The following is a 72,089-nucleotide window of genomic DNA, read 5'->3' on the forward strand; positions in this document are numbered from 1 at the left end:
GGCCTACGTTACTTCTTCCATCTTCCCTGTTACTATAGAACGATGGGCGTCGAGTTTTTTGGAAATCAATTTATACTGGAATCGCTCTCTGGTTACGTTGTTGATAAGCTCCCACCAGCAGCGTGTTTTCTGCCTGTTGATTTCGTGGCGAAGTTACTTTTTCCCATTCTTATACTCTCGGGCTCTAAGCGTCATCACGTCTTGGTTTTTTGGGCGCTGAGCAATCCGCCAAAGTCTAAGGGTTGCCGTCCAATAGTACACGGGTAATTTCCCGGGACTCAGGTTCTTTTTGCGAGCGGTGATAATTCACATTCAGTTGCAGTTCTTCCATCTGCACCTGGGTCTTGTCGCTGATTTCCCCCACTTGAGAGAGATGTGACAAACTTTACCATATCGATTTTCCCGATGTTCCAACCGATAGGTGTTTGTCGAACGGCAGAACATTGGAACGAACCGTTTGCCACTCTGTTTGACACAAGTCACTCGCTTACAATAAACCCAAACGAAGCCGACCATGGGCCTGTACCGTCACACTTGTAACACAAAGTACCTCTGTCCTGCACCTTGCATGCCCTTGGTATACTTATACCCAGCGCTTAATGCAGGGGTTTGGAGTTAATCTTGCCTTATTCTGCAAATAATTCACAAGAGCTTTATCTTCTCCAATGGAGAAGTTGGCTCGTTGTTTTCTCAGGGACAGAAATAGTAGCCAGTTTTTGTCCTCTAGAGTTGACAGATGTAATGCATACTAGTCCTCTTGAAAAGTTGCTATTTATTCTAATAACCACTTTCTCCTACCAGTGCTCCCTTTCCATCTCATCTTTCTGCAGTATAAATTTTATGCTACTATCGTTGTCACCACAGCCATTTTTTTTGACATGTACGCAATAAGCCGACAAGGGCAAAGTCTGGGTTTCCTTAATTTGCGAATGAAAACAATAACTTTGCAAAATATGTCAGGCCTATCAAATTTATCACAGATATCGCACAAACACCATCCAGGTGGTAAAAAACGGAATGAGCACCGTCTTCGATTTTCTTTATATCCTGCTTGCTCTGCAAAAAAGGTCGGTTTGAATATTTTTCATAAAACCAATTAACTTTTCCAGGATAGTTGTAGAAAAGGAAGTGGCTACTAATTACTGGGAAAGTGGGGTGATTTAGTACCGTATTCGAGTAGGTGAGCAGACATTTATTTCCATTACCCCAGGCCAGTTTACAAATCAATTCCAATCCTCCTCCCCACAAGCTCTATTCATCAGCAATAGGTTGCCGCACATAAAACCTTTTATACCTTCAGAAATCTCTTGGTGTTGGGAATGGGAATCCAAAATTCAATTAAGCGCACCACACAAACCTAAGATTTTCTTCAGTAAATTGAAAAATGTAAAGTGACGGAAAATCCGTCACAGAAAACATTAAAAATTGTAAATGAAAGTTTCTATCGCTCTCATAAAGATGGCAGAAGGCAAGAACAGCAACTGAAGGAAGTGAATGAATCTGAAGTTTGATTTTCTTTTCAGAAGTTTTTGGCGACTTTCCCAAACAATTCCTAACCGCCCTAGTACCATTGCGGATATTTCTTTGGTTTTCCTCAATTTCCTTTTTCCGCTTTCATTTATCTGAAGGTGCCACTGCTATTAGATAGCATTTGCCTGGTCTCATTTCAGTGTTCATACTCTTTGCCCGATCGCCGCATGTTGCCAGAAAAACGACTGCTAGGTTGCTGGCTTCGACATTCCTGCCGTATCCTTGCGACTTTCCTTTCGTCATCAAACGACTCAGTTCCGTCCCATATGAATTTTCCTTTTCTTCCTCCTTCATAGTCGCTGCATGATACCGCGCTAAATAGTCAGTCGATGGAAAAAGTGAAGTTGTCCCCGAAGTTCCTTAGGCTCCGTCATACAACGATGATTGGTAAATCCTGGCAGCGAGCCTAAATATTGAAAAATTTTCTTTAAGTTAAATTGAAAGATTTCCAGAGTTTTTCCTGCCATTGCTCGCTGCTGTTGTTGATGCCGTCGACCGTCAATGGCCGGCCAACTAACCAATCGAGAAAACCCAGGAGCAAAGAAAACTTTCTCGTTCCAAAGTGTTTTGTAAGTCTTTACTATTGAATTGCATGGCGAAACCGAGATCGGGCACGTTGTTCGAATTGGATAGAAATGTAGGTTAGCGCAAGTTTTTCTTAAGATGATATTGTTGTTTGCGGAGAAATTGAGTAAGACTTGGCAGAGAAATCGCCATTGAGCCGCTGAATGAATGCTGCAGCGAAATGGTATGCAATGTATGAACTTTGTAATTGTTGACCGTTTATTCAAATTGGTCGTAGTTTGTGCTCAGTAGATTGGAAAATCGGAAATAAGGATTTTTTTGGGCAGAGTGAAATTGGATTAAGTACAATAATGCTGGCGGAGTTGACTTTCTTTCTAAGTTAATGGTTGTCCTCAAAAACCAACGCTGTTTGAAACAAAATGCAGAATTCTTTGCAGCTGTTGCGCTAGTCAGCTTGCGGACAGAGATATAGTATTAACGTTGTCCCTTTCGTTTTATAGTTTGCTGATAAAATTGAACGAAATTAACATTTTAAAAAAATAAGCCCTACTTTTGTCAACGATTCAGTCGCCCTTAGGAGGTGAGTTTCCATTCGAGGGCATAAAGGTCTTGTTTGATTACTTTCTTGAAGTCTTACTTGGGTAATGTCGTATTCACCGATTTCATCATCTGCAAACAAAGTTGTTCATTCATTGTTTTAGACGAGCTCGCGCAACTATTCGTTCCTTTCTGCATACCATTTCTATCGTGCTCATCACCCCATTGCCCTATTAAATTAGAATTTAACGTCCTATGCATCTTTATTTTGAATGTTCATTTCGAACCCCTCCATCCACTTTCAACCAGAAACCAACTGATTATGGCTATGTTACTTTATCCTCATGGGTGCTTGACTTCACGTTGACCCTTAATTGCACGTGAAAGCTGAATTTCTCCCAAATGTTTCACGTAAATTCCTCCGCTAAGTGGCTTGAAAGAGTATGTTGATATTGCCACACCAAAGCGCATGAGCGCTAGTGCTCAATCAAAGACTCCTGTAGCCGTTTTAAAGCTCACAACTTTAGCTAGGCTGTCTTTTCCAAGTTATATTGCGGTTATTCTATCCATGGACCAGTTTAACGATGCCTGGTACTTGTGTTTTCTCAAGACTAAATCTACTATGCCTACGCGACTATTTTCATACTTCGAATAATTTTCTATTTCTTTGACAGCTTGTCTTCAGTATTACATTTGGAAATTCAAATAAATGTTGACTTGCAAAAAACTGGCTTGGGGTTAAAACCGCGAGGTCCTTTGTGTCCCTGCTTATCAAAGTTAGGGGCCGTCAATTCATGGACGGGCGCCACGAACTTCCAGTTAATGTTATGGATCACTGATGATTCTTGTACTTCGGATCATAGTTGCTACTTGACATATTAATATTTTATCTGCGCTGACAAAATTTGTTCCATTGCAATGTATCAATGTATAACACATGCCCCGTCTCGCGATAAATCATCTTTTGGGCGCATCGGAATTTTAGTCGTTGGATCACTTACTACTTTTAGATGTGCTGATTTCGTCAAAATTCAGATATATTCGGCTGTATACGCTTTGGCCGCTTTTGCTCCTCTTCCACTTCTCCACTTAATGGTTAAAGGACCCCTGCATAATCAATGCCACTTTAAACAAAGGGCTTCCCCCGAGTAAAGCATTCACTAGGAAATAGAACCATCAATTGTTTTTCAGTTTTGGCTGATATCCTTAAGTACCTCACCCATTTTTCTGCGTTGATTTTATGAACACCATCATTATCACCATCAACGGCCCAACAGCCAGTATCCGGTCTAGGCCTGCCTTAGTGAGGAGCTCCAAACATATTGGTTTTTCACCGAGGTTCACCAGTTCCATATCTCTAACAGCTGTCTGGCGCCCTTGCCTAAACCATCGCTCCATCTCAGACAAGGTCTGGAACGTCTTATAGACTTTCCAAGCTGGATCATCCTCACAATAAGGATTAAAGGCCCTACCCACCGCAACCTATTCAGCTGGATTTGATTCACAACCAGACAGCGTGGTATCGCTTATAAATTTTGTCGTTAGGTAGGCTACGAAATCGTCGATCCTCAAGTAGGGGGCCAAACATTTTTCCGGAGGCTCTTCTATCTTACGTGGTCTAAGAGTCCGTAATTTTTCTTCCTAGGAACCCAAGTTTCCGAGGGATATATGAGGGATTGTACATTAAAAGTGTTAACCTTACGGTGAGACGTTTAGAGCGGACTTCATCGTCGTAGCTGTTATCGATTGTGATTTGCGACCACAGATTGGAGAAATTATGAACGGCCTCAAAGTTGTAGTTTCCTATCTTTACTGTTCCTGAACAAAGCGATTTAATGTTGTTGATTCTTTGGTGTTAGGTGCTGTCGTTGCCACCATGTACTTCGTCTTGCCTTTATTCAACTATAGTCTAAGATCTCCTACGGTTCGCTCGATCTGGATGAAGGTAGACTGTACATCCCCGGCTGTTCTTCCAATAATTTCAATATCGGTAGCATATGTCAATAGTTGGGTGGACCTGAAAAGGATAGTACCTCTTGCATTACCATCAGTATCGCGAATAACATTTCCAAGAACTAGGTTAAATATTGTGCATGCTAGAGTATCCCTTAGACCGTTGTCCATGTTGAATAGTCGCGACAGTGATCCTGCTGTATTTATCTGGTCTTGCACATTGGTCAGGGCCAACCTATACAGTCTTATCTATTTCATCAGAATTTCGAATTTTCTCATGGCCGCGTACAGTTTTACCTTGGCTATGCTATCATAGGCGGCCTCAAAGTCGATGAAAAGATGATGCAACTGATGACCAACAGTTTTCCCATCGCTCACCGCACAGAGAAACTCTCCTTTGTCACTGGTTTGCCTAAAGTGAAGCCTCTTTGATAAGAACCGACGATGTTCCGAGCGTATGGGGCTTAGTAAGATAGTGGAGAGTATCTTATAGGTGGCACTTAGTAGGGTGATACCCACGCAATTGCTGTACTGCGTAATGTTTCCCTTTTTATGTATGAGACAGATAACACCTCGTTACCAATCGTCAGGCATTGATTCGCTGTCCCGCACTTTCAGCATGAGTTGGTTAACCACTTGGTGTAGTTGGTCACCTTCATATCAATGTAATTCGGCTCCTGCGACTTATGGTTTTTAAGGCAATAAATTGAACGGACTGTACCTTTCAGTGAGCATTTACCCGTCGTCTTTTGTGGCGCCGCGATTTTAGTTGTTGAACAGCTCTTAAAAACACGTCACCATTGGCTCCAATATACCGATACGGTAGGAGAAATAATTTCCCTCTCTATCCCGGGAAGATGGGCATTAAGGCTTCATCCAGCTAACTTGCTGGTACTACTTCCGTGCTTGGTATGGTTGCGCCCTTCACTTCTCAAGTTCACGGACTTGTATATCCTCCCAGGCTTCCTTTTTTCTGCCAATGCGCATTCCTGAGAGGCCTCTACGCATGCCGACGTTCCCTGAGAGTGCAGCATGGCGCGGCATTCTTCCATTCTTTTGCTAGCTTATATTCATCGTGGAATGAGCTTACCGACTTTTTTATGACTGGGTCGAAGTATGATTGTGGCTCTCTGGCATCCATTTCTCCCTTATAGGTGTTACTAAGGGCTTTGTTGTGGATGGCTTCAGTATTCCCTGTTACCTGGTTGTGGGAGGAGGTTCTAGGGGGTGATATAATTTAAGCCCGGAGAACTATCTTAACGAGATAGTGATCTGAGTCTATTTCCTGGTGATTACTAAAAAATGTTGATTCGTGTAAGAGATTAATTGTGAGTGATTTCGTCTTTTGAGTTGATACGTTTTTCAATGAAGCCGCGATTCAGGTTGTTTCAAGTTGTTTTATTTGTAAGGAAGTGGTTGTCAATAAGGGGGACTGTGAGACAATGTTCTACAAAGGAGTCTTCATTAAGTTATGACATTTAACCAGAGAGTGAAAGCAGGGAGCTGGGATGATATCAGCGGAATCGAACAAAAACATAAGTGAAATCTAGACCATGCCCCGAGGATAAGAAATGCCCCGCGAACTTGAAAGTGGCACTTGTCATTCTGCGGGTTATCTAACGCTCGCAATACCCGTGGATTCTCGAGTCGTTCAGCAGCAGCATATCCTTTCAAAATTTGGAAACAAAACAAAATGACATCTTGCTGATGCCACTAAAGGACTAAAAGTTCAACAATCGCGGCTGAATTCAGCTATTACGAATGTCACTTTCATTGAAACTCCCATGGAAGGAATCATAGCTGCAGATATATACACGGGCTAGAATCGAATCTCAAAATTACCTTTGAAATTGTTAATGGTTTCATATTGGGAATTTTCCTATTACAGTTTTAGGGAATGCATGAATGGGTGTGTATGAGGGCCAGATATAAAATGGTTTCTATATTCCTGAATGGCTTGTAAGCTGACCAAAGGGCTACTAAACACATTCAGGGTAGCTTCGTTATTGTTACGGATCACAATGTGCCTGCTTTACAATTGCTCGCCAAACCACTCAAGTTACTGCTCTTATATACTGCTCCAAAGAGAACCCTTCATTTCGTTTTTATTCGAAACTTGCTCCGCCTTCACCTCGGATAGTAAAACAAGCCTTTTCAAAGCATTCTATGTGCAGTTTAAAATTCCTAATTTAGGTTGTAGGAATCCTTAGTCCTCTAGAGCTATATTTTATTGGCGAAAAGTTTATTGAACTTTGCCTAATCATCACGCGTTCGTAGCCATCAGGCCAACTGAAATGATGAAGTCAAATACCTTCGATCTTCTAGAATTTTATTCACTATTTCCCAAACAAATATGTTGAGCGTTCAACCCACAATCTATGAAATGTTCAAAATTTTAGTTCTTGTTTCGGACACAGAGACACAGAAAATCAGAAGCAATTATGAAGCTTTTCCTCTTACCATTAACTTCGTACTGTTAGATGACAGCAATTAGGTCCTTGGCATAGAACTGTCTCAGCATGATTGACTGTAACAATCAGCGCAAAGGCTCTTGGTTCCGTGGATCTTAAATCTTATAAGATCCTAAACCTCTTTAATGATGCAATACCACAGACTTTGTTTTACTATCTATGTGACTCTTGTAGTAGAAATATATAAATTCGACAACTGTTCCGGCCTTGCTGCCGATATAAAGGAAGAGACTTTGGCATACTGAAAGGTAATTTCATTGACCTTCACATTTTTAGACATAAGAATATCCTTGAATGTTCTGAAAACCACTGCTAGTTGAAGAGTCTTCTTCATTCAGTGTGGGTCTCACCCGGGGTTACTAGGTTATCCCTACTTCTATAGAAAGTTTCGCTTCATTGCGTCTGATTTCCCTCGATCTTGACATATCTCTTGATATATCTACGTCCATGTTCCCATTCCAAAACAGCTTCGCCTTTGCCTTTGCTGTCGAGGGAAATTACTTCTCATGAATTCTTTCCCTTGTTTTTAACATTTGGTAGAAAACAAAATCTTACCTTAAAGTTGGTTCGCTGTCCGTAAGTCAGTCTGTTGGTTTATCACTCCCATTTTTCACAGAAACTGTGATGCCTACTGACGAAATTTTCGAAAGTAGTTGGAGATGTGAGCCCTCACTTAAATTAAGGAGCCCTTCGCAAAAGTAGTAAAAGAAAGCCATTATGATGTTCCTATATTACATCAAGGATGTCAATTGCGCTAATGGACGACATTTCGGGCAAAGGCTCCTAGGCTCCGCTAAAGGAGCAATTAAAAAGTGCCTGTCGGGAAGTGAGATAGCAAAGCTGAATCACTTGGTGACAGTTTTGGGTTTTGGAGCCCACAACCTCCAGACAACTGCTGACGGAAATGACAAAATGAACAAGATGCACACCAACCGCCATTGACAGTAAATGCCAGCATTCACGGCCAATATGACCACTTTGACAGCATCAATGAATGCTATGTGTTTGGTAGGGCAGACTAGGATGCGTTCAACATGCACGTCCACGTATTCGAGCATTTTCCCAAAAATTCACCAATCTAGTATAGCCAATTAAGCTGATGTTCAGCACCACACCAATACTACTGGTTCCTCAATCTTCTCGTAGGTGCATCCTTTGCCACCCCAGAAGCTATCTGTAGTGCGGATTGAGTTTGAATAAGTACTTAATCAGGGCATTTACAGATCTTCAGACAGTAGTTGATCTTCGCCACTTCACATGGTCCCTAGACCAAATGGCGAATGGAGACCTCATAACGACTACAGACGTCTATATGCTCAGGTGACTCTAGATCGATACCCCATCCCATGCATCCGCGATTTTACGCTGTCTATTGCAAACCGAGCTATTTTCTTGATCTTGAACTTAGTCAAGGCGTACCATCAAATCTCTGTAGCTCCCGAAGACATTCTGAAAATGGCAATATGCACACCTTTCGGATTTTTCGAGTTCACTGGGATGGCTTTCGCACTGTGCAATACGTCACTAGGGAAGTTGGACTTCTGCTTTGTATGTTTGGATGCTGCTCTAGTCGCCTCTTCCATCGAGTCCGAGCATTTAGGACATCTTGAGTGAATTTTCAAAGGGCCTTGAACCTGGCCTGGACGTTGAAGAATGCAAATTGCTTCAGCAGCATGTGAAATTTCTAGGCTCTTCCATCACCCCTAAAGGCATACAACCGGACCTAGAAAAGATAAAAGCTTTCGAGAGGTTCCCACTGTCGAAGACGGTAAAAGACCAAACCATGGAAAATTATTAGCGTCATTTCATGCCCAAAGATGCTCACCACCAGGCTCTCTCGAAATACATCTCGAGATTGTAAGCCTTTTGCGAGACTTGCATGGCTATAAGTATTGCTTCACGATAGTTAATCAGTTTATCCGGCAGCCTGAAGCCGAGTGAAGTCCACGCTTTGGTGTTTCCGCTGTAATTATCACAGACCAGGGAATTCAGTTCAAATCTGCTCTCTTCTCAGAGTTCGGAAAAACCTTCAGACTGAGCAGTGAACGTAAGACCAAGACAGCCTCCTTAGACCGGCTGAAGCTTTTCGTGCAAGGAGCGGATGTCACTGGGAGGAAATTTGAACCCGACAGCCGTTTCTACGACCGCCAGTCAGCCTCTGCTTTCTACTAATAACGACTTTGTCACCAAAACCACTTGCTTTCAGCTGGAACGAACTACTGTGATGGAAGGATATTCGAGTTGAAAGCAGAGTTTTAAGCAAGCGGAATTAATTATTATCGATATGAGATTTTTCGATTGAATTAGTCGCTTCCAAGCAGCCAATCTGTATCCGTTGCTTAGATCTGACAAATTTCAGTGCACCTCTTTAATAAAATCAATTCAACTTAATTGAACTTAACTATTTAAAAAAATTAAATGGAAATATTCCGAAGAAAGGTGTGTTTAAATTCTGAATCCTCTTCAGTAGCCTCAAGGGTCGCTAATGCTAATGCTAATGCGGTATTGCACGCCTTCCTTTGTTATTCCCTTCGAACTCCTCCAGCCAACTATCCTTGTTTTTGACTGCTAAGGATAGCCTGGTGCTCACTCCTGGCCAGACAATCCTCTCACCAACCAGGAATTGAGATATGGCAGATCGACGATTGAGCCTAATCCTCCAATGGTCAATACGATATCTAGCTACACAAAACCTTCGATGAGGATCTGCGCCCTTTATTCAACACCCGGCTTCCACACATTAAAATCATCTCTAGCGTCCGAGATCAAACTATCTAACATCTCCTCATATTGTAGTATTGTGGTACGAAGAGGGGCATAGCAGATGAAAGTCGTGGATCTTTGCCCTTACAATACCCAGAGTGCCATTATTCCTTGTGCGGCTTGCAGTCCGCAAGCTGCAAAATGGTCGAAATCAGGACATCTGGAATCAACACTAAGAGGGAGAAAATTTTCACGTATTGGCACCTGGGAAGCGCTCTATTCTCATTGACTTGCTAATCGTGATATTGTAGGCGAAGGTTCCAAGGCTTTGAGGGATCAAATCCGAGTCTTCATGGGTACACATCTGAAGCAGTTTCTGCCATGTAGCTTCACCTGGTACCATGGGAACTGAGATAAGCCTTCGAGTTTATACGTCACAGGAGAATTTCTGGGGAATGTTTTGTCGACCGGGTACTTACGGTTGGCCTCCTAGGGCGAGCCTCATGAGGGTTGTCGTTATGTTCACATCGCGGAAGCAGTCCTGCGGGTCTCAAGCGTGGAGTTGCGCTGTACAACTAGAGTGCCTTAATCTTAGTTCGGTAGAGGCTTGAGGGAGGTCTTGCATGCATATGAATGCTGAGCCTGCACTCAGTATAAACTAGGGGATAGGCAGACAGGGTTTGATGCACATATAGGAATACTAACATCAAAGATGCTTAGACCCCTAGAATGGTTGTCAGCAATTCTCTGTGTGTTTCTTTGTACACTCACCGAAACTGTAATGCAGAATGTGCAATTTAGATTTCAAAAATAGAACCATTACGTATCATTCCAGAGTGCTAGATTAAACAATAATACTAAAATATATTTCACTGTTATCACCTCGATTAATGCACTTTTATATTAAGTACATCAAACAACGTATCTTGGAGTGAAAGACACTAGAGTAGTAAAATGGCGACAGGAAAAATGGGAACCACTATCAGCACATCTCACTTCTGGAATTTGCATGCTTTATGCAGTGACACCATTTTCACAACCAAAAGGACTCCTCACAATTTGTTCGACTGGATTATTCATGATTTTTCCACCTTGCCACTCATAAATCTATGATTATCATATTTCTAACGTGGAAATCCACGGTTAGGAAATATAACGTCGCTTTATCTTTTCACCTTTCCAGTAAAAATATATATTTCCAGTGATTTTTTCTCTAACGGCTCATGCCGTCAAAATATCGCCTGACCCAGGAGTCGTCTTACCATAGGAAAGCCGTACAACAGGAGCCAGCACGTTATGAAATATGATTTTTACTTATCTCAAGGGAGCGCTTCATGAAATATAGCCATAATCTGAGTTGACTGTTTTTCATTCGACGAATATTTGAATACTGTAATGGAAGATGGTTTGAATTTATCGGTTTCCCATCTGCAACCATTTTCTAAATGGCCACAAATATTTTATGACGAGAGACCAAACGATGACGGAGGGAGGGAAGAGTTGAGATTTCTGTTTTCAGTTTATGGAAGGATCGTCGCTTTCAGAGTGATATTGACAGATTCAATACCACTTCAGTATCGAAGTATCTATTCATTGCTCCAAATTGGTTTTATGCTTAATGAGAAATAGATGAGCATCTATTATTTCGGCCAAGTTGCAATTGCTTTGTATGTTTAGCGCTAATAACTGAATCATATTAATTAGGGCCAAAGAGCCATTCTGCTCAGACAATCAACATGTTCCCGTGCATGCTGCTACGTGCGCCAATTGATTTCAAATTCCAGGATCATTCATCAGGAAGCTATTTGAAATTGAAATGCTAAATGGAAACATACATACGAGCGAAGCCAATCGATATCCTCAAATTATCGAATATCCGATATTAACTCTCATATCCTGCAGAACTCCCTGGGCTAAGTAAAAAATTGGATTTTTATGACATAATGGACACTTTCAGTGATAGTCTCTAGCCGGAAAAACCCGTGACCATAGACCAAGACGCAGAGAAAGAAAGGGTATCTTTAAGATATCTATCGTAAAATTTATTAGCAGATAAATGATTCCAGGAGAATAAATTAGATTGAATAGCAACCAAAAGAGGATATAAATGACGGTCTCTATTTTCGCCATGGGCGAGTAGAAAGGTCGTCAAAAAGATTCAAACACAAGAACACATATGTCAAGCTAGTGAATCGTAAAATGAAAATCAATTTCATTAAAGACCTCGCTCGGTGTATTACATACTCAAGTGAGCAGCAAGGAAACCCGAGTCAGACCTTGTTTAGCAAACTTACTAGTAATTTACTTTGGGGAAATATTTGAAGACATCGTTGATCTGAAAAAAGGAAAAAGGAAAAACCGAAGGAAAAGCCAAGCAAATCAAAGGAATGGTTCATGTTATGTTGGCTTCAAAGCAACGCGAAAGGAGCTTAGAGAATGCCATGACAGTGGTTTCCTGAAAAGGGAGCGTGGCGGTAACGACGTATTACATTTTTCAGTTCTTGTTTGATGAATGGTTGCCTGGTTTCAAACTTGAAAGACAAATGGATTTGTTTTCAATGACACAAGGAGCTTGAAATACTAACGTTTGTAATGAAAAAATTTTCTCTGTCAAAGAGAAAATTGGGAAAGGTAGGTAAAAGCGATTAATTAATTACATACATGTATGTTTGTTCGTTAGCTAAAAAAACTCTGATGTCACCTTTGTAACTATTGAATGCGGACTTTTCTTATAAACCTAGTTTTGATGAGATTGATTGGTTTGGCAGCAACTTAAATCGAGATAATTCCGAACTTTTATCCTCATTCTATGGAAAATTGTTAATCTCTTTTGATTCGTTTCTTTCTTGTAAAAACAAAATCTTATTAAAATCGGTTTACTGTCTGTCTTAGGAGGTTGAAGATGCTGGCCTGAAGACGCCAGCGTCTAGAATTCTTACCCACTAAAGCCGCTCCGAATCCCTAGATTAGGTTAATCCTTTCTTGCACAAATCGTGGACAGTGCCCTGAGTTTGGACAATCGAGTGAGGTGTCCCGTTTAATTAGGTACAGACGATATCCCGCATATTTCGTGAGAGAATGAGTAAAATTATAATTGATCTCACGATATTGCTTCACCGGCCACTCCTTCATTGCAGGGATCGGCTTGCATACCCGCCGATCCTTTTTGGGCGTTCCAAACACTCTAGTCCTACATTTAAAAATATTTCTCTTTCGGCGTTTTACGTCTGCGAAAAAAGAAATATGGACTTCATACTGTATATCCTCTTCATGTCATCTGCCAAGATGTCAATCAGCATAATTTCCTAGATGGCGAACACTGGCTCATCTCAGAGTTATGGTAGATGCTCTGTTGCAAGCCTACTGTACTTATTTTTGTTTCATGATTGAGGGAGTCTTAAGTAGCGTGTGTTAGCTCTGTCCTGGACGAAACGGTCAGTACCTTTTTCTTAATTTTTGGGTATTTAGCTCTAAAAAGAGGGGTCCGTGGACCACAAATGTGGAAGAAAGTGTCTTCTCAATAGGATCGGTCCAATATCAACTAGATGCGGACTTAGGATCCCCTCAATCTGCAAACAAAGATAATTTCACTTCGGCCTAGTTTAGGTCTGAATATATAAGGCAGATTTCGTTTGGCTATAATTCGCACTCATGACGTGTTTGCAATTATACGCTGTCACGTCGTCACGCTGCTCTCAGGGTAGAGGTGAGGCAGCGTATGATGAGCAGTCTCTGCCCTGAATGAAACAGTCACTTTTTTGAATACTGAGCTTCGCATACATCATCTTACCTTGGTATGGAAGTGAAGTTATGATTCCTAATTTTAATGCGTTTCCAATTTCTATTACGACGCTTGGTGATAAGAATCGCTTCAGTCTTTCCCCAGCAGGTTTAGAGCTCTCAATTACAACCAGTTCTATGTCATCAACACAATCCATCACCACGATTTCCTGCAACAGCAGTTAATCAACTGCTTCATTGTCCATTATGCTTTACACAAGGAGAGCCAATACGGGACGTCTACAGAGGTATGGCACGCCTTTGTCGGTGTCAAACCAGATCCTCCTTTCCGCTATTGTTAATAGCAGCGAAATAGTTGGGTGTTGCAATCATCACCAGGTATCGCCGTAGCTGATAGCATTGAACCAAGGTATTTAAATCGCTTAATTCTGACTACTACCACCGAGAGAGATGGTGCCTATATGTTTCACTGAAGTCGGCCGTAAAAGATTCCCTTTTATTCAATCTGAGATCGTGTTGCATGTGGCAACCATTGTATTTTGAAGAAGTTGCTTGTGTTAAATTTTGCTATGAGACGCCAGAAAAACATCCCCTGTATAGAGCAGTGGTGCTGAGCGTTAGATGTCTCGTGTGACAGTTGCCGTTTCCTTCATGAATACCGACAGAGAACCAACAAAAACATTTGCTCACACCGTGCGAGATAGCCTCCTTGATGTTTTCGCGAGCTTCTTGATAGGAATTCCCTTTGGCCTCTACCCTGCCTACCGCCCTCTAAACCATTTGTCTAGCTAGTGCTAGACTCTTGTGTTTACTTCTCTGCTACCTGATTCGAGGTGCTAAGCGTCTATGTTATCCGTAATTACTTTAGGTTTGTTTGCTATATCTCCAAATTCCCGAAATTCTAAAGTGGAAGCGACGTAGCTGTTGTACCCCTGTACACCGGTTATTTGAGCACTGCGAAAGGCTGTCCTCAAACTCACAACAGACTCTTCCGGTGGTTCCTCTAACCTGAATTATTTCTTCAAGGCAATGCCAATTTCTCCTCTGGATGTCACTTTGTTGATCTCCTTTGACTGCTGTTCTCTGCAAGTAAGTTTTTACCTTTAATACTCTGACTCTGTTTCTTAACAACAGCCCTTGGATATTACGAGGACGGTTACGACTGTCCTAAAAAGGATTTCGAGTTAGTCCGCGACTCGTGGTTTACTCTCGTTTAGTTCGGGACAGCGACAAAATCTCATTCCACTATAGTATACCACAAATTAAAATTCTCATTGGTATTATTATTTTGGAGTTCATATGGCAGGCCAGCCACTTGAGCGCGAGAGGTTGCGACGACAAGGTCCCCCACATCTGTTGTGAAAATTTTAACAACTCAGGAAGATCGGGCCGATTAGAATTTCTGGTAGAAACGAAATTGGAAATCCTCAGCTTGGGTACTGGGAGTAGGGAAAGAGTCATCGACCAATGTGGGTATACCTTGACAGTTCGTATCGGAGGGTGGAGAGTATCGTTTTTAACTCACGGAAGCAATGATTTCCAACCACTTCATTTCAGAATCCGCGGAAGACAGATTGGGCGACGTATAAACTGGAGCAGGGTGTTCCAGTTACTATCCCAGGGAGGCATATCAACTCCATTGCCGGAATTGAGACCAGACAGAAAAGAGCTTTCAAAGAGAACTATCCATTCGATGTATCACTAACCTAGTTCTAAAGCCTGTTTGGGCTTTAACTAAAGTATGGTTCGGATGTTAGCTGACATTGGTACAAGGAGACTCCAAAAGTTCTGAAGAGGAACATAAGTTTAGCTAGATGATCATCCTGGAAACGCTTTTGTGAGAAGATACACTCGGTTGAAGCGACCTCAAAGTTGAAGTAAATCTTTGTCAAAAAAACAAATTTGCGGGCCCCGATAGTATCATTCCTACCTTGTTAATAGAGAGAATGGATTCGCTTGGTTTACATATTCGGAATATATATCGCTTATGCCTGACATACATTGATATCCAAGTTACCTGGCATAATGTGAAGGTGGTATTTATTCTCAAACCAAGGAAACCCGCGCAAAGGGTTTCCTACCGATCTGTCTAACTTTGTTTCTATTAAAAGGACTGGAAAGACCAGTAGATCGGTTCCTATGGAATACATGCATTCCTAGGTGGTTCTTCCACTGCAGGCAGCCTGTCTACCAGAAAGGCAAATCTATGGAGACAGCGCTTCATGTATTTAAGAGCACATCTCAATTTCAAGCTAACGGGGAAGCATTATATCTAGGAACAATATCAAAAATCCTGCAGATTACTCAAGTCCTGTGAAATTGGGATAGGCAAGGCCAGGGAACGTTCACCACTATGGATTCATTGGATGCACACATCCTTAATAACCCATTCTGATGAGTTTTACTAACAGGTGGAAACTTCTGGAGTAGATTCGAAGGCTCGGTTGGTCAAGCATTACTGGAGCAATGATTACTGCGCGTTCTGGGATGCTGGAAGCTGTCTTAAATCTACCCTGACCCATTTGGGGGTGAAAGGGAAAGCAGGTAACGACGCATATAGGGTTGATACCAACCGTGCTTGGAAAAGTGATCTTAGCAAATATCAAGTTGCTTTGACGCCTACTGATCACATTGTTTCATATTTGCCTTTGGGAAGATATCATCATCAACGGCGCAACAACCGGTATCCGGTCTAGGCCTGCCTTAATAAGGAACTCCAGACATCCCGGTTTTGCGCCGGGGTCCACCAATTCGATATCCCTAAGAGCTGTCTGGCGTCCTGACCTACGCCATCGCTCCATCTTAGGCAGGGTCTGCCTAGTCTTCTTTTTCTACCACAGATATTGCCCTTTTAGACTTTCCGGGCCGAATCATCCTCACCCATACGGATTAAGTGACCCGCCCACCGTAACCTATTGAGCCGGATTTTATCCACAACCGGACGGTCATGGTATCGCTCATAGATTTCGTCATTGTGTAGGTTACGGAATCGTCCATCCTCATGTAGGGGGCCAAAAATTCTTCGGAGGGTTCTTCTCTCGAACGCGTCCAAGAGTTCGCAATTTTTCTTGCTAAGAACCCAAGTTTCCGAGGAATACATGAGGACTGGCAAGATGATTCTTGTACAGTAAGAGCTTTGACCTTATGGTGAGACGTTTCGAGCGGAACAGTCTTTGTAAGCTGAAATAGGCGCTGTTGGTTGACAACAACCGTGCGCCGATTTCATCATCGTAGCTGTTATCGGTTGTGATTTTCTACCCTTGATAGGAGAAATTGTCAACGGTTTCAAAGTTGTATTCTCCTTTCCTTATTCTTCTTCGTGTTTGACCAGTGCGGTTTGATGTTGTTGGTTGATTCGTCTTCGGTACTGACGTTGCCACCATATATTTTGTCTTGCCTTCATTGATGTGCAGCCCAAGATCTAGCGCCGATCGCCGCCTGCTCGATCTGGATGAAGGCAGTTTGCACGTCTCGGGTGGTTCTTCCCATGATATCGATATCGTCAGCATGGGCCAGTAGTTGGGTGGACTTGAAGAGGATCGTACCTCTTGCATTTACCTCAGCATCACAGATCACTTTCTCGAGGGCCAGGTTAAAGAGGACGCATGACACGGCATCCCCTTGTCGTAGACCGTTGTTGATGTCGAATAGTCTTGAGAGTGATCCTGCTGCTTTTATCTGGCCTCGCACATTGGTCAGAGTGAACCTAAGGAAATTATACTCTAATCACCAAACAAGCCCGAAAGCGGAAGCTCGTCGCTTCAGCTGTGTTTATTTTTCATGATAATATATTCTAATTCAGGGCTATCCCATTTGTACGAACACCATAATATGTATGTATATTTAGCATACCAAACTACTTACTCTAACGTGATGTCTGGTATTTTGGGTTGCAAGAATTTACACGAAAAAGACAACTTTGAGCTACTGTACCTTTGTCAGTGATAATACGACTTTAACCAAACTTACGGATATCATCTTCATCAACGGTGCAGCAACCGGTATCCAGTCTAGGCCTACCTTAGTAAGGAATCCCAGACATCCGATTTTGTGCCGAGGTCTACCACTTTTATATCCCTAAAACCTGCCTGGCGTTCTGACCTACGCCACCACTACACTTCATAAAGAGGCTGCCTGACTACAATAGATATTGCTCTTATAGACTTTCTGGGCTGGATTATCCTCACCCTTACAGATTAGGTGACCTGACCATCGCAACCTACTCGATCTGGGTGGAGGTAGACTTCACATTTCGGGATGTTCCTCCCATAATGTCGTTTTCATTGGTATCGTTATGTAAGCTAGGAAGCAGACGTATCGCCTGAAAACGGATTATTTTCCTACTTGACTGTTAAAATATGTAAATATGACTTTGATATCATAGTTGGGACAGGCTTCGAGGGTCCGCTCAACTGCTTCGCAGTTCAACTTCTCCAACTCTGCAGTCTCTTCTGTGGGAGCGTGTTTTAAAATTTGCTTCGTAAACGCATAGCGCTTCACCTATAAGGAAACTACCTCGAGTATATCGTTTATTTGATGATCACTATAATATATTATGTAAGGGTCCGGGAAACTGGTCCCTGTCCAATGCACCTTTTGAAAATTTGCTATATCAACCTGGAGGTCCAGTTTTTACAATTCGTCCCGGTTTTTTTTCCCGTGGGAGGTTCGCCTTCATCCTTCTCCGTTTGCAGTTCTTCATTGAGAAAACTCCCACCCGTCACAACCTGGAGGTGGAGGTAAGGTTTGGTGAAGATATCATGCTTCATACTATAGTTAATATTGCTATACCATACAATTATTAACTTAATTTGAGTATATATCGATACTGAGAATATTGTGAGGCCTAGACATCGTATAGAGGCATCTTCATGATTTTCTTCAGATTTTTCGGTTGGATGTTTTCTGAACTAGGATCTGTTAAAAAAATTCCATTTTAGACCCACTCCGCACTCCCCGCTGTTAAAACTAACACTGGTTTCGAAAAGTACTAATTGAGACCTGTTGTTTGACACCAAGCGGAGGAAAAACTCAACATAGCTAGATATAGCTTACCCCATGTTTGGGCGTTCACAGTTCCCACCAAATTGTGTGTTACTCGGTGTATCCGTTTCTGAGAAAAGTTTCATGTGACAGCAGACAGGTAGACATACTCTAGGAGGGCCGCAGCATAATTGCAGGTTGCTTGTAGCCAGTTTTATGAGTTCCACCTTGCTGTTTGCAGTCCCAGTTTGAGGATCAGCGCTGTATATCATGCCTAGCACACATAAATTGAATGCGGTCTACAGAAGGTTTTTTTCAAACTTCCGGACCGCCTCAGATGATGCGGCATTCGTCATCTCGGCAACATTGCTGATTGATATCTTAGCAGAAGAGATGGTGAACATATATAACATCAAGTTCATCTCTCCTTTATCGGCAGTAAAAAAGCCGAAAGGGAGAGATCTATAATTAGATGGCGACAACGATGGGGCCACTCAAACGAGTGTCGTCCAACACACAGGTTGGTATCTAACATCAGGGATTGAATGGAGAGAAAACATGGGGAGATAAATTACAATCTCATCCAGTCCTGTCAAAAGACAGGCCATGGAGGAGACCGTCAATACCTGTAACGACTCAAATAGAACACCTTAGCTATTGTCGGGAGGACCCAGAGCACGTATGGTGCATTGAATAAAACTTTCCCAATGTGGACACAACATCGTTGGAATAAGGAGGCCGACAGACCGGCTCGCCGAGGATCTGGATCCACGATGGTGAGGCTAGACTCACTGTTTGGTATTTGGCCATTTACATACTCTGAAGGACGAAATTGCATAGGATTCACGCTTGCCAATAAGCGGAAATTTTAGTAAAAGAGTCGAGGGTCTTTAGAGCTGCATTTTTATTACCTGTTGTAAGTGGGACATGAAAATCCTGGTAGGGCTATTAAAGGACGTTGCTCTCTAAACTACATATGTGGAAAAATTGAGGTGGTATAATAGAATTGGCTACATGTAGTATGAGGAAGAGATGGAGACTACCCGGCAGTTTGTGGCGCGGCAGGATTCGCGGCATTCGAAATTTATTTCGAATGTTGCGAATGCGAACGAATAGATGGCGCGGATCTGTCCACTTTGCGGAACACGCCACGGGAGTGGGGGACCGGCGAGAAAAGTGTGCCATGAGTTAGGGGCAGAAAAGAAACAGATGAAGCGAGACTTCTCTTCTGCCTCTAACGTTTGGATTATTAAGTTGCCAACCGCTGACTAAGTCGGTCACATTCATTTTACGTTTCATTTTCATTTGTACAGTTGACTTGTAACCAAACATATCATCTTAAAGTAAAATTTGTATTTCAAATATATATTATAAAAAGTAAGCTCGAAGGTAAATTTAATTACAATCGCCCGAAATACAGGAAACCTTTGCCTTGCTTGAGTGTGTTTTGGTTTCAACGCGCGTATCTGCATTGCACAATTACTGACACTAGTAGAGCCAACTAAAGTGGTGACCCCGAGAGGAAACACGGCAACCAACGCGCCCAGTTAGAGCCGAGCGAAGAAAAGCTAACGCCAAAGTAGCAAGCAATTCAACGTCATTTGCAACAGTAACAACAGAACCCGGCACAGCAGTGGTAAAATCTACAGCAACGAATTGAACAGTGGCAGTTGCAGCAACAGCACCAGCAGAACTCACAACAGCAACCGACTCAGCAGCAATTCCAACAGAATTTACAACAACGGCAGCAGCAGTCGCAACATCAGCAATCACAACGACAACCAGCTCACTTGGACGACGTCGCCGCAGGTAACCGGAGCCGCCGTCAAGAATCCATCGCACGTTTAGAGGGAAATTTCAAGTTTAAGTATTTATTGTCATTATTTGCATTATCATTTTTTTTTTCTCTTCGAGTTATTTTGTTTACATATAGTATAATAAAAGTAAAATCGCCGCAAGAGACGGCATTTAAGTGTTTCGCATCGCGGGTTCTACATTTCCTGGGTGTTTTTGGTCTGCGCTGGAGAGCGTCCGCTTCGGTTGTTGTTTTTCTCGTTTTGTGCGTGCATTTGTGGGAGCCGCCTGCCGTGTCGGTGTAAAGTTCACCGCGTTTCAGTATAAACTCACCGCGTTTGCATCTCAATCTCGTACTTCTCGGTAAGAAAAATGTCGTTTGAAAATAAAGACGCGGCAGGCCCATCGGACCCACAAGTGACCGCCCTCGCCGTACGCGTTCCTCCGTTTTGGCGGCGGAACCCGCAGCTGTGGTTCGTGGATTTGGAAGCACAGTTCCAAATGTCCGGCATCACATCGGACGCGACCCGTTTTAACCACGCGGTGGTCGGCCTGGACGAAGAGTCCATACTTCTGGTGTCCGACGTAGTGAAGTCGGCATCGTACTCTCAGCTCAAGAGCGAGTTGATCAGGCGCCTGTCGGCAAGCGAGTCGGCAAAATTAGATCACTTGCTGGCGGGTTTACCGTTGGGGGATCGAACTCCCAGCCAATTGCTTCGTGAAATGAGGCAATTGGGTGGGAGCAAGATCGGCGACGATCTGATTAAGTCGCTCTGGCTGCGCCGGCTCCCGGAGGGCACCCAGGCGATCCTAGCCTGCGTCTCCGGTTCCTTGGAGGAACTAGCAGCGACGGCCGACCAGGTACAGGAGGTGTACGTTCGCCCAACCATTGCGGCCGTGCAACCACCGTCGGATGAGGTCAGCGACTTACGGCGCGAGATCGCGGCCTTAACTGCCAGCGTGGCCGAGATGCGGGCGACGTTGGACGCTCAGCGTTCGAGTGCCAGGTCGCGAGCTCGCTCACGGTCTGCCACACGAAAAGGGCGTTCGGGTAGCAGGTCGTCAAGACAGCCTGCGGACCAAGGTATTTGCTGGTATCATCGTAAGTTCGGAGATAAAGCGACAAGATGTACGCTACCTTGCAAATTCGCTCCTACCGCAAAAAACTAGGTCCGCGGGGGGTCTTGGCGACGGCCACCCAGAACGCAGCGCCACGTCGCCTAACTATTTTCGACCCCCTCAGCAGGCGCGACTACCTCGTCGACACGGGTGCGGAGGTTTCGGTTCTTCCCGTACCCCAGCATCATCGACTATTTCCACAACCCCTCAAACTGGCGGCAGCGAATTCCTCCCGCATCAATACTTACGGGTACAGGCAGGTGGACGTGAGTCTTGGCTTGCGTAGGACGTTTCCGTGGCGTTTCATCCTGGCGGATGTCAGCTTCCCTATATTAGGCGCAGACTTCTTGTGTCACTATGGGTTGCTGGTGGACTTGCAAAATAAGTCCCTTATAGACCCCACAACCAAACTAAATTCGTCGGGCCAAATGGTATCTCACGCTGACAATAACCTTTCCGTTCTTTTGGAAGACATCTCCGACTCTCGTGTTCGGACACTACTCCAAAAGTTCAGCCAGATAACTACCGAGTGTAGTCTCTCGAAACCAGTAAAGCACGATGTGCAGCACCACATAAATACTACTGGTTCCCCGATTTTCTCAAAGGTGCGTCCTCTACCATCTCAGAAACTGGCTATTGCACGGAAAGAGTTTGAACAACTCGTTCAACAGGGTATCTGCAGGCCCTCAGACAGCTGTTGGTCTTCCCCACTGCATATGGTCCCTAAGCCAAACGGCGAATGGCGCCCTTGTTTGGATTATAGAAGGCTAAATGCACAGACTGTTCCTGACCGATATCCAATTCCACTCATCCACGACTTTGCGCATCACCTCGCGAATTGCCGCATCTTTTCGACCTTGGACTTAACCAAGGCTTATCACCAAATTCCAGTAGCTCCTGAAGACATTCCAAAGACGGCAATATGCACACCCTTTGGACTCTTCGAGTTCACCCGGATGACTTTCGGATTGTGCAACGCGGCGCAAACCTTTCAAAGGTTCATTCACTCAGTCCTGCGAAACCTCGAGTTCTGTTTCGTATATTTGGATGATGTTTTGGTCGCTTCTTCCACTGAGTCTGAGCACTTAGCCCATCTCGAGTGCATTTTTCAACGTCTCCTTGAGGCCGCTTTAGTCCTAAACGTTGAGAAATGCAAATTTCTCCAAAAACAAGTGAGATTCCTCGGCCATTTCATTTCCCCTGAAGGAATACAGCCCGACCCAGACAAGGTGCAAGCGATAACAAGCTTCCCGCGTCCAAAGACAGTGAGGGAGTTGAGGAGGTTCTTGGGCATGCTGAACTTCTACCGTCGTTTCCTGCCCAAGGCCGCCCATCACCAGTCCATTTTTAACGCGTACTTGTCTGGCCCCAAAACTAAGGACACACGAGAGATCGTGTGGTCTGAAGAGGCTATCTGCGCGTTTGACAAATCCCGTCAACAATTGGCCGACGCTACACTCTTGGCATTCCCTCTGCAAGATGCACCCCTAGCCGTTTTTGTTGATGCATCTGACATCGCAGTAGGTGCTGCCCTTCACCAAAAGGTGGACCAAGTTTGGCAGCCGTTGAGCTTCTTCTCGAAGCAGTTGAATCCCGCTCAACGGAACTACAGCACCTACGATCGCGAACTGCTCGCCGCATACCTGTCCATCAAATACTTCCGTTTCTCCCTAGAAGGCAGGCCGTTCACAGTGTCCACGGACCATAAGCCTCTCACGTATGCTTTGAAACAGAAGCCCGACAAAGCGTCCCCTCGTCAGCTTCGTCATCTGAGCCTTATAAGCCAGTTTACGTCAGACATCCAGCACGTGTCCGGCAAGGACAACATAGTTGCTGACGCTTTGTCTCGTGTCTCCGAAGTTAACATCCCCGCCTCACTCGATTTCTCGGCTATTGCCAAGGCGCAGGAGGATGACGCAGCACTTCAGAGCCTCAAGTCCAACCCCAAATACAAATTCCGGGAGTTGCCCATCTTCGGCTCAAACCTCTCGCTCTGCTGCGAAGACTCGGAAAAGGGACCTCGGCCATACATTCCGGCCACATTTCGCAAGGAAGTGTTCCATGCAGTTCACGACTTGGCGCATCCCGGCATCAGGACAACAAACCGGTTAGTCACCGGAAAATACTTCTGGCCCTCCATGAATAAGGATATCAATTCCTGGGCCAGAGAGTGCATCGCATGCCAGAAGTGTAAAGTCTCCAGGCATGTAAGGAAAGAAGTGGGCTCATTTCCCCGCACTACCAAGCGTTTCCACACCATACACCTCGACATAATAGGGCCTTTGCGAGACTCGCACGGTTACAAGTATTGCCTCACAATCATCGACAGGTTCACGCGGTGGCCTGAGGCAATACCTCTGAAGGACATTACGGCGCAATCTTGTGCCGAAGCCCTCTGCCGAGAGTGGATACCTTGCTTTGGCGTCCCTGCAGTGATCATCACTGACCAGGGAAGGCAATTTGAGTCCACCCTTTTCTCCGAGTTAGGCAAACTCCTGGGTTTTAAACGCCAGCGGACTACTGCATACCACCCGCAGTCCAATGGAATGCTAGAACGTTGGCACCGGACGCTGAAAGCCGCCATTATGGCACGCGACGACCCGTCCTGGACTCAAGTCTTGCCTCTCGTCCTACTCGGCCTTCGTACAACCCGCCGAGAGGAATTTGCTGCCAGCCCCGCGGAGCTGATATACGGGGAGAACCCAAGACTCCCAAGCGATCCGGTCTTCGACAAGAGATCGGGTCTCACGGAGTCGGGGTTGGTGCGTCTGCTGAGGGACAATCTCCGACGCATCAAAGCGCCACCACCGACTCGACACTCGTCCATACCTGCTTGTTCGCCCAAGGAACTGGACACATGCACCCACGTGCTGATCAGGACGGATGCCGTCCGGAAGCCGCTGCAGCCTCCATATGAGGGCCCGTACCGCGTTCTCGAGAGGGGAGAGCATTTCTTCCAGCTCGGGATCGGTGGTCACAAAAAGGCGGTCTCTCTGTCCAGGCTGAAACCCGTGTCCGCCCCGAAACGGCGTCGTGTCCGTTTTGTGGATTGACGGCGAACGAAGTTCCGGGATCAGTCGCCGAAACCCCTAGGTTTCATCTGGGGGCGGAGTGATGTGGCGCGGCAGGATTCGCGGCATTCGAAATTTATTTCGAATGTTGCGAATGCGAACGAATAGATGGCGCGGATCTGTCCACTTTGCGGAACACGCCACGGGAGTGGGGGACCGGCGAGAAAAGTGTGCCATGAGTTAGGGGCAGAAAAGAAACAGATGAAGCGAGACTTCTCTTCTGCCTCTAACGTTTGGATTATTAAGTTGCCAACCGCTGACTAAGTCGGTCACATTCATTTTACGTTTCATTTTCATTTGTACAGTTGACTTGTAACCAAACATATCATCTTAAAGTAAAATTTGTATTTCAAATATATATTATAAAAAGTAAGCTCGAAGGTAAATTTAATTACAATCGCCCGAAATATAGGAAACCTTTGCCTTGCTTGAGTGTGTTTTGGTTTCAACGCGCGTATCTGCATTGCACAATTACTGACACTAGTAGAGCCAACTAAAAGTTCATATACAGCTGCCCGGCCTCTTCAGGCCTTATACGAAGGTACCTTGGTAAGAATTTCCTCAACAAAGAATCTACTAATCTTCTCTGTCTTTGGAAGTTGTGTTCAGATAACGAACGCTGCAGGTGGGCAGCCATTCGATAGTCGATTTTAGGGGCCAGTGCAGTGCTTGAAGCTTCGGCTGCCCCACCTAACTATACAAAATTATGTTAGAAGCCTGTGTTCTCTCAGCAGTTTATCCTATAGTGAATTTTCTTTACTCCATTTTGAAGTTGGAATTAACTTGTTTTTGGTAGTTTCTTAGTGTAATAAAGTAACTATTAAGAAAATATCAACCCATTTTGTTGCTGCTCTATTCTATGTCACTGTAAGGTATAGAAAGTGGCAATGGTGGTTCTCTGCCAATCAGAACTATGTTTTGTCTTCCAACAAAAAAAAAAGTTAGACATTGCTCTTTTGGGGCTTTATTTGCCTGCTAGGACTTCATTGAAACTTTGACGACTACAAATCTTCAATTTGCATTTTCCTAGGTCGTCACAATCGTTTTCTTGATATTGCCACTAATTGGACTCTGAAACTAGTTCCTTGGTCAATGGATGAAAATTGTATTTGTTTTCCATTTCGAATAATTGGAAATTGGAAAAGTTAGCCAAAACAATAACATCAGCTCCTATTCCGGTTCGAGACAATACGAAACCACTTTCATCACAAAAACCAGTTGCTGTCATTCTCAAGGACTCACATACTTCTTGCAATTTCTCATGTACCGGACATATATCCTCGTCCTATGAGAAATACTGGCACGGAAATTGCACATAGTTCTTGTGTGTCGATTCCCATCCATGTCATAATCCATTCACACCAGCCTTTGTTCTCAACCCATTTCTCCTTGCTTGCCACCATCAACTACGAGCACATACATACTTTATTAGTTTTCTTGGAATTCCAATTTCATTTTTGCTGACCGTTGGTGATTTTTTGTTATTCATTCACTTGGCGCAAAGTACCCGTAGAAGGAGTTACGCTTACAGTTGAAAAGGACTCGGCGACAATGACCAGGGCTAAGAGCGCCAACCAAATGAAACTGAAGGCCAAACGTATCCGCCTGGAAATGACTAAAAGTTGGAAAAAGTACGAATTCAACACGAGAACAATGTAAAATACTTTTGAAAATACGGGTCGGCGGTGGGGGAGGCGATAAGGAAAACAGACTGAGCTTGTTTTGGAATTTTATGGGGCAAAATGCATATCACAAAAACTGTATTTGACTCGAAACGTGACAGGAATTCATGAAGTTAGTTCAGATGGAATCTAATAAATATCTGTCATATATGACCCCTATTGACACTCCACTTGCACTTGAATATTCCTGAGCTTCTCTACTGTGGGATAATGGGGACTGTCCCACAGTCATTATCGCTGTAGTCACAGTGGCCATCATCAACATCATCAGCAGATACAGTTGAGTTAGAATAGGTACGTTCCCACGTCCTTCGGACACCCTTCTGTAATTTTTCTTATTTATAGCGGACTTTTATGGACCAACTTGCTGTTGAAGCTGGTCATTTCGTTCTATTAGCATGAGAAGAACTGCCATCGGTAGCAACAACAGCAACGGAAAACTCGATCCAACTTCCTTTTTTCTGCAAGTAGAAGACACGAGTAACCATCTCCTTGATGCTACTTCTTTCGTCCGGCGGGCTCTGTCAAACATAATAACAAAAGCAATAGCAGTGGTACTAGTAACGCCCCAGTGTTAGTTGATTTTATACATGCTACCCTTGTCCCTGCTTTCATTGACCATCACTTCAGGCGCTCCGCCCCCTCCCCCCAATTGTATGAATTCCACAATCCTTGGAAGTTGAGGTGAATCCATCCCTAGTTGTTCCTTTCCCGTTTCCAGCTTATGATGCTAAGTTTTTATGATCGCCATAAATTCGATATTGTGACTGAAACCAAGCTGTCCTTCTGTATTATTCGTATGTATTGCATCATAGATTGGTTCAGGACATGTGCTTTAAGCTGTTGTCCGGGCACACTAAACATATACGAGTCCACCTTTATGCTCTGCATTTTACAGCTTCACAAGCGCAAACAATATGGAGTACCATTTCCTTTCATTCGAGAATGTGCTATTGACGCTAATTAGCTCAGATCCTGGACGAAGGAGTAACTTCAGACATGGCTTTTGTATTGATTTCCAGAAGTTTGCGGTCAGAACCGATGGAATTATTGGATAATAGCTCTAATTACGACGATAATTACTGACTGGCCAAATGATGTTATTTAATGCTTGGAATTCGCTAAGTTTCCATAATAAATGAAAATTCTGTTTAATAGAATTCAGTCTTAAGGAAACAAATTATGTTGTACCATTCTCTTGTTAAATTGTTGATGGTTTTCCAATTTCGATTTTGATTCGAAATATACTGCATGATTTCTCACGCAGAGGATAAATCACCCAATTATTGTCGGGGTCAATTTTATCCTCAACGTGACCTTTATATATTCTAAAATTGATATAAGGGACAAAATTAGAATGCCTCTGATATCGCCGGAAAGGATTAACAAATTTTCCTTTCTTTTTACATTATTTCTTTAATCAAATGCCACTGGTGCCAGGGTGACTTCTATCGTCACTAAATGGATGCAAGTATTCATGTCGGGGCAATAATCACGGGAGAATGCCAAGCGGTTAATCTGGGACCATCTCGCCTATTTAAAAAGAAAAGAGGGGCTTTGGTGGTGATAACTGATGATAAGTAAGTGGGAAAATCAGTCGGGCACTCCTGCAACATCAGGCACGTTTGGAGAAAAGTATACTTCTACATGGTTTGAACCCGACCATGTTAGCGCCCTGGAACTTTTAGGGAAACTATAAGAGTTTTAGGTTCAATACCTGTAGCTGACAACATTATGGCAACTACAATTACCCTTTCGAGATGGAAAATTTCCCATAATCCCAGCCATCATGCTTGCATACAACATTGTGCTTTCGCATTAATCATTCTTCACGAGCTTTTTCATTATGATCTTTTTATAAGCATGAGTAACGTCCTGGATGGAGCGTATAAATTCCACCGTCTCAACAAAGACTTCGACAAATGGCAGCAAGAGACAACTCACATGTTTATCATGCATTGCCTGCAATTTACATTCATTAATCCGCTTTCGGCCTGACGTAACCCCACTCAGAGTATTGAAAGATCGATCCTTTAAGTTAAGTAGAATTAACTCGCAATCTAAAGCCTCGCTTGCTGCTCGCTGTAGAAACAGTTGCGTAAGGAAACTTCACGGAGATGTATTATCGCAACCCAACCACGTCCCTCCCTCCTCGATGTCTCGAGGCAGTTTCATCCGCTCCACACCCGAATTTATATGATGCCACCTGAATTTGGGCATAGTAACCCGTATCCGCCACTGGAGGTTTCCCAGATAAGCCTTCGTCCACGGCAATATTCCGAATACGCTAGAGAAGGGATAGTGAATTCATTTATTGCACATATTTTGTTCTTCTTCGGGAGTTGCAATAATTTGCACAGTAGCAGTAACTTGAGCATGGATTCTTGAAGAATCCGTAAGTATTGCCTCATAGCTTAGATGTGGAGGTCATCATAGCATTGATGACGTTTGCGGATGGTTTGTATGTGACACTTGCCTTAACCAAACTCCATTCGAATATCACTTCTGAACTTGTCTACTATGCACAAGAGGCTTCTAAAAGACATCATACAACTTGATGTCATTTAAATACATCAAATGTGTCAGTGTGTTAGCTCATAGACCATATCTAATTTCAAAACTATGCCTATGAAAGGGAGTCAGCGCCATGCAAACCAAAAGGACTCAATGAACTGCCTCCGCGTACACGAAACGCTATCAAAACCTTTGCAGTAATCGATATAGGAACTAAAAAGATTTCTTTAGTTTCCCGCCTTACAACTACCGAGTCAATAATGAGTTGCTTTTTGCAACCCCGTAATCCAACTTGGCAGTTCTTCTACTCCTCGGAAAGAATATTGTTCACCTTGGGGTGCGAATGAATTTGTAGAAGGTTGGCAAACAATCAATTAGGTCATGTGTGATCCTACAACGTGTCCTTTTTAGGGACAAAACTGGGAATCCCCAAAGTGAGGAAGGGCGAAAATCCCTCCGGTCTAATGACCTGGGTTATGCTATGTGCTAAACGACCAGTATAAACGGTCGTTGAACTTTTAGTATTAGAAATTCTGCACCAGATCCAGATCATGGCTCCTGCAGTTCTTCGAGCTGACTATGGTTGTCAAACTTTCTCTGCGGTAGCACACGCAGAATTCAAGCCCGTCATAATGACAAGCTGGGTGCTTTCGGGACTGATCTACTCAGCACATTGAGCACATGTCCACCACAATATTCTTTTGCTTCCGTTACCGATAAATGCACTGTCGCTGTGTGATCTGAAAAACTCTGCTGGTTCCTCGCGTACGTTATATTCTGAACACATGTGGAGTGATTTTCGCTGTATCGTTGGAACCGACTGCATTCAACAGAAAATTCCTGCTATAGTGCGTTTAGAATTTGAAGATGGTATGCTTGCGGCTAACCTCCTGACCCCCTCTTCTTTTCCCATCTGTTGGCATTGCCAGTGGTGCTTTGAGCCAGATAAGCAATTTTATTTCTCAATGAGTCGCACCGACATTTCAGACGAATTTTCAATGGTGGATCTCTTCAGTTATCTGGCAATCGTAACTGCACCACAACACAAGTAACTGCAGTTACAGTACCGACATATCAGCTACGCAACCTCATCACTGATTTGAAATAGGATTCTCGGAGTTGCTGAAGATACAAAGAGCCTGGGAATACGTAGTCCAGGTAACGGATTTATTTCCGAAAATTCTACACACGCCCTTTGAAGTCCATCCCGATGCTCAGTGGCGACCTTAGCCGGGCGGTGGAGAAGAGTGCTTCGGCAGGTACTGAAACTTTTGCCCGCACTGTAGCGTAGTGCTATTGATATCACCGCTTCTGTCCCCAACAAGGTGGGCTAGTTGTTGTAGTTGCCCACTTTCTTCAGTGCATTAGAGGCGCTGCCTAAGTGAATCAGCTGACGTGGTGGATACCGTTTTTTTAAAAGGTCCCTCTTCTACATTTTGTAGCCTAGGTTGCACAAAGGCATACAAGCACGTGTCAACGGGACACCTCAGGAAGAGTTTCAGCATTTACGGGTGGACCTTCACAGTTGATTTCACTAACTTTTAGTTTCTGGTAAAATGAGAAAACCAAATGCCGAAACTTCGGAAGTTTAAGATCTCCCCCCTCCTCATACAACTGAGTGTTGCTCGTTCTTGATGCTATAGCAAACATATTTTCTCTGAAGACGACTTGTGATTGATTATATTTTCTACCCTACTTGCTTGTCTTGACATGAGTACAATCCGATATCCTCAAAATGTTTTATAACTATAACCAACACTATCTTTGGCGCTATCTACTAACGTAGTTTGTCTAGCATTTGGTACTTCGTTGTATAAAGTGTTCCACAATAATATATATAACAATATAATAGAGCTCCATTGGGTGCCTGCTGAGACAATATCTTCTTCCAGGTTATAATCAGTGCGTTCCTTTCCAGTGATCCCAAATTCGTATTCATATCACCAGATTTTATAAACGTCGATATCGAATTTCATTACAGGATAAACACCGATCATCTTGTAGCACTCATGTACATATCTTCCTGCTTTAAGATAGGCCAACCTTTGCATTACTGTGGTTACTTCCATTATCTACCAAGCCTTTTAAGGCAATAACGATCCCCTCCTTGCAGAGGTAATACCTCTGAAAATTGATAAAATCTTTACATGATCCATCGTTCGACTTTTAAGTGAGCCCATTATAACCCTCCAGAACAGAGCGTTTTCACAAATAGCCTGAATTTCCTATACACTTCGAAATGGGTTTTCCTATTTTACAGTGGTACTTACCGCCATTTGTGCGGCTTGACAGCAAACCGCACAGGGTGAGGCTAGTTTCCTATTCTACTGATAGTTAGTTTTTATGCTAGGGCATCTGCAGCGTGGCAACTTAAAGTCCCATTTTGTTCCTATGGCTCTCTCTCTGCATGTTGGACTATGGCTATCATTGAGTAGCTCGACGATTTCTCTATTCTCTGTTTGGCAGATTTCCTGTAGGTTTCCTCCTTAGCTGGAATAACGGTTCTGCGTGTGTGTCTTTAGAGGAACCTACTCGTCAGCCATCTTGGGGGAGTGGATTCCACGGCAGGGCATAGCCAGCAATAGAGATTGTTTCCCCTCCTTAATGTGTCTCCTATCCACTACCACTAATGCCTTTGGGACTAGTCTCATCTTGATCTTGATGTAGAGATAACTGCATTTCGAGATTATAGACAATGCAGCGAAAGAGGATCTAGCGTTTTTAATGCGTTGGGCAACACCCACTTCGGTGGCACGGTCAACAGAGACAACGCTTACAAGATAAACAATTTGATCGATGCCTTCGATGCTGTGCCCATTATTGCAGATAGGAAGAATGCGATCACCGGACTAATAACCTAGGTTTTATTGTTGTTTATCTTCAGACCAACTACACTTGCCTCTCTTTCTAAATCCAGACCCATTTGGCTAAGGTCCATGACCCGGTAAGAGGGCAAATAGATGTCATCAGCGTATTGAGGTGTTTGAGAAAATATACCATGGTTCATTGAAATGCTCCATGTCCTTGGGACAAAGCAACATGAAGAGCGTCAACGATAGCACGAAGGAATAATATTGGTAACAAGATGTAACCATGACGGATTCCGAATTGGACCTCAAATTCCACTGAGGTTCTACCTCGTTGCAGCAAGTGATATTTTATGCCACCATATGTCCTCTGATAATAGGTATTAGTTTCTACGAAATTCCCCCTCCTTGTCCATATTATCGAAAGCTTTCTCGAAATCGAAAAGCAGATGGAGCGAAGAGCTAAACTCCGAGCACTGTTCCAAAGTGATCCGTAGGGTGTTAATGTTGTCAATGCAGGAGAATCCCAAGTTCTCTGTTGATCAAGCTTCCGAGGTGTTTTGTGATGTGTTGCGGGATTATTTTAGCCATTGTGTTTGCGAAGGCACGGAGCACGCAAATACTCTTGAGCATCTCTGCCTTCCACTCTATGTGAAATGTCTCGGATTCAAGAAATTTGCATATGAGGTGAAGTAGCAGATCTGCAGTAACTACAGATCGTCAAATCCAGCGACTTTACTCCGTTTGAGTGAATTGATGGCCAAGATGGTTTCTCTTCCATTTGGAGTAAAAGTACGTATCCACATGAAACAGTCATTAGCCATTTCATCCACAAGACCCAGAAATTCACCGGATGTGAAACGGTTAAGAACTGTGATGAAATACTCTTTCCACTTCTTTAGCTGCTCGTCATTGAGGACAAGGAGCCGACTGCTAACTATCTACACAGGACCATCGAAATATCTGCGATCACCTGCAATTTTGTTCGTGGTGTACTATACACTTCCAAAATCATTGCATTATTCAGCACCTTTCGCTTTGCTGACCAGCACAAGAACAAATTCCCTCTTGCCACGCTGCGTACTACTCTGCTCGTTATCGAAGTTTGAGCGTATCACGAACGCCATCACTCGCAGCGGTCAGTAGAGCCTTCAACCCCTTCCATTCGTCCATCGCCTCATCGTCCGACCGTTCGGAACCCGGCCGATGACTTGCGTAGCACCCGAGAAAAGAGCACTTTTAATGGCGGTCCAATGCTCATCGATATTTGCAGGCAGGTTACCCAATATGTCTGCCGTCCTATCAGCCAGATGGCTCCCCTACTGTATCATACAAGCGGTCGATCTTGAACATGCGGGGATTGAAACGAGGACGCAACAAGCCACCGAACGTAAGCAGTCATCAAATGCTAATTCCTCTTGAGGCCAAGGTTAGTGCCTCTTTTATTACTCACATCCAGAAGACAGCTTCTAAATCTACTGCTGATCCCAAAGTAGTCAATCTGATTGCTCGTACGGTGTCGGTATTGCAACCCAACTACCTTTATGATAGGCTCCATGCTCGAACAATGGACCACCAATAATGGGTAGGTGGAAACTGCAGAAGTTCACAAACCTTACACCATTATCATTATGATAACCTGCTTTAGGAAGTCGCTCCTGAACTACTTGTTTAGAGACAGCCCGACACCAGATTTGCGCCTGTTACATTGCTATAAGTGCGACAAAGGAGAAGAGGAGTACTTTCCAGATTCTCGCTATTTTACTTCTCTTACTAGGTCCAGAATGTCCGGTTTATATCGTTGGAATTCTCGAACTCTCGAGTTCCCTACTGTTGTTGAAGAGGGTGGGCATATTCCATTAATCAATCGTAACCCGTTGTCCATAGCCAAAAGTTGTACCCGTGAGGTCAATCCCTAGTTGTAAAGTTTCAAAATTTGCAGGTTGCTTGCCCAAAGATGTTTATCCTTTCTATTGGCTTCTTAAACAAGTAGAGAAGATTTTGAGTGTATTCTCCAGCGACAACTCACAGGCGTCTGTCTGTTTGTGTCTATCGGTCACATGCAACTTTTCTATGAAATGGCTGCAACGATTGATACAAAATTTGGTGAAAAGTGGGAACTGTGAACACGCGTACACACAGTGAGAAAATTTTTTTAGCTCTCGTATTTATCTTTTGCTAGGTTCACGCGATGTCCCATGTTTCTTGGTTGTTCAGGAAGTGGTTTTAGTGTATAAAAGTCTCCAAATATCTAGTAGGATTCAGCGATTGCTTTTAGAATTTTTCACCTCTCAATAAAAAAAAGCGGGATGGACAGACAGCCAATAAGTAAGCCAATTTAGGTTTGTTTCATAGTAGGACCAGTTCCCATTGACATCTTGGCGAAAGAAAGTTGACGCTATGTGCTTTCGAGGAATTCAATGTCTCGTTGGTAAGCTGGGCTGATTGAGTCCATTGTGAAGGAGTAAAAGAGATGATACCTTTCGAAAAAAAGGATGCTGGAAACATTGAATTATCCCAGACCTTTCCAAGTGGGTCAAAAAATTCCATCGAAGAGTACCATGTCTTTGTCGCACGAAATTGTTGCCGAAGGTACCATGAATGCTTTTAAAATCCATGTGTTTACCGTATGGAGATCCAAGGTAAAAATGATGCCCCATCGCAGTTTTCAATTTCCCGATGGGAAAGAAACTTTGGAGAAAAAAATATACAGCAACAAGACGAGGCACACATATGTGATCCGGCTCCGGAACGCAATACCGTAATTGCAGTCGCACGTAGTAAGCAAAGTAGAAGGAGGTGACATTTTCCTTTTCTTTCTCTCCTTCAAATTGTCATCAGTTGGTTCTTAAAGGTGGCGTGGAGTCAGCAATTCTATCTGCGAGTCAACACCAAAATGACCAAAGGAGAACTTCCATGGGGTGGTGGATGCTCTAAGACCCGATACATTGGCTAACAGCGAAGGAAGCCAACGTTGTTTCAGCCGACCTTTTGATCGCTTACTACCGATTTTGATGTTCGGACCATTCTTGGCAAGTGAATTCAAGTTACCATGAATTACGTGACCATACCATCGAAGACGTCTCGCTCACAGTTTTTTCATGATCGGTGCAATCCCATATCGATCGCGGATATCCTCATTTCGGATGTGATTAAAATGTGTCATGCCACTAGTGCAGTGCAACATCTTCGTCTCCATTACCACAAGACCCTGTTCATTATCTTCTATAGTCGGCCAACACTCTGAACCATAGAGAGCGATAGGACGATGGAACTATAGAGTGCGACACCCATGTTGAAACGCAACACCGCGTTTGAGATCCAAAGGCTTCTGTTCGCTTGAAAACAACCACAAACTCCATGAAGCTCTCACTAGGGACCAACCGCATCAACCGAGCTGAACGCCCATAAAAAAAGACTTCTCCCCAAGTAAGTGAATTCAGAAGGCCATTCCGGTTCTCATGGTTTCGTGACCAGCTGCCACTTCAGATGAGTCCGCGTGCAGATTCGGGCCTAATCGCCCTAATTAGACTTTTGAAGCATTTGCGGCTGGCAAAGCAATGTGGTACAGCGTCTCCCGGTGCCACCAAAATGGAGGTTCTCCTCGGTCACTTGGTGTTGGTCCCTGAAATTGCTCCAAATGTCGGCAATGATTGTGGAAGTGGAGGATGAACTCTTTGGTAGAAATTTGCTCGAAATAGTCTCGCCATCTATCCGTCGCGGCTTGACGGTCGGTAAAGAAAGCACCAGTCTTGTCATTAACGCAATTGAATTGTTCAATATCCTGCCACCGGCTTTTGGCAAGTCGATACAAATCTTTCTCCCCATCCCAAGTGTCTAGTTTATGGTAAAGATCTTTGTAACCGCTCGGATGACAGCGACCGCTTCTTTTGCTTCCTGGTTGATATTCTTTTAAATTTCCCAATTGGCGAGCGTTTTATCGTCGAGAAACTTGTGGTGGATGTGTTTCTTTTTATGGTGTTTTATCGGTGGCTTGATTCACAGGACGGCAATCAACGGCCGATGTTGAAGGGCATTGGTGTCATAGGAAACGGTTTTGGAATCAGTGACGGTGGTGAAATGCTGGCGTCCAATGAGAATATTGTCGATCTGTGTTTTACTATTCCCACTATAAAATGTAGGAACATGGGACAATCGCGGTGGGTGTCCGCTAAATCGATAAGAAACTCGCCAGCCTTATTGCGTGCTTCAAACCCCTTTCCTCCATGGCACCTGTTACCTTTTGCCTTTTCACCCACATGACCATTCAGATCGCCTGCAATGATGATATAGTCAGCAGCAGGCACGTTGCAGATCATTGCATCGAGGAGTTGCCAGGAGGTATCTTTCTCGGAATTGGGTCGACCTGGGCGTTTTGTGTAAACAAGTGAATACTGCAGTCAGCTGATATAATGGTGTGCGTCATCAGCCGGCCATCAAATCGTTTGACTTATTTAATGGTATCTCGGAAACCCTCTGAGATGTCAATGTCAACACGGTGTATGTGAGCTACCAAAATAGAGAAGTTTAGAGCCATTTTCACCGCGTTCACCTTGTAAGCCGCAGCTTTTGGCAGCAGACCATTGGTTTTTTTTGCAGAGCGCATATCACAATAGGCCTTCCCTGAACGGCTCTTGTGAGTTTCTTGGTCTTTACAATTAGGGTGCCAATATTTAGTGTGCAGAAATATATTTGTTTTGCTTGGGCTAATTTACTTCCGTCCTGACGCCGTATATGCGTCAACAACCTTTGGCCATTTCCCGACAGGACCGGGGCTCTTCCTGCCCCGTTGACTGGGGTGGACGCCTTAACATTTCTCCCAGGCTAGTTACTCGATCTGATCATGTTGTTTTTAGCGACACTGGATGCCTTTTCTTAGTCGTCCTGTCACAGGACCTGTCACCAAGAGGGATCAGGTAGGATTTAGCATAGTGGAATCATTCTTACTATACTTTATTTATCTCTTGCCCTGATCTTAGCATTTTATTTTTGTTTTAATGAAAGACCCTACTCCTTTACCTGGGCTTGGTAACAGTACGATATGTTAATTCCATCAGCGGAGTTTTTTGGCGTGTTGGATAAGAAGGTTATTAGTCTATACGTAGTTCTACGAACACAAATCAAGCCAAGGTAGAAACATGCTGAACATGAGGGTGATCTTTGGAGGACTTGTTTAGTCCATTGAACGTAGAAGTTGGGTTTTACCAAGACTTGGATATTGCAACTGTGGACACTTGGAATCCAATACACGCGCGGTATCAAACATGCCACAGCAACCTCCGGTGTTTTGATTGGAAGAGCTTCTACGGTTTACTGTTGGACGGTAAAAACAGTTGGGGCTTGGATTGCGTTCCGAATCCAACAACTTCAATAAAGGGATTGAAAGGACGGCAGCACCGGCTTAAGCGAGAATGCATATCTTAGGGTTGAGCAATGATCCAGGCATGCTTCGATATGTGCTCAACGCTTAATGAGGCACTCCCGCTGACGGTCTCTTTGAGAAATCTTCCATTTTATTCGTAAGAAAGATACCATCTCTGAAGAAGAGGAATAATATTGCTGAAATATTTAGGTATTCTCAGATGCCGGCAGTAGACATAAGGCTTCCTGTGTCATCAATTGTTATTGACTTTCCTGAACAATACTCTCAAAAACCACAAAATAGACTTTAATTGTGATAGTAATGTAGTTAATATAATTTGTTCAATAACAAGACTAACGAGGTTGGATTTGGATTGGAACCTTATAGCGATAGAAGGAGCAATTGCGTAAAACGTCAATAACGCTCTAAAAAGGCCATTGAAAGAGAACTTTTTCAGCAACTGTTTTGAAATATAAGCGACGCCCACGTTCTTTTCAAAACTACCCAAAAGATCTATATTTAGTTAGATTTGTAATTCATAAGATGTGATTGCGCTCCAAAGGCGGATCCAATCAAATCAAATTTCTCCTTTGCAATCTTAGTTAAGTGAATTTTAAATTATCAATGATGACCCTTCGGTGTGAGTATGTAAGACAAACCCTTCCCAACAATCCTAAATCAAATTAATTATATTTTCTTTGTAATGGAATGAGAAGGAAAAGGATGACACAAAAGGGTTCATTCTACTCAAGGATTCTGATCTCGTTTCATGTAATCTTAAATTCCTCAAAATTAGATGCGATTAAGAGAATTTTTCATGAAGGCAAGAACCTTAACAAGCCAGTCAAGTCCGGGAAACATAAAGATTCCTTCCACTTTGTTTTACATTCGTCCCTGTATCCTTTTCAATATCCTCTCATTTAGAAGAGACAAAAACAAAAGGCAAAGATATGAGAAAACGAGGTTTTGAAGATTTCGTGCTAAACGAACCGAAATAAATCGAATTGGGTCGCAAAATAGACTACGGTTCGTCGAATTTCTGAATTTACTCTGATTGATTTGTTTTATGCAAATCTAATAATAGACTTAGACCGTTGAATGCAAACATGCAGGAGAAAGTGTGCGCAGGAAGGGATGCATCACATGCACGGATACGAAGGCAGGACGAGCTGCCAGACAGAACATTACGTTATGCCTTTTTAGTTATACCTAAAATATTCGGAGCGCTCAGACTTACGGGATGGAGGAAGGATACGTGAATTTCAGATATCGTCATGGGAGAGGACGGAGTGATAGCGAAGGCCGAACATTCTGCTCTGATTGTGGTCGCTCGAATCTGAATTGAATGGAAATCGAACACGGGGTAGCTCCGGCTGCAAACAACTCTCTCCATGGTCAATGTGTCCTGCACCGAATTAAGTCTACAGCTGGAGTTAAGCAGAATGATCTTGGCTGCGATCCAGCACTAGATGACGGGAGATTTGCTAGAAAGTCCTACATATCATGAACGTAACATCGACATTTCATGCATTTTGCAGGAAAATTAGATTAATTCAATTTACTGATTATTTATCCCAGGAGGGAATGACCGCGGTGAAATTGCAAACGGTTGTGTGGTTTCGCAGGATTTTGTACATTCATTTGAATCCCGTTCAGCATTCGCTACGCCATATTCAGTTGCGAACTATGCACGCACTTTCACTACCATTTTTGTTGCCGGCGCTAGTAATTTACTCAATTAAAAATTTAATGTTTGCAGAGAAATGTATTGAACACGCTCGTAAAATCAGTTTGGAAAGTGCCTGCTAATTGGGTTTTATGGATGTTTGAATTATACTCGAATCAGAGATTCACCCGCAAATAACGTAAAAGCAATAACTGAAAACACAAAAAAAGCAGGAGACGAATAGGAAGCGTAAAGAGGAAATTATTTACCCGGCATTAAAGTTTATGAGGCCAATAAAACGCCTGCTATAATATTCCGGGGGGTGGCTGTTTACAAAGCGGTTGAAATGTGTTTGCTCACTTTTGTAGAGTAATGATAATAAAAATTCCTAGACAGGTGATAAGTCAATAAAAATGTAGCTTTAACTCAATTAATGAAGACAAGATATTTAAAGTTGGGTTACTGCACGATATAAGTGTCAAATAAATTAAATCCTTCACGATCTGATTCATTCTTGTGAAGAAACTTGTCAGTATTCATCGAATCTTAAAGCGCATTTGCATTCGAAACACCACACCCCTAATTGGGGTTCCTGCCTCTGACAGACTATCTTCTAAAACACCCTTTTGGCGATGACACTCCACCTTCTGCAGAAGTAGATGGTATTGCTGGGATTACCCACCAGATCCTTGCAGTAAATACAGTCCCATAAACATGATTTCCCGTTTGTCTTCAGGTAAGACTAAAAATATCCGTGTGGGTTTGGCAGCCGGGTTTGGCAGCCGGGTTTGGCAGCCGGGTTAGGCTATAGTGAACTTCAACGTCGTTCGATTGAACGTCTTTGATGAGAAGCGTGATGCAGCTACCCATCGATGCTCTCTCTGAGGATTGCTGCCATGCGCCGAGAGTGCAGACTTTCTCTTTCTAAGTTATAGAAACATTTGCTCTGCAACATGGGCAGAGATCGGAATCACTCCTGCTGTTACCATTACTACTGGCTCTACGACAACATGATAAGATTATACTTACTAGCTAATTTCAGTTTATCTCCTTCAGAACCGTACAGAAGGGCGGACTAAATCGCACTCATAGAAAAACGACGCCTATAGGAATACGGAACTTCCGATAGTGGTCATCTGCTGGTAAATTGCAAGCATGCTACCTGCAGCCATGTCTGCGATGTTCCAAATCTGCTCGAAGAAGCTCACCTTTGTGGCTTTTATGATGTGAATATTTATGAAATAATGAAAGCTGTAAGAATCCTCTCCATTTACTCCATCGCCTTATTATTGTTTCCGATGAACATGAGGTTGGAGTAATGATCGATCTCTGAACTGCCGCCCAAGTGATCGCAATGTTGTCCTTCTCAGGACATGATCAAAATTTAACTAGGTTTCAATACCCATACAAGTTCCCTTGGAATATGGAAACAAGACAATTAAAGACATTTCTTACTTCTAACACCAAAAGAAACACCGCTCATCAACAATGGCAACTATAGTCTCAGCTAATCCCACTACTTGGGCTACTTCCACATTGTTTTCATGGGAAGTCTCGCTCAGCACCTATGGGACAGGTTTTTGGTAGCCCTCTTGTACCCGACCATGGGCCCGTGTTCACATCACTGACTATTATTATTATTATTCTGTTAAGGGAAAGTCGCACCACGTCCTTGAAGAACTATTGTGCCCCTTTTACTGGTTATAGTGGACCTATTGATCATAGTATCTCAAGCAGGCCTGTAACCGTTAGGAACTTTAATATGTTCCCCACTTCCAGATGTTTCAGCTTTGCATCTGGTATTAAGTGTTTTCCCAGATGTCTCGACCTACTTTGCACAAGTGCCGGACACTGTCCCAGGACGTGTATGGAGATTTCGTCCTCTTCCTCACAAAACCTGCAGGCAGTGCCCGTAGATATCCCTAGCTTCCCTAGGTGATAGTTCAGCCGACAATGACCAGTGAGAATTCCCACTATCATTCGGAGGTTCTTTTTGGTGAGGTTTAAGCAATCCTTTGTACGCATGGGTTCGTATCCCCCAATAAGCACCCTGGACTGCTCCATCCCTGGTAGGCCCGCCCAATATAGTTCCCTCAACCGTTTCTCTTCATTTCTTAGATTCATAGCCATGAAACCGTTTCCCATTCCACAGAAGGGTTCTGGCCCGTGTAAAGGCATCCCTGCTCCCTTCTTGGCTAGTTCATCCGCTGCCTCGTTACCTTCCAACCCAGCATGGCCTGGAACCCAAAGTATCCAGACCTTGTTGGACGAGTTGAGTGTATTCAGTCTCTCAAGGCATTCCCATAACAGTTTAGAGTTTACCTGGTTGCTCCTAAGTGCCTTGATCGCTACTTGGCTATCGGTGAGAATAGCTACGTTCTGCTCCCTGTAGTTCCTTTGCAGATTAAAGGAGGCACATTTGTCTATGGCGTAAATTTCCGCCTGGAATATGCTAGTGTACCTGCCCATTGGCTCAAAGTACATTTTCCTTGGACCAATGACACCGGCACCCGCTCCCTCTGCTGTGAGGGATCCGTCAGTGTACCAAGTAATCAGTTGCTGGTTTAAGTCGTATGTCGCAGCTACGCTCTCCCAGTTTGCCTTGTTACTCCAACGTGTTTCAAACTTCTTATCGAAGTGAAACCTCGTTGTCATGTTGTCCCTCGGTATCAGCAATTCGGGATACCGAAGATAGAAAGGATATCAATCTTCCTTCGATTGAGGCAGCTCCCCGCCTCACTCATACTACCGGCCATCCTGAATGTTGATCTCCTTGCCTGCATCTGTATGTGCAGATGGAGAGGGGTTAATCCCAGAAGGACCTCCAGGGATGCCGTTGGGTATGTCCTCATTGCCCCACTGATACACACGCAAGCCAGCCTTTGGAGCTTATGTAATTCCCTGGCTTGTGTGCTGAGTTGGGTTCTTTCTACCCAGATTACCGCTCCATAGGTAATCACTGACTACCTCCTGGCAACAGCGTGATTTTTGCCTGATTTAGTGGCCTTTTTTGCTCTCTTGCATTGCGGGAATATAAATGTTACCTCATCTTGGACTCTTACGTGCTATGCAATGCGCAGTAATCTGAAGCAGTTCCCTCATGGACTTGCAATTTCAGCCATCTACCGGTACACAGATGAGTTCCCGTGGTGGAGTCTCATTTTCGATGCCGATGGATCGCCAGCTACGGTGTTAAGACTCATTGTTGAGTTCACTCACACACTTCTCTTGAGAGAACTATGGACAATTTGCCAAAGCCTATTTTGTCGATGTTTCACGTGGTAGATATATGGAGGACATCAGAACACTGTTTGTCACTTCGAAGGAAATGTACTGGTGATCACTGGCTATTAAATCTTCCAGTATCTTCCAACAATGCATCACTAAGATTAAAGACTGCGTAGTAAAGGTCAAATCGGGATTAGTGCTCTTACGAATAGGGTGTCAGAATATCGGAAAGCTAACGGTATTTAAGACAATTAAACTTGTACTGGTGGCTATGATCAAAATTTGAATGCTGCGAAAATCAGGGTTAGCCATGCTCCATTCAAGAGTATAGACATTTAAATATCCTCTAACTAAAACTCTCTTTTTCGTGCTTTGAATCTCATCTTCCAAGCCCCCGAAACTCTTCCGAGAGCGGTCATAGCCATTGAATATAAGATAAACGTTGAAAAGGTTGCTTTTGGACTCACAAATTCCTTTCTCGGTATTGCTTGCTGAAGGACAGCTAGTCAGCTAGCTTACATCATCTGCCCCATCAGATCGTGAGCACTTGCACTCCCATGCTTGTCCGCTTGCATAGAAAATTGCAGCGAATGATAGAGAATAGATTTGCATCCTAAAGAACTGGTTTGTCCCTTTGATTTGTATTATGTACCTGCTAACTACAGTATGTCAGTCAATCCTATTAACGATGGAAACTTAAGGATATTTCAGCCTTTCCTCTGGTGATAAGATTCTCCCAGGTGTAATTTCCAACTTTATTCATTATCCCTGAATTTGTATGTAAGTTTCGTTGTTCCTCGCACAGAAGTGACCTATGAGTATTCCAACTATGATGTTAAGGCTCTTTTTGATCAGGTTCAAACAATCCCAAGCGCTGGTTCATATTTGCGAGGAATACGCTGGGCTATTATATTTTCAGTAAGTTCATCCAGTATAGTTACCTTAACCCTTCCCCTTCTTTCTTTAGTGTCAGTGTCATAAACTCTTTCCACAAAAGAGTTCTGGTTCATTTAGCAGCATTTTTGGTCCACTCCTGGCCAGCTTATCCGCAGTCCTGGCCTTCTAACCTAGAAAGACGTGGAATCCATAAAATTAGCCAAGCATATTTAGTTTATCAAAGATTTCTCATACCAGTTTGGAGTCCATCTCGTTCGAGTTGACTATCAGTAAGAATGGCAATGTTCTGAATATATACTCCCTTTGAAAGTAGAAGTAGACACACTTATCTATCCGCATATATCCGAATGAGACATATTCGAACGTTTATTAAGGGGGTCAAAGCACTTTTCCTTTGAGCCAATGTGTTACAATGTCAATGTACTTTTCCCTTGAACTAATGACTCACTCTCGGTATCTCTGTTCAGAGGAAGTTGTGAATGTAACAGCTAATCAATAGCTTGTTTACGATACTGTACCAGTTGGTCCTTTTGTTAAATTGAGCTGAATGAAATTTTGCTGTTATTCTATTCCTTGCTATCATTAATTTTGGATATCACCTAGAAAGAATGTCCTTCGATTTAGGTAGCTGTTGGTCCCGCTGATACCCTCGAACCTTCCGAAGGCTCCCGCCCTGGACTACATCTGTATATGAAAAGATCAATCAATCCCAGATGGAATGCCATCTGTCGTATTGTTAAGCACCAGCAATTCACACACAAGCCGGTCTTTAAAGTTTGTCTCTTAACAAACCACAGATGATGCTCAAAGCAACTTCAGATCGTAGCTAAAGACAGAGCAAGTTCCTCCGATTTCGTGAAAAAGGTGGAGGCTTTAATGACGATGAAGTGGACAGGGGACATCTACTTCCCAATTGTCACTTTCCAGGGTTCTTTCCCAAGGCGGAGGACAATTGCGTCCTTGGTGGTTTAACATGAGTACCTGTCGAATCGACTTAATCTTACGGTCTTCTTAAGAGAGGCATTGATTTTGTGGCCACAATCAGAGCCCACCTGTGATAGGACAACCGTACTGTATACTGAATCCGTAGCTCAGCGTTCATACTGGTACATTCAAGAACTACCTAAATCTCAGAGCCTCAATAAAATTGGAAAATTAAAAAATAGAAGGCCCTAGAAATCAGTCTCTTCTCTCTTTTGACGATAATAAAGAAGGTATAGTTTTTGGGATATATACCAAGGCTATCAAGGTAGACAGACTTGGTTTCCATTCCGAAAGCGGGTAAAAGTTGTACTTTTTGCTTTAAATCTTTCAGATCAATTTGCTTGATCTACTCTGTGTCAACGTTCGAACGTGTAATTTCTCACGTTCATCCCAGCATGGTTGCTGGGAGGGCAGTCATCTTGAACTGTCTCTTATTAGTTGACATACGAGTATATACTACACTATTCAGAGGCAAATTTCAAAGAGTTGCTTGGGTATGGATTGCTGGCATTGTACTTCTTTGCAAATGTCGTCGGTGCGGTTTACAATTCGGTCGCTCTGCAGTTTGTTTCGCACAGTTGAAAAGTTTTCAGATCTTTGTTCTTATTCCAGCTAGGTTCCTGGTCGGGTGAGTGTGACCTTATTATACGCCAATAATGACTCTGTTGAGGTTTTCTGCTGTCCGAGTGTCGCATTCTAGTAAGTAACCCGATACCACGACCGCCAAAACTCCAGCTCCAGCGGAATTTGGATGGCCACAATTTGTCCAATCAGGAGTCCTGAAACACATGCATATATAAGTACATTTTAATTTGGATTTAAAAATAAACAAGTTCAGCCTTTCACAATTTGTTTTCCTATTTACCTGCATACTTTCTAATAGCATATAACGAATCTGGCCCCGCACATCGAGGGCTTTTGAGCTAGCACTATTCTAATGTAGCCCACCCAACTACTAGCCTATGCTAAACGATATCAACATTATGGAAAGGACAATCGAGCGGGAGGCACGAAGTCATGGGTTGCACAAAAAATGAAACTAACGACAAAACACTTGTCAAATGAGAGCAATAACGAGAAGGAGAGGAAAATATAACTTGGAACCGTTGTTAATTTCTGCTATCTAAGTTCGCGCAAGGTTTTCAGTAGACTTGGGTTCTAAGCCAGAAAAATTGTCAATTCTTAGCCGCGTTCGAGAGAAGAAACCTCCAAAAGAATTTTCGACCCGGTACACGAGAAATGGACGGTTCCGTAGCCTATATGACAGACAACTTTTGAGGATATCAATTTGGTAGACCTTGCCACAAAACTGGGATGACTGGAGCTGCCTATTAAGGTATGCCTAGACTATTGACTATTTCTTGGAAACCTTGCATTTAGTGCAGATGCTGCTTTTACCACCATGGTGGTTATTTTAGTGGTGACAATCCAATAATGCTTGCAGCCTTTCTTCAATGTCGGGCCATTATATTGCTTCTCCGACATGGTGCAGCAACTCAGACTAAATGCCACTGTTCATTGGGTCTGACGAGATCCAAATTTCATCCAAGTCCAGATGGTCCCGCCAATCTATGGAATTCCCCCGAAATCTCTTTCTATACTCTCCCCGGTTTTGATCTGAGGTATCCTTTCATATGTGTCCGGATAGCTGAGTAGTTAGACATAAGGCTATCGTCGTGATTCAAATCTCCCTGGTGGCAGTGAGGTTTGTATCGTGATTTGACGTCAGATACCAGTCGACTCAGCTGTGAATGAGAACTTATGTCAAATCAGGGCAATAATCTCGGGCGAGCGCAATGCTGACCACATTGCCTCCTACAGCGTACTGTATTGTACGGCTACGGTCTTGAATGAAGTGTTGGAACACAACACAAGGCCCTGATCCAATACAGGTTGTTGCGCAAGCGGTTATTATCATTATCCTTCTTTAATTCCTCGTTGGATAGGTATAGGTACACCAATATATAATTGAGTATACGGCATTTCTTGTATTTGATTCTCTCTAAAATCGGTCATCTACTTCGACTGTGAACAGTTTTCTTTCCCTTTTCTTCCGCTTTTAAACACTCTCCACAACCGTGCGTGACGACTTTCACCTCGCCGGATGACTAAGTTCTCATCGTGGCAATTTTTGTAAGATAGGCTGCCACCATGCCTGCTTCTGTTATGTTATCCTCAATACGCATTGACAGCTCTGCTCGCTTCTAGCTTGGTAGTCTAGGGACTATGATTCTCAGTTTTCTGCCATTTGAAACTTCATCAACGTGTATGTTGCTGAACATAAGCTTGGTACACCATCATTTACCCATCTCGACGTGTTGTTTTCCGATGATTTCGTGTTCCTAACAAGTGAGTAATATCTCGCCTCGTCTATAGTCAGAATTTGGAGATGTCCTTTCAAAAATCTAACCTATTATAGATTATTCCCTCGGGTAGTTTGCCAATGGTCCATATGACGAAGAATCGACTACGGGCTTGTTTGACTTTGGAATGAATAGCAATTTTTGGAGGAAGAAACCACGTGCAGGGAAGGCACCTTCTTTCAAGCACGCAGTAAATATTTGTGAGAAAGTTTTTGCATTACCCATACTGCCAATTTGATAGCTAGGTTCGGTGTACCACCTTTCTTGTTTTTGTCTTGTTGACTTTGATGTTTTTGGCCGCTTCCAATACCTCTTCGTCGGTTATCTCTAGTACTTCGTCGTGGTTGATTTGAACGCTCGCAAAGCCGTCGTTAATATTCTGAGGTAATAAGACGTTATTTTGTGGTTCAGCGACTTGGGTCATGTAATCAGCGGGCAGCGCTTTCCCGTGATTGATGTCATAACGGTCTTATATGTGCCCAGGGTCAGAGTCAGCTTCCCTGGAAAGCTGCTTGAAATGCATGGTTTTACTGTTTGAAATAACAGTTTGGAGTTTTTTTTGGCATGTATAGTTGGTATAGCTCTTCATATTCTGACCTGGCGTTAATATCATCGTCTCGCATTTAAGCATACTTTTCGATATTCATTAATTACAACATGCCATCATAAATTTTATCTTTGCTTCAAGGATTCCGTTCACCGCGGCATGGAAGCGCCATAAGCAAACTGCATTTGTTGCAGAATCTGGTCAGCAATATCCATTGCATTCTCTGACAAATCTGAACCTTGCAGCAATGCCTCCGAAAATGTTTCTTCATCGAGTTTTTTGGGAGTCCATCCTCTGTCTGGAGTTCCGGGTTGCTTTGGTCTAATGGTGTGCTGTGCGTGTAATGCTCGCTAACATGCCATTATAGATCCTTCGCTAAGGTATCGCTGACTCAAGTTAGGTCTACTATAGCACCTATTTCTTCTCTTTGAGATGTCGTCATTAATGTGCAGCCCGACATCTCGCGCCGCCTGCTCGATCTGGATGAAGCTGGACTGTACACCTCGGGTCGTTTTTCCCACGACGTCAATATCGGAAACGTAGGCCAGTAGTTGAGGCAGGGGGGAATTAGAGAGGATGCTGCATCTCATATTTACATCGGAATCGCGAATCGCTTTCTCCAGGCCAGATTAAAGAAGACGCATGAAGGGGCATCCCCTTGTCTTAGACCGTCGTTGATGTTGAAAGGTCTCAAGAGTAATCCTGGTGTTTTTATCTGACCTCGCACATTGGTCAGGGTTAGCCTAGTCCTGATATTGTTCAAAAATAATCGCAACATCGATTTTGTCTTTATATATACTTGGACAAACCCTGTGCCGTTTGGTAATGGTCAAGATTAAATTGCATAAAATTCATTTCCGCATTGCATATAGTGCCTTCTTACAACTGGACACTTGACGCTCCTTATGACGTGAACCCAGTCATTACTATCCGAGCTTCTATATAGGAAACAGTTGGGCTTCTCTTCGCAATCTTTGCAAAATATCCTACCCCTCCCCGCTTTCGATATAGGAGATCCGTCATGTAGGCTGGTGGAGTTTTTCGCTGAGTGCCCGAACTGTAGGCATTTGAGGCATTTCATTAGCGATTGGCAGACAATCCGGTCGACTCGTGCTTTACCTACGGAAATGGCAGTTTTTGCAGCTTCGGGCAGTAAGTTTATCGTTGAGTATTTCCATAGGCTTTTCTTATCGTTTCAGATTGCAAATTCAGCTACAACCGTAGAGCTTTGCATAACTCAGCCTCGGTGATGATTTCGTCTAGATCCTTACACTCGATCGTAAGAAAACTTCCACTTACTTTTACCTCTGCCTTTTTGCTCAGCGTTGTCTGGACCTTTTTTGTTGAAATCATCTGCCTTATTTTCATTGCATTTAAGCACCAGCAATAAGTCGCCCTTTTGTATTCGCCTGAATGGCACTCCTTGATCTTTCAAAGAAGAATATGCTTTCACTGTGCGTAAGATCTCCAAAAAGTGAGTTCGCTTTTGCTAGTAGTAATGACGCCGTCGTGTCGAATCCTTTCTTCAAGATTTTTCTTATTTTCAACCCTCGTCAAAGTCCGTTCCTCCAATTTCGAGTTAGCTTTTGCTGTGACGATGACTGGTCATTCTTGAGGTGACTTCCCGGAGAGTTTAGGGGCGCTTCGTTCTTCTATCTCTCCAAAGCTTCTTCAGTATCCTCCTCGCTACACCGTTGACTTTATTTACGGACGGAAATACTTTTGTTATTTGGGTTGCGAGCTATACCATATTCAGCTTATGTTTCCCTGCTTTCATCTGTTCTTTCGCCTTGATATAAGTAGCGATCAAAGCCTTTAACTTCTCTTTAGATACTACGTGTACATTATGATGGAAGTTTCCAAACTGGATTAGCTCTCGGATCTTCGTTTCTAACTCTATAAATTCATCCGCAATGGTATTCGCAACCACTGTGTCACCTGTAAGATCGTCGTTTACATTAACATTTTGTAAAGGCAATTCTCCATTTCCCATTTTGTCAGTAGAAAGCGCATTCGAAGCTGTGGCTTCCTACCGCGTATGAACGTCTATCTGTCCGCCCGTCGTTTTCCGCGTAATCATCAAGGGCAATCAATCCGTGTCTGTAATGGGGCACATCTGAAGTGGCTTTTGTCGCGGAGCCTCACTGGAGATTATCTGACACCATGGTAACCGGGACGGCTTCTGAGTGCAATGTATGTTCCAGGAGAATTCCTGAAAGGTACGCTCTCGGTCCGGTTAGCCCGCTTATGGGAGTTTCAGGGGGTTATGTCAATATCGTGGGCACAATGTCTTTTAGTTGCGACTGAGGCATTAAATATGCCACGAATCCACTGGTATGACTGCTGAGCCTGCATTGCGGTATAAACTAATACCGTTGTGCCAGTCATGGCAGCGCTATGATTGTGATCTCCAGAGCAATCCGCGTCCGAAGAGGACAGTAGGATTATGACCACATGGCTGGTGCCCACATAAAATATTCAAATATTCTTATGTAGAAAATACACAAATCATTTCAATGTGAAGCGCTGGATTTTGGGTATTCAATTTTCTTTTTCATTTTCGTCATTGGAAAAGGTCAGTGGTCGGGCTTAAAACGGTGGGAGTTTTTCTTGATACCTGCAAATTGTAATGAGAATGGATGTTATTGATAACCAATGATCACTAGCACCGACTGTCGTCAATCACGAGGGAAAAGTAACTTGCTAACGTGACAGAATCACGGCATCCTAATCAGAAAACACCACAAAGCTTCATAAGATGCAATTTGCCGCGTATTCTAGATGCAGGTTTAGAGTTTTCACACTTTTTGTACATGATCTGAGAGACTATAGTGTGCACAGGATTCCCAATGGCAGCATTTAGGTATTGATCGGCCTGCACAGTCAAATTTCGTCACAATTCTCTTCTTTTTGGTGACGCGATGACTAGCCATAGTTTGAATATTCTTTTCGGGAATCTCCAAAATCTTTTTCGTGGCGCATTTTAGATTGTAAAGTTCCTCTGAAGATTTGCGTAATAGCTTTACAGGCAAAGTTTCAAATCGGCTGTTAATTCAATAAATTAAGCCCCTAACCAGCACTCCGGAATTTGAGCTGCCTATGGAGTTGCCTATTTTGCGGCAAGTTAGTCGTTAGTTTAGGATAGCGAACAGACCCAGTTTGAAGGTTGCTTGAAATGTCTTCCATGTAATTTTGTAATTAGATGATGGGGTTAGTGGATCCTGTACATAGAAAAAGAGGCCTTCAAATTTCTCTGGAAATACTCAATGTCGTCAACCATTATCTTAAAGCCTTGGATTCGTAATTAATTGTATATTTTTTTTACTGAAGTTTACAAGAAGTTGGCGAATAAATTCTAATTCGGCAAAGTCTAAATTTTATATCCTTTTCTAGTTTTCTGTATAACTTGGAGGTCTTTATTTCACAAATTGAAGAATCCGCTACGTTCCATCCCCCCATTCATGCATACGAAACGTACCGATTCTCATTCTCCTAATAAGTTCTCCATCAAGTAAATCTTTTATGACAATTTTCGGCCCCAATCGGTAAGAGAAGCTCCGCAGATATATGTGTGGTGTTAAATCAAATTTATCAACGAAATGTCCCCACTACCATTTGGTGCTGTAACGTATCATTCTGTTCATGTTTTTCTGCCAGAAAGAAAAAGAAATTGTTATTCCACGCGATACGTCATGAAGTCTCTCGTTTTTTATTCGCGATAAATATAAACATTCCATGTCAATTTGTAAGGTGAGTATGCCAAGTAATTGAGCAAATAATGGCTCACGTAGGACATGTTTTATTCCGTGTTGTAAAAATATCAGTTGTCGCATTCTCAGAGTAAACAAACCGGAATCGTAAGCATCTACTAGCCTTAACCTCATCTAGTCCTACCTGAGTGGAAGTAGAATGTAACAGTGAAAAAATCAAGTAAAAGAAAATTGTATCCGGAATATAAATAAGATGTTGTACAGGAGAAAGATACTAGATGGGCAAATTGTCCCGGTGTTTCCTAAGGTCGAACATTTTTGGCATATCCTTATAGGATGCTAACTACTAAATGTGTAAATGAACAATTTCGGGAACAATTGAATGCTTCGATAGTGGTACAGAGCCATGCAGAGTTTTAAATATCTTAAATATTTGGAGCAGGACCAGCAAATATCCTTTTTCAATTCTTAGAAAAATTCCAGATACCTTTTTTCCTCACATTTCCCTTTCTATCTCGCGAATTTCTCAAGAAAACTCAGATGACATTCCTGCCACTGTTATGAATCCAACTCCCTTATTTTTCTGCAGTTCTAGACTGGAAAACGAGACAAGGAACCGTAAGAAATATTAAATGAAGTGATTCCTCCGATTCTAATCTCTGTCAAGTAAGGAAGTAATTGTGGAGGAAATTTTTTCGTTTTCCGTTTCGCAAGCCTGATATGCTTACGAAATATTGAAACGATACCTTATGCGAAATTTATTAGTGCCGAGAAAAGTTACTGTTTGGAAAAATATCATGTACGAAATAGACAGGAATGTATGTTTCTCAAGAGATCACGTACAACTATTAAGGACTGAGAAATGCAATACAAGCAAGTCTCCGATGTCATTCAGCATTGATATTGCATGACTTTGTCAATGGGGTGTGGATTTAGTAAATTGGAGTATTTTAGTATTATGTTAGGGATAGAACTTAGGGTGACTAAATGCTGCCGTAAACTAGTGGAGTGAGAAGCGTCGAAATTTAACGTTGGAATCTCCAAATTAAAAGAGTTGACCCTAACTTATCGCTGCCTTTGCTTATGCTCTAAACGGGTATTTCGCTACATTTTGTAATGAACAAAGTGATTGGAAATTCTCACAATGAACATCCAAGTTAACTATCATCAATACGAGGGCTGAGCTTTCGAACAGCTGAACAATTCGCCAATCTAAATCGTTCAGTCTACTAGCACTCAAATGGAGTTCCACTGAAGTTTGCACTTATAAATTTTCTTAACTTTCGCTAACCAGTTGGGTATGTTGGATCTTTTGCTACTTAGCTCCCGCTGCCATCGTAGACAAAAATAACGTACGTTAAATCATACTGATGGTGATGTGGACTATTAAAAAGGGCGAAAATAGTTCACCCTGGTGCGTCAAGAATATCCTCCGAATTGCATAGAGCGACCGAAGATGCATCCATGGCGGGTAAGGATGCATCCTGATGCTTTTTCTAGTCTTTGAAGTTACTGAAGCAGAGCCCTTAAAATTAGCTCCCAGCCTTGGCAGCATAGAAGTTATTATCCCAAATATCGTAAGTACTCCTACATTTCGACGCCATGATTGCGAGAGCACTATTTTTGATGTGACCATTGTTACGGAGTCCTAAGCAGCACCGGTACAACAATGGAGGGTACTGGAAGACTTCACAACTGGTGATCGCCAAAAGATTTTCCTCTAAGTGACAGCTTCTTCGCATGTTCTGACGTCCTATGAACTATCATGTACAATATCGAGAAAGTTGACGTTGACAAACTCGTCGAAGCTCTTTGAAAAGTGACAAACGAGCCACAAGACCCGGACGTGGAATAAATAACTGTCACTGAACCGCTAGTGAACCGAAATGTAAAGCCTTATCGCCGGAGTTCATAATGTACGCCGCCCAAAAGAAAACTCCATCACGGGAAGTCATCTGTACATTGACGGACAAAACTACCTCAAACTTCGGCGGACTGCATTGTGTGGAAGAGGCCAAAACCAGGTAAAGGAAGCGAAAAAAGAGCTCTGCCAGGAAGCAGGTAAGCTTATTGGTGATATTTTACAGGGACCCATGATGCTTCGGGTGTAATCTGATTACTAATTGGGTGTTCATCGATAACCCTGCGCCATGGAAGTAGTCAATATTGAGGAAATCGTCCGAAAACTTTTTTTCTATCTACCCTATCTCAACTGATGTTGTCGATCAAAAGGGGAGGGCTGAGGAATGTCCACAGACAAAAGATCTCCAGGACCGAATGATATTCTCAGTGAAGTATTGAAATTTGTATTCAAGTATAAGACGAACTTGCGGCTATCCGCATTCAACACATGTTTGATAACGGAGTATTTTCCTTCCCGCCCAAAAGTTACAGGCCTCGTGCTGATAAGCAGAGACAAAGTTGACGCCGGGGCACCGGCATTGTCGACGAGTGGTGCATCTAGTTATGTTAGATTAAAGAGAAATTGTTTTGTATTCCAGGTTGCCTTTGCGGATGTTGAGGTACTATTTAGAGGACCTTCCCTGCTGTACCGGATCACGGAACCAGGGCAGCGCAGAATGACTTTTGTGACACCTCATACGAGAGTCTACAACGACTCTAGATGCCTTCATCCGGTCGGAAACACGGATGATATTGAGTAACCTCCTGGCACACCAGGAATGGCAATGCGGCGAATTTTCAAATAGACGACCGAGTATAGATTTCCCATAGCCCTCGTGAGAACCGAAGTGGTCGTCCTGTCTCTACTTGGTAGGGGGATGGCTTCCTTCATTCTTTCCTATTCAGGTTAGTGAAAACATGGTCTTGGCGAATCCAACGGTGAAATATTTTGATATCATGCAGATACGAAGATCTTCGCACCCCCAGTTGAATAAGCTCAATTTACGCTTGGAATGTTAATGTGGCGAATCAGCAGATGGATGACTGAAGGTGTATTCTCCCCAACTCTGGGGAAACCGAAGTGATTAAATATAATGATGGGCTTCGTCAAGCAAATTCACAACACGACATACAATGTTGCAACTAGAATATTTGCGATTCACTGACAGATAGCAAATGGCGTAGATCCCTCATCTAGTTAGCGTCATTTGTTGCGGTTTCATCCGTTCTCTTCTACGAGTCTGAAGTACTGGGAAAGTACACTTGACAAGTACAACGGCGGGAACTTTACGGGTTGCATCCGCCTATCGTATAGTTTCATAGTCAACAGAAATAACCTTTGGATAGCAGAAGCTATTCCACATTCCATTTAGTATATACCTACATACCTCAGAGAAAGAGAGGGAAATAACGAATATATCGCTTGTAAAAAGAGAGCCAGTCCTCCCAGCGCATAGCCGCAATTATAGGCAAGAGAATCAAGGAATAGATGGACCACACATTTTATCAAAGACATGCGGCTGTAATTCAATCGAAAGCATGATGAGGCGGACTGTGGCGCGGCAGGATTCGCAGCATTCAAAATTTATTTCGAATGTTGCGAATGCGAACAAATAGATGGCGCGGAACTTTCCACTTTGTAGAGCTCGCCACGAGAGTGGAGGACTAGCGAGGAAAGTGTGCCATGAGAACCACATGGAGACGGATCGTTCTCTTCTGTCTCTAATTTTTGGACAGTCGGTTGTCTTGCGGTGCAGCCTTTGAATTTAATCTCTTTCGTTCCAATTATTAGTAATTAATTTAAACTCTTACGTTCTAAAAGTGATTTCCAAGTTGTTAAATATATACAAAAATATGAAATTACTGAGTTTGGTCTCAAGGGTGTAAAGAATCAATTAAACGCGGAAATCGTTAAGAAGTCTAGTACAAATTGCACAGGACTACTGCCTAACCCAGCTGCTCAGTCGACACGGGTATAGTCAGTCTTACATGAACACAATCGTGAAATCACGGTCACCCGATTGTATTCACTGCAAAAATTTTCTGCAGAAGGCGGGAGTGCCATCACCATTGACTTTGAGTGGAGGACGAGGAGCATAATCGTGTCAATGTTGCAGAATGAGGACCCGTGGAACAGAGTGGTATGTTACACTAAAGGCATTCTTAAGGCCGTAAAAGAAAGATGGATAGGAAAACTTGCGAAATACGCCTAGGGTAATGTGTGAAGCGATTCCGTGTCCTAGACGCAAAAAGGCGGCGTTTTACCCGCTACCCAGTCAGAGACCAAAGTGTAGCCCTCTGTATGTAAATGTATTTCAGCTCCCTACATAAAAAAATGATATAGAGTCAACAACACCGCAAGGACGGTCGTCACCCGGATATCTGTTAAACGAGTGTTCATATAATCAATTCGACGTCATTTGTCTTTCAAGCTCTAAGCCTGTACTTAGTGTTTTCACTGCTTTAGTTCATGATTCGGGGAAAGCAAGATTTGGTTCAGCAGTCGAGTTTCGACAAACTGGCCTGAAAGACAGTTGATGTGAAGTTTTCTACTTTTATATAGTAAGCATTTTTCTAGTAACATCAGTAGGTGGTCTATCCCGGGGAGGCAGCTCTTGTGCGTTCAGCAAGTTCTTTTTGTTCAGAGCAACTTCGACTGACTAATTCCATTTCCATTCCAACCAATGTTATGAAGATTTATACATTAATTCATTGTTTTTCAGAAAGTAAAGATTGATTTCCATTAGAACTCCTAAGCATTATAATTCCTTCTACTGGTTGTTGCAGGCACCTATTTAATTAATGTGACTCTGTGTGAATTCCCCCCCATTTGCGCTAGGGTTTGAGAGCCTGCTGAAAGTATTCACAGCCTATTGTAAAAGGCAACTAAAAGGGATAACATTTTCAGGGCTAGTAACCTGCAAAGTTAGATTTTTTCTTGGAATGAAAAGGTCCACTGCGCCTCGAGTGGGGACTGAACTCAAGCCTATGAGCCCTAGTTTATCGTTCTTTTCAAACATTTGCATTCTCTCCTTGATAACGATTTCAAGGGCCTTTTGAATGTTCGCTTTCTCGAATTTAAGTAAAAATTTCGCTGATATAAGCTGGATATTCTTAACTTAGTGTCCGGATAGCTGAGTGGTTAGAGCGCAAGGCTGTCGTACGGAAGGTCGCGGTTCAAATCTCGCTGGTGGCAGTGGAATTTATATCGTGATTTGACGTCGGATACCAGTCGACTCAGCTGTGAATGAGTACCTGAGTCAAATCAGGGTAATAATCTCGGGCGAGCGCAATGCTGACCACATTGCCTCCTAGTGTACCGTTACGGTCTTGAATGAAGTGCTCTAACACACTTCAAGGCCCTGATCCAACATGGATTGTTGCGCCAACGATTATTATTATTATTATTCTTGACTTAAGTCAAGTGAGATAACGGGATTCCGGAGAATATTCTTCTTCCTCTTACCGTGACTGATACTGAACTTTTGTACCTTGGAAAGCCTAGTAGTTGTCGGCGCGAACCCAATGACCAATGACCAAGGTCGGCTCTGTCAGGAACTTGACCTCGGTTCAGGTTAATGCGCATCAGAATTGTACATTGCACCAACAAAGAAACGTATCATCTTGCTGGTGCTCCGCAAAGAAGAAGGAGTAGCAACCCTGTCGGCCAAACCAAAATTCATTGTCCGCGGAGGACATCAATGTGGTGGCATCGGGAGACGCTGTACTCACTATGGTTTCAGACCCGAGTCTGCACAGGGATTCATCTGAAGTGGCTTTAGATCAAGAAATTTTACTAGGAGTATACTAGTACCAAAGGAACCGGGATAACCTCTGCATTCACGTGTCTCAGAGGAATTCCTGGTTCGAGTGTGTTCAGCTTGCTTACAGCGGTTGGCCGTCTAATGGAAGTTTCAGGGAGATTGTCCAAGTGGACAGAGATGTTCGGGACTCGAACATGGTGTTGCGTTTAAACAAGAATAATGTACTTCAAAGTTAGATGATAGAGATTTAGGTAGGTCTTGAAATATGAATATACTAAGCCATGCACTTAGTATAGACTAGAACAGTTGTAGGAGGGCTCTGATTGTGTTCACAAAATTCACAATCCATGTCTTAAGAAGACCGTAGAATCATGTCAATTCGACAGGTACTCGCGTTAAACTACCAAGGACGTAAGTTCATTTAACTGTCCAAATTGCAACGGTATTTCGGAGGGCCCGGACAATGCATTCCTATATAGTCTTAGATTCGAAGAGGAAAGGAAAAGTCTAGAGGAGGCGTTGTGCGCAACAGTAACACCGGAAAGTCTAATTGGAATGGAATGCAGCTATCCTTATGGTTGGGTGGATTCAGTGCAGTTAATCCTATGAATGGGTGAATTAAGAGGCAAAGAATGCGAGGAAGACGCGGTTGTGAATCCAATCAATAGACGAAGGTAGAGAAAAAGCGATGCCCGCCCCAAGACGTAATACTTTGCGGTGGCTCCACAGGGCAAAAGATAGGAGGTGAGTGGTTGCTTCAGTGACGAGCGTCTTTTGAAAATTTGCACCTTCAAAAGCAACAAAGATTGGTTCATATGTGATTTTACCACCAACGAAAACTGCGAAGTTTTGAGACTGCATGGCATATTACGTAGAGAGACTAGGCCAGTCTAGAATTGTTCGGGAGAGCTTGAGAATGCAGGTTGATTTTTCCGTCAACGAAAGATTAGAGGAGCAACAGGATGTGCTCGTAGTATTGAATTGATAAATAAAAGAAGACTACTCGGAAATATGCCAACGAAATTGATGTGAAATACACCGCAATGGTAGCTGCTTTATATGGTGGAGGATATACCCTGGGGCTATTGAATGGTCGAACCGAGTAGAAAGTGCTAGCAAAAACTGCTATTTCTACGAGATGCCATTAATTCTAGAGGAGCTAGAGAGTCTATATAGAAAATTCAAGAGCACATCATGGTGTTCGGTTACTTTTATATCATCAGGAACCAGGAACACGATATGCTCCATACAACAGCGAAAGGAGGTGGACACTACTTGGTCCCGTAAATACAAGCCGCAATAACTGCAACTTCAGTCAAGAAAATGTTTCGAGTTCCCTGAACATAAGCTTGTGGTGCGCCAATGCTATTTTCTTTAATTCACACAAAAGGTATGAATCCTATTCCAAATTGTATGGATCATAAAATCTACGAGAAAGAGAGAAATAAGTGGAGTTGCTTGATAGACAACCTCACAAATAAGGAAACATCATCGAAGGAGCTGATGGTGCCGAATACGTAATATACGTAAGCAATAAATCGAAGTGTCCTTGGAAGGAGTGGGCATATTACACGCGCATGTTATTTTACTAATACAAGCGAATAGCATGCTGCTTCGATCAACACTGGTTGCAACAAGCAAGGTTAAGGGGGTTCTACCTAAAATGATCTTACTTGGGATCCTCTCCAAGCAGAACTATTCATCGGTCTTTTACAGTAATTGTGAATACTAGTAATCAACTTTTCAGCAAATTTCTCGAATTCGTTACAATTATTCTTCCCACCGAGCACTACAACCAGGTTCGCCACCACATAACTATTATCTACAGCAGTAGATTTGGGAGTTTTCTTTTGAATGTCCTTAGTAGAAGGGGTGCTGATTCTAGATGGTCACTTACCTTCGTTTGTGGGTCGTTGCCTCATTTGCTAATAGGGGAACAGAGCGTTGACCCCCAATTGGTGGCTCCGAGTAAGATATGTTGTAATTCCCCTACCGCCCCCAAAAAGGTTCAAGTTTAAGGAAAAAGGAATGACCATCGGTCATATTCGGAATGGTCGTGTAAGACTCGATCATCTCAGGCTTAAGTGGGGCCCTCCTAATGTGATTATGTATATTATTTTTACCCCGCTGTCTACTTGTGAGGTGAGGCTCGCCTGCATTACTCGGTCGAGAAACCGACTGCGAGATTCCAGTCCAAAATGGAAAACATTTCAATGGTACAGTGTTATTTACCAACGGAGAATTTCGATTTAGAGAAGTAGTGACTTTTAATGGAAAGTTGAATATAGTGCACCGAGAGGCTTCTTGGAGGTAACGATGAGATCATGATGAGTGATCTGAACTCGACGCTGGGCTGAAGCACGTTTGTAGTTGACTTCTGGATCTGAAAGGAGAGACGCTGAAATCGGTCCCGAAATAATAATGGACCACATCCAGGGACAGTTTGAAATCTTGACCAAAAGATAGCAGTCTGGTTTCCGCTATGGAGCCAACTGCATTGACCACGTAAACATTCTACATTCAGATCTTCACTTTACCTGCTCTTTATTGAATTGAAGAAGACTTTCGACAGCATGAATGCGGAGTTTATCTGGAGGAACGTTTCTAAGAAACCAATAGCTAACGTAGAACGTCACATGGTACAATGAAGACCAAAGTTGAGGCCACTAGATATGCATTATGTCACTAATAACTTTTCTTGTCGCTATGGGCGACGTTTTTCTGCTGCTTTAGCTGGTTGTCTTTCCGCAAACACTCCGACTACGCTGAACTTGATTTCGCTCGACGCAGATCCAAACTAGATCCGCTTTCGCTTTTTTGTCCAAAATATGTAAATGCAACTATCTCAACAACCACATTAGGTTAGTACTATTCCACGCTGAGGCCTTGCTATGACAATAAATTGGGGTACTACAGGGAAAGTGATCGCGACTGTCAGCCAAAGCTCTGAACCTTCATCAACCCTTGTCTGCGCAATATCACTGGTGGACTCTGGCCTGATATAATTCCGAATATAGAACGGCGCAGAGGCCAGTTACGTAGACGTATTGATGAGAAGAGCAAGTGACAATGAATAAGCTACACGCTTAGGAAGGAAGAGTAGGAACAACATACGCCGCAGAACGACGAAGGAAGAATGCAGGCTTCTCAGAAAGTTCCAAAGAAAACTGTAGTAGGTGTGTCATTTATGATGGTGTGCTATTGAAGGATCGCTCCACCACGATTCTCAGTCTTATAATATTCAACAACTATTCCCTGATATGAGAAGCCGCTAATACATGCAGGTAAGGACTGCTACTGTGAGAGGAACTGGAATTATCTTCACCATATATACCTGAATCAGCGTCAATTCGATGGCTTTCAGCGTCTCCGTGCGGAATTTTTCCAAACAACCTCTGCATTACTGATCCGTAAAAACTGGAAATCTAAGATCTTTCTCAATAAGCGGATGGTCGTTAAAATTCTAAAAAGAAATCCGACTTTCTCGTGAAGATGGTAGCTACAATCATCCTGAAGTGTTTCAAGGAACATCTCGAAAGTTTGATAGAGAGGGAGCAGGCTCATTATCGCTCTATATACTCTTGAATCTTTCCCATTAACACAATTTCGATTATTGTGAAGCGTAGTTTATATCGCCTCGCAATGGTATTATTCCTAAGAAACTAAGAGCCTTTACCAGAGCCTAGTAGTGTTATCTATACAAAAAGTAAAGTTCTACATCGAGGTAAAATTCCAGAAAAATGTGAAGTCCGAAGCGGAGTCTGGCAGGGTTTCATCTTGTCCACGACACTTTTTTCTCATTGTCGGCCGCTTTCTTAATGCCACCTTGCCGCGAGGATCTGGAAGGATTCAGGGGACAATCTTTTCCTTCCCCAAACACTTCAACTACGTTTGTGATATCAGCCTAGAGAGCCCCTGTTCTTAGTCTTCTTGGCCATCACACTCTTCCCATGTGCAGAATATAGAGGGCCCGAAAAATGTATGTATCTAGATAGCACAGTTTCTGCCGTGATTTCCTCTGCCACAATGACAACTTTAAACCTGTTTTCTCATCATTGAGACTATTTCCTGTTCCCTTTGCCCTGCTATTACTCGGAAGCTTTACGTTTTCGTCATCTCATTTCTACATTTTTAGACAGTAATCAATCAAGAGCTTGGTAGGGGTAAGGCTTAAAATGGTTAGCTTCAATGAGTGGATCTACCTTCAACTACTTGACATGAATTCGAATGTAAGACTATATTTCTTTTTAACTGTTATTCAGACCGATTTGGTATCAAGATTTTGTATTGAAAAATACGTTAAACCAAATTATCACTTGAATGGCGAATCTTACCACCTATAATCCTCAAAACCCGCAAAAATCCTTACTTGAAACTACCTTTTTCTCAAACGCTCCTGGTCATCATGAATGTAGGAGTAAAATAAGCTCCAACAAAAATCGATACACCAAGCATCCATCAAAATCTCCTCGAAACTTCACCGTTATTGATTACCCTTTGAAAGCCATTCCACCCACATACGCTTACCTACTCTTTTTAAATGTAACCATGAAATTCATTAGCTTCATTAATTCCTTTACTGAAACAATTTTCATTTGGAAATTTTCGCTTGAAAATTTCCCACTTTCTACATCCACTTCCAATAAAAACAAATTTTTCATTTTCCCTCGCTGTCAGTCAACGGACTGGATTCCTTTTTTGAAAGATGAATTACTTCCGTAAAAACCATCGTTCGAACCGTTTGTTAATAGACAACAAAACTGAAAACATCCCCTCATGAAAATTACAGTGTAAAACTTTGATATATTGCTTTATCTCGCATTCTTTACGTTACACTCGACGTGGAAAATATTTTCGGATAGATGACCACGTTGCATGTTTTGGGTTGAGGTCTAGGGCGAGAGCGGGGAACGGACGAGATGCCGTCAACGAAAGTGATTTCATGACCCTTTGATGGATATTATTTTCTACGGAAAACGGAATATTTGACAGTGCATAAGAGAAGCAATCAATTATCAGTAATGAAGGATTCTTTCTGCAGTCTTTGCTACCCCAACTGAATAAGAGCCAAAGTCACTGACCGAAAGGGTCATTTGTCTGTACCTTATCCTTTCCGATGAAGGATGGAAAATCGTTTACATTTCTTTTGCTATTGAGCGCTCGCTTTTGGTTTTTCTAGGGCAATTTACTGAAACTCTGTAAAATGTCCCATCTGGAGCGACGGCTGGTCTACTTTGATGGCAATTTATCTATTACAAGTTTCTTCTGAAATCCGTCTATGTGCTGCAATCTAAAACTGAATGACAGTTGCTCCCGCACGAATGTCCTTTCTTATTGTAATTAACCAACGCTTACATTTTCAAATACAGTTGCGGGTAATCACTCACGCAACCACTAAAAACTTGTGTATACCGAATAGTGCCAAATTTGGTATGCATACCGGTCAATTAAGGCTTCGCCCAAGTGGATTTCCCGGGAGCTAAACACCAAAATACATTCGATACTACGAAAAAACCTTCAGGTGGTTCTCAATTTAAGAACTCACTTCACAGATCATTTTACGTAGTGTAACAAAATTTTCATTAGAACCTGCGTAGGCATCTGCTCCTCCGTCCACTCCTTTTCCGACTTAGGTGATCACTTCCATTAAATGTTTTATTTCTCTCCAAAATGGTTTCATTGTCAATTTTTTTATTGATAGTTCTGCTGGTTAGAGCGGTTGTGTTCCTGACAGCCTGCCAAATCTTTTCTTAAGATAGTATAAGCCCAATAATTCCCTTCTATCATCAAGGCTCTACAGCCCATTTCGGGCCTTGGTCTTCAAAATGTCCTCCCCCAACCACCTCGAAAGATTGATCGCGTCTTCCAGTTTTGGAAATCAGAGCACTGCCTTCGTCAATAGAATCTACCCAGCGCTTTCTGGATTTTCCTATCGGTCTTCGTCCCTCTGCCCTCTATTCGAATGTCTTTTTGGTTATGCAATGTCGCCTATACGCTGAAGATGGCCAGCCCATTGCAAGTTCCAAAGTTCGTGGTAGTCAAATATTTGGTACAACGTCTGCCTTCACCATTAGTCGTCCTTTTGTTTAGCTCCTATTATTCTCCCCAAGAACCCCTTCTCGAAGGTTTTTCGGTTTTTCGGAAGGTTCTGTTAGAGTCATTTCACATCCGTAGCATAGTACGGGTCTTATTATCATTTTGAATACTCGGAACTGCGAACTCTTGGCCGCATTTGAGACAAGAATCCTGCGAAGAATTTTTGACCCCCTACGTGAGAATGGCCGATTCCATAGCGTACATAACGATGAAATCTATGAGCTACCATGATGGTCAGGTTGTGGCCCAATAGGTTACGGTGGGTGGGTCACTTAATCCGTATGGATGAGGATGATCCAGCCCGGAAAGTATAGGGCAATATCTTTGGTAGAAAAAAAAGACGAGGCAGACCCTGCCGGAGATGGGGCAATAGCGTAGGTCAGGAGGCAGACAGCTTTTAGGGATATGGACCTCGGCGCAAAAACGGGATGTCTGGAGTTCATTCTTAAGGCAGGCCTAGACCGGATACCGCCGTTGATGATGATGATACACGAAACTTTGGTTTTCTATGTATGCAGCTGGCTATTAAAATCTCGTAGGACCGAGTAGAAGGATCTATCTGTGAACTGAGTTTGGTTTTTTATTTCGTGAAGTTCAGTTCCATTTTTTGTCAGTTGTACGCCTAAGTATATAAAGTAATCTGCTTTTTCCAAGTTGTATTCGTCAATCATTTTATTTTTTTAAGTGGGTGTCATTTTTCTCGTTTGCGTCGCTATCTTCGTCCTACTTTCATTAATTCATTGACCGACTTCACTTGATGTTTTGTTGAGTTTGATAAAACTATAAACTTTATCTGCTAATGTGAAAGATCGTGCTGTGTTGTCTATATCGTCTTCATATACGACGATTTGGCACGACCTATAGAGTAGTGTGCGTTTTGTATCCATAGTCAATTTTCATATAACCTATTCCAGTGCCAGGTTGAATAGTAGAGGTGCCAGTCCATCTTCTTGTTTTAAATCGACGCTAGTCTCATACGCATCTGTCAGGCTATTATTGACTCTGATCTGCGCTGTTGTGTGTGATATTGTCATTCTGGTAAGGCTTACCAGTTTTCAAAGTCAAGCATTTTTATAGTACAAAAAAAGTAGTGAGATTCCTATGCAATTGTCACATGTCAATTTACTACCTTTTTTTGTGGATAGAGCTTACCACACTTTTCTACCACTCTAGCGAAATTCTTCGTGTCCTTGATGCGGAAAATCAAATTATGGATAGCTTCCATAGTTGCGCGGGGGGTAGAGATGACATGCCTGGCGCCTTAAACATTTTTTCACATTTGATCGCTGTCTCTATTTCTTCTAATGTTGAAGGTTCAATGTTCCTATTATGCTCCACCAAAATTCTTGTTCGGACTGGATGGATTTTACAATGAGGAACATGCGCTCCTTGTGCAGATCGAATGCTGCCCAGTAGCTAGCCGATACCGTGTCCTAATATAAGGCTGACGTAACACCGTTATAGAAGATGCGCCGAATACTGACCAGATTCCTTGAAAAAAGCCACTACACCATATATTATAGTGACCTTCCAGTTAACTATGTGCTAGGACTAGAGGAGTAAACTGCACATTCGACGAAGGATATCTCCTACAAGGCCGAGTAGCCCGGAACCTCGAAGTTTGTCCCAAGAATGAAACCCAAACCATACTTTGAGATTTTAAAAGCCAAGTAGGGAGGGAGCTCGAAGTCAGGCAACACAGGCTTCCACAACTTACATAAAGACACCAATGGAAACGAACTGGAGATTATTCAATTAATGGTGTCGCACGAAATGGTTGTTGGACGTACCTGATCTGCGCGGAAAGTAGTACATAAACAAAGGTAGGCCTCTCGAAACGAAACGACTTTTAACCAAATTGACCATGTGTTGAATTTCAGAACATATATAGGGGAGCCAATATAGACTCGAATGACTATCTCGTTTGCATGATGCTCCCGGCTCGAATAACAACACCAGCTAGAATCCCTCTGACAATCAAGTGAGAGTTAACACTGAAGTCATTGACAGCACAGCCCTGGATGTCGCGAAAACCGCAACAGTAATCCTGGAGATGAACCATCGCCAAACGATCTTCACAACCAGCTAAAGAAAGTGATCACTGATATGGCCACAAACATACTTAGCCCCAGTCACAAAAAAAGTCGGAACGGCTGGTTTGACGATAAACGTAAGTTAGCAACAGAACGAAAGAATGCTGCATACCGAATAGCCTTGCATTCTGAAAGAACGCATGCACGCGCAAAGACTTACCACGAACTTCATCGAGCAGAGAAGCGACTTCACAGATGGAAAAAGGAAGCCTGGGAGAACTAATAGGTCTATGAACTCGAAAAGTACAAAGAGCAACCGCACCAGGCGCAGAAGTTTTAACGACAAGTCAGCAGGTTCATCTTGCGGGACAAAGAGGCAAATGTGCTTTCTGACAGAATGGTCATATTGGAGCGACGGGTTGAGTATTTTGGTCAATTGCCCAAGAGCCAAAATATCGGTCAGTTCGAGGTCCCGCAACTGAAGACTGCGAACAAATACCTCCACCGCCAAGCATGGAAGAAACAACGAGTGCATTTCATCGGCTAAAAATCATAAGTCACCTGGAGCCGATGGAATTACAGCCGACCTGGTTAAATATGGAAGTGACCAATTACTCCAAGCGGTTTATCAACTTATGCTCAAGGTGTTTGACAGTGCATTTATAACATGTTCTTCGCTACCTTCCTAGGTCACAACTTCAACACCAAAAACAAAAGAGGAAACAATATCAAATGACACAATAAGAACCATAAACAACAATAAGGAGACTACAACTTTAAGTTCGCTGATAATTTCTCCTACCCAGGGTCAAATACCACAATCGATAATAGCTACGACGATGAAATCAGCGCACGGTTTTTAACTGTCAATAGAGCCTAGAAGCAAAAGCTTGCCAAAACTGTTTCGCTCGAAACGTCTCACCATAGTGTCAAAGGTCTTACTGAACAAGACAATCATTTTGCCTGTCTTCAAGTATTCTTCGGAGGTTTAGGTTCTTTGCAAGAGAAACGAACCCTCGAGGGCGAGGGGAGAACCCTTCGAATAATTTTTGTTCCCCTATTAGAGGATTGGCAATTCCGCAGCCTATATAACGAGGAAATGTATGAGCGATACCATGACCACCTGGTTGTAAACAAAAAACGGCTGGGTAGGTTACGGTGGGCGGGTGGCTTAATTCATATGGATGAGGATGATCCAGTTAGGAAAGTCTATAAGAGTAATATGGTTGAAGAAAAAGACGTGGCAAACCCTGGCTGAGATGGACCGATGGCGTAGGGCAGGCACCAGATGGCTAATTGCTGTGAAGTCTGGTGACTGGGTTATGTGCAAGACGTTGAAGAGTTCATTGAAATAAGATGTTTTTGTTTCTCACAGATTGACGTGGACTCATTTGCTTGTGATGTTCTCCCGGAATTTTTTTCAATTTTTCGTGAAAATATTTATTCAATGTTAGCTGCTCGCCAGAGATTTTTCAAATTTTCTTCTTGTTGTCCTTGTGTTTGGTTCTATATGTTGTCTATATGCCTAATTTTTTTGTCAAACGCTTCCTGGAATTTATCGGAAAACCAATCGTTTCTCCAGCGCCGGGGTTCAATACCACTTCTTCTAGTTTTGTTTTGATAGCGCGTTCTAGATCATACCAGATATCATCCATTGGTTCTTCCGACAAATTCTGGAGAATTGGACTTAATCATTCCGCAGATTTTGCGTTCACCCGCTATTTTATCATTTTTTAGAACACCGTCTATTTGGTTGAAGGCAATGCCATTTAGGGACTGTGAATTCGCTTATGTGGGAAACATGCGATTTTATAACTAAATTTCTTCCACTCGCTAAATCAATGAGTCGTTTTCCGTTGTCGTTTAATGTATCATGGAGACTATGTCCTGGTGGTTCCTCGAGGTCTTCTCCTTCATAACCTTGACGTTGAACTCCCCGGGCAATATCTTGACGTCATTCAAGGGCAATGAGTCGTATGGTCTTTTAGGGCTATCGTAAAATAGCACTTTGACTTTGCCATGTTTTTCTTCAGTTGGGGGCGTGTATTTCAACAAGGCATTTATTAAAAGCCTTTGCAGTGATGCCAAGCGCAAAATTTTTCTGGTATAAGTTTGAAGTCGATAACTTTTGGTTTGAAGTCGCTATCCATGATGAAAGCGACTCCAAACTCATATTTCCCTGATAACTTCCCACTTTTGAAGATTGTATGAGACTTCATGTCGGCTCCAGTTCGTTTTTTGGACTGCTGCACCAGATTTGTCCAGCGATCTAACATTCCAAGATCCAAGAGCGTAGTCGTTTCTGCGGTGGCGTCTGTAGTATCAAGATGCTGTTCACCCTATTTCTGTACATGATCTTTAAGTAATCCAATTAAGTAGTTATGATTACTTATTATTTTTATTGAAATATTTAAGCGAACTCAATGCGAATTTTATACAGCAAACTCAACGCGAATTCTATACAGTAAACTCAACTCAAATTCTATTTTCAAAAAGGACTTCCATATTCTTTAGCAATTTTCAACTTAATAATTAAATTCAATGACAGGGTCTGAAAAACATAATTACTGCGATCTTCCACTCCCTTGGTGTGCCACGCAAAGTGGATAGATCCGCGCCATCTATTCGCTCGCAACATTCGAAATAAATTTCGAATGCTGCGAATCCTGCCGCGCCACATCACTCCGCCCCCAGATGAAACCTAGGGGGTTTCAGCGACTGATCCCCGAACTTCGTTCGCCGTTAATCCACAAAGCGGACACGACGTTGCTTCGGGGCGCACGCGGGTTTCAGCCTGGACAAAGAGACCGCCTTTTTGTGACCACCGATCTCGAGCTGGAAGAAATGTTCTCCCCGCTCGAGAACGCGGTACGGGCCCTCATATGGAGGCTGCAGCGGCTTCCGGACGGCATCCGTTCTGATCAGCACATGCGTGCATGTGTCCAGTTCCTTGGGCGAACAAGCAGGTATGGACGAGTGTCGAGTGGGTGGTGTCGCCTTGATGCGCCGGAGATTGTCCCTCAGCAGACGCACCAACCCCGACTCCGTGAGACCCGATCTCTTGTCGAAGACCGGATCGCTTGGGAGTCTTGGGTTCTCCCCGTAAACCAGCTCCGCGGGGCTGGCAGCAAATTCCTCTCGGCGGGTTGTACGAAGGCCGAGTAGGACGAGAGGCAAGACTTGCGTCCAGGACGGGTCGTCGCGTGCCATAATGGCGGCTTTCAGCGTCCGGTGCCAACGTTCCAACATCCCATTGGATTGTGGGTGGTATGCCGTAGTCCGCTGGCGTTTAAAACCAAGGAGTTTGCCTAACTCGGAGAAAAGGGTGGACTCAAATTGCATTCCCTGGTCAGTGATGACCACTGCAGGGACGCCAAAGCGAGGTATCCACTCTCGACAGAGGGCTTCAGCACATGATTGCGCCGTGATGTCTTTCAGAGGTATTGCCTCAGGCCACCGCGTGAACCTGTCGATGATTGTGAGGCAATACTTATAACCATGCGAGTCTCGCAAAGGCCCTATAATGTCGAGGTGTATGGTGTGGAAACGCTTGGTAGTGCGGGGGAATGAGCCCACTTCTTTCCTAACATGCCTGGAGACCTTACATTTTTGGCATGCGATGCACTCTCTGGCCCAGGAATTAATATCCTTGTTCATGGAGGGCCAGAAGTATTTTCCGGTGACTAACCGGTTTGTTGTCCTGATGCCGGGGTGCGCCAAGTCGTGAACTGCGTGGAACACTTCCTTGCGAAATGTGGCCGGAATGTATGGCCGAGGTCCCTTTTCCGAGTCTTCGCAGCAGAGCGAGAGGTTTGAGCCGAAGATGGGCAACTCCCGAAATTTGTATTTGGGGTTGGACTTGAGGCTCTGAAGTGCTGCGTCATCCACTTGCGCCTTGGCAATAGCCGAGAAATCGAGTGAGGCGGGGATGTTAACTTCGGAGACACGAGACAAAGCGTCAGCAACAATGTTGTCCTTCCCGGACACGTGCTGGATGTCCGACGTAAACTGGCTTATGAAGCTCAGGTGTCGAAGCTGACGAGGGGACGCTTTGTCGGCCTTCTGTTTCAAAGCGAACGTGAGAGGCTTATGGTCCGTGAACACTGTGAACGGCCTGCCTTCTAGGGAGAAACGGAAGTATTTGATGGACAGGTATGCGGCGAGCAGTTCGCGATCGTAGGTGCTGTAGTTCCGTTGAGCGGGATTCAACTGCTTCGAGAAGAAGCTCAACGGCTGCCAAACTTGGTCCACCTTTTGGTGAAGGGCAGCACCTACTGCGATGTCAGATGCATCAACAAAAACGGCTAGGGGTGCATCTTGCAGAGGGAATGCCAAGAGTGTAGCGTCGGCCAATTGTTGACGGGATTTGTCAAACGCGCAGATAGCCTCTTCAGACCACACGATCTCTCGTGTGTCCTTAGTTTTGGGGCCAGACAAGTACGCGTTAAAAATGGACTGGTGATGGGCGGCCTTGGGCAGGAAACGACGGTAGAAGTTCAGCATGCCCAAGAACCTCCTCAACTCCCTCACTGTCTTTGGACGCGGGAAGCTTGTGATTGCTTGCACCTTGTCTGGGTCGGGCTGTATTCCTTCAGGGGAAATGAAATGGCCGAGGAATCTCACCTGTTGTTGAAGGAATTTGCATTTCTCAACGTTTAGGACTAAACCGGCCTCAAGGAGACGTTGAAAAATGCACTCGAGATGGGCTAAGTGCTCAGACTCAGTGGAAGAAGCGACCAAAACATCATCCAAATATACGAAACAGAATTCGAGGTTTCGCAGGACTGAGTGAATGAACCTTTGAAAGGTTTGCGCCGCGTTGCACAATCCGAAAGTCATCCGGGTGAACTCGAAGAGTCCAAAGGGTGTGCATATTGCCGTCTTTGGAATGTCTTCAGGAGCTACTGGAATTTGGTGATAAGCCTTGGTTAAGTCCAAGGTCGAAAAGATGCGGCAATTCGCGAGGTGATGCGCAAAGTCGTGGATGAGTGGAATTGGATATCGGTCAGGAACAGTCTGTGCATTTAGCCTTCTGTAATCCCCACATGGGCGCCATTCGCCGTTTGGCTTAGGGACCATATGCAGTGGGGAAGACCAACAGCTGTTTGAGGGCCTGCAGATACCCTGTTGAACGAGTTGTTCAAACTCTTTCCGTGCAATTGCCAGTTTCTGAGATGGTAGAGGACGCACCTTCGAGAAGATCGGGGAACCAGTAGTGATAATGTGGTGCTGCACATTGTGCTTCACTGGTTTGCAGAGACTACAGTTGGTAGTAATCTGGCTGAACTTTTGGAGAAGTGCCCGAACACGAGAGTCGGTAATGTCTTCTAAAAGAACGGAAAGATTATTGCCTGGGTGAGATACCATATGTCCCGACGTATTAAGGTTGGTCGTGGAATCTATAAGAGACTTGTTTTGCAAGTCCACCAGCAATCCATAGTGACACAGGAAGTCTGCGCCTAGTATGGGGAAGCTGACATCCGCCAGGATGAAACGCCACGAAAACGTCCTACGCAAGCCAAGACTCACGTCCACTTGCCTATACCCGTACGTGTTTATGCGGGAGGAATTTGCTGCCGCAAGTTTGAGCGGTTGAGGGAAAAGTTGATGATGCTGGGGTACGGGAAGAACCGAAACCTCCGCACCCGTGTCGACGAGGTAGTTGCGCCTGCTGAGGGGGTCAAAAATAGTTAGGCGACGTGGTGCTGCGTTCTGGGTGGCCGCCGCCAAAACCCCCCGCGGACCCAGTTTTTTGCGGTAGAAGAGAATCTACACGGTAGCGTACATCTTGTCGCTTTATCCCCGAATCTGCGGTGGTACCAGCAAATCCCTGGGTCCGTGGACTGTCTTGACGACCTGCTACCTGATCGCCCTTTTCGGATGGCAGACCGCGAGCGTGCTCGCGATCTGGCGCCCGAACGCTGAGCGTCCAACGTCGCCCGCATCTCGGCCATAATGCAGCAATCTCGCGCCTCAATTCACCCACCTCATCCGACGGTGGTTGAACGGCCGCCAAGGTTGGGCGTACGTACACCTCCTGAACCTGGTCGGCCGTCGCTGCCAGTTCCTCCAAGGAACCGGAGACGCAAGCGAGGATCGCCTGGGTGCCCTCCGGGAGCCGACGCAGCCAGAGCGACTTGATCAGGTCTTCGCCGATCTTAGTCCCACCCAATTGCCTCATTTCACGAAGCAATTGGCTGGGAGTTCGATCACCTAAGGTTAAACCTGCCAGCAAGTGGTCTAATTTTGCCGACTCGCTTGCCGACAGGCGCCTGATCAACTCGCTCTTGAGCTGCACATACGATGTCGACTTCACCACGTCGGACACCAGAAGTATGGACTCTTCGTCCAGGCCGATCACCGCGTAGTTGAAACGGGTCGCGTCCGATGTGATGCCGGACATTTGGAACTGTGCTTCCAGATGCACGAACCACAGTTCGGGGTTCCGCCGCCAAAACGGAGGAACGCGTACGGCGAGGGCGGTCACTTGCGGGTTCGATGGGCCTGCTGCGTCTTTATTGTCAAAAGACATCTTGTTTCACGAAAAGTACGAGATTGAAATGCAAACGCGGTGAGTTTATTCTGAAACGCGGTGAACTTTACACCGACACGGCAGGCCGCACCCACAAATGCACGCACGAAACGAGAAAAAAAACGAAGCGGACGCTATCCAGCGCAGACCAAAAACACCACCAATGAGAATGGAGGACTCGCGATGCTAAACACCTGCACGCCGTCTCTTGCAGCGATTTCAATTTTTTTATTACTATTTTTTTTTTAACTGAATAAATAATATATTATATATAAATGAATAATAACTTCTCTTAAGAATAACTCCTCGTTGTTTGTCGGCTGTAGCTGCGGCGTTGGCGGTGCTGGGGACGTCCGTTTGTTGCCGTTGTTGATCGTTGTGGCAATGATGACTAGTCCGGTGCGTGAAAGGTGTTGTGCAGGAGGGCGTGCGTACGGGAAGTCGCGTGAAAATCCACTTCTGGTGAGGGTCCGACGTGTGTCGCGCAGTACACTGTGTAGAGAAGGTTTTCTCGCGTTTTTCTTTCTTGCCTCTGCTCCGACTCGGGATGTGGAGATGTGACACGTTTTCGTGATGTTTACCACGGCACTCCACACTCAACTGTAGATGCGAACGCGTGAAAATCGCTTGCCGTACGGTCTACTGATGTTTTGGAAGGATTTCTCAGTCCTTGGAAGTTCTATTTCTGCCGTGTTGTTCGGACGAATTTTTGTCGTTAATAGAACTTCACCAATGTCGGCGATGGTGGAGTTGAGTGCGGCGGCGAAAGTGGCTGCGGCAGCGATGGCGGCTGCGGCTGCGGAACTCTTACTTATCTCCAATCGGTTGTTGCGGCTGCCTGCTGGGCGATTGTGCTTGCGCAGACTGCGATTTGTTGATGGGGATGATGATGTGCTTGAGTTTTTCAATTTTGCAGGTTCTGGGAATTCGGGATCCTAGTTGTTGATGCTGTTGGTGCGAGTTCCGGGGTCACCAATTAAGTAATCCAATTAAGTAATTATGATTACTTATTATTTTTATTGAAATATTTAAGCGAACTCAATGCGAATTTTATACAGCAAACTCAACGCGAATTCTATACAGTAAACTCAACTCAAATTCTATTTTCAAAAAGGACTTCCATATTCTTTAGCAATTTTCAACTTAATAATTAAATTCAATGACAGGTCTGAAAAACATAATTACTGCGATCTTCCACTCCCTTCGAATGCTGCGAATCCTGCCGCGCCACAATCTTTCGTTTTTTGGTAGATAATAGGTTGTGCACCCATTGTTGCAACCCACTTACTTGGAGCACCTGATCAATTGAATTAGACTCCCCTGATAAGAGGAGTGATCACATAAGATCCTGTATGATAAAGTTATCCCAACTAAGCTGGGCGTTTGTCTCACTAAGAGTTATACTAAATACGTAACCTCAAACCATCCTGCTTTATATGGGCTCCGGAGCAGAATGATCTTTACATAACACGGCAGAGTTCATTCATATTTAAACAAAGCATATTACAGATCTTACAATTAGTTTGTAAACTAGAAGTTTACTCTCTTTATGTATGCAACGGACATTCAAAAATA

This window comes from Hermetia illucens, chromosome 2 (assembly GCF_905115235.1).
Source record: "Hermetia illucens chromosome 2, iHerIll2.2.curated.20191125, whole genome shotgun sequence".
Lineage (NCBI taxonomy): Eukaryota > Metazoa > Arthropoda > Insecta > Diptera > Stratiomyidae > Hermetia > Hermetia illucens.